This window comes from Excalfactoria chinensis, chromosome 1 (genome assembly GCF_039878825.1).
Source record: "Excalfactoria chinensis isolate bCotChi1 chromosome 1, bCotChi1.hap2, whole genome shotgun sequence".
Classification (NCBI taxonomy): Eukaryota; Metazoa; Chordata; class Aves; order Galliformes; family Phasianidae; genus Excalfactoria; species Excalfactoria chinensis.
Genome location: NC_092825.1, coordinates 52,413,278 through 52,484,920, shown reverse-complemented (window position 1 = coordinate 52,484,920; position 71,643 = coordinate 52,413,278). Strand labels below are relative to the sequence as shown.

At 34.8% G+C, this 71,643-nt stretch overlaps 1 protein-coding gene across 1 annotated transcript; it reads right to left on the bottom strand.

The window, feature by feature from the left end:
- Nucleotides 1–11,858: 11,858 nt before the first annotated feature.
- On the bottom strand, nucleotides 11,859–63,704 carry IGF1 (insulin like growth factor 1). Its single transcript, XM_072326435.1, has 4 exons — nucleotides 63,412–63,704; nucleotides 58,892–59,048; nucleotides 25,126–25,307; nucleotides 11,859–16,381 (listed from the first exon to the last, which is right to left on the bottom strand). Exons 1-4 carry the CDS (start codon nucleotides 63,472–63,474, stop codon nucleotides 16,322–16,324), a joined length of 462 nt encoding a protein of 153 aa, XP_072182536.1. The 5' UTR covers nucleotides 63,475–63,704; the 3' UTR covers nucleotides 11,859–16,321.
- Between the last annotated feature and the right edge of the window lie 7,939 nt (nucleotides 63,705–71,643).

The window sequence follows — 71,643 nt, the reverse complement described above, 5'->3', positions numbered from 1 at the left end:
AGATATATGTATTCCATCTTTCCATTGTTACATTCCCCTGCATTCGGACAGTAATTGAAATGAGGCCAATTAACAATATCCCTGCCATATACTGTCAGGGGACATGGTAAGAATGGAATAATATTAAAACTTTATTTTCTAATTTTTGATTCAGGGGTAAAATATTTGCCCAGTATCTTAACTTTCATAATATCTCTCCACAGCAGAGATAGAATAGTTTGTCTTTACTATTTTCTTGATTTGTAGTTTTATAAGAATAATTATCAGTTTTGGTTTTGTTTTTTTTTTTTTTTGTTTGTTTGTTTTAATTTTAAGTAATCAAATTTACCTATGGAGGTAGAGGTGTTTTTCAATCTAAATTCTTGTTTTCTGCCATCTGATGTTCTTCTTCATATTAAGTTTGAAATACCAATTTAATTTAACAAATACATTTTTAGCTCTGTTAATGAAGGGAATGTGATAATTATATGAATCATTTTTGTGTGTCTGTGGTTTGTTTTTTTTTTCAGCAAGATAATACCTCAGATCTGTCTTTCTTAACCACACTGACCCAAAATCTGTGATTTCCAATTAGTAAATTTCATGATTATTGGAAATTTTTCTCAATTAAAGACTTGCGGCATTTGGCCCTCAGTTTTGCCCGTAACAAAGAACTTCATAATGTTTTCATAAAGTAAGCATAATATTCCTTTTTATTTTTTTTCTACTTATTCTCCTTTCCATCTTCCTATTTCCTCCAAGACACCTGGCACATAAAATTGGCTGACACGAGTGTTGCCTGGTGCATGAACTTTGGAATGGATCTCTAAAACTCAGTGCCATATCATGAGTGTGTTTTTCATGCCATGAAGGACGGGTTTCCATTTTTCATTTTTATGCACTGACTCAGGAGTACCTTGATCTGTTGTTGCATAAAGAGGATAAACCTCTATCTGAATAACTACACAGAGCAATAACTTGTTTTGAAACTCTTTAATAGAATGAGACACGGGAACTGAAATGTTTAGTTTACACTCAGAACTGAATGATGCGAAAAAAATCAGAATTATTAAAGAGGATTTTTCCCACATTTGTGGTGATACTTCTCTGTTAAGGGGATGATGAACTGCAAAAATACCTGCTTGGTGGAATAGTCGAACTTCCTGTCTTCATAAACTGAACTCCAGTCAACATAATAACATTCTTGACTTTCATTAATGTCAAAAGAGAAGCTGCCATTGATTGTAGTAGATTTTGCATAGCTCTTGTATAGATTTATAATTGTAATATTTTTAGTGTTCTAATAGAAATAAAGTAAGTTTGAAATATTCTGAACTCCTGCAGCTCCCCTCAAAACTCTCAAGATTCTGCATCTGTCATATTAAATAGTCAGGTGAGTGCCAAATTTACTGAAGCTCATAGAGAAGAATATATTGAGGCCCCAGCTGCTGCAACAAGTCAAGAGAGATAAAGCTACAGATTAAGTGGGGAAATGGAGCAAAATTACACTGTAGAGCAGGAAGTGAGCAAGCAAAGTGGGGTTTGTTCTTTTAGGAGAAGAAGCACTTAAGCTTCCTTAGGTGGTCAGCCATCTCCAAAATACACTTTCCCCATGCATTTAGGTGCTTTCTCCCTAGTATTGCCGTTCTTCTTTGTTGATCATAGCAGCTCTGGTTTTTTGTTTTTTTTGGTGGGGGGCACAGATACAACAAACTTTGGGAGATATGGGGTGGTTGCCTATTTCTTCTGATTCAGTATCATTTGGCTACTTATGTGATGTAGGTTCTTGATTTCATTTCACTTAGCTGTTGATTTCTCAAGAGATTATGAAACTGAATTACTGAAACCCTCTACCATCTCATGGTTGCTGAATATCCATTTTCCAGGAGACTAATGAGGCATGTTTTGGCAGAGGAGTAACAAAAGCGAACAGGTTCAGGAATATGTATATAGTTCTGATTGCAGTCAAAAAAGCTGAATGTAAATGTTTATCTGTTTATGAAAACCTGTCTGTTTTTGTTTATAGAATGTTTTGGAAATCTGACAGCTGAAGACTGTGCCATCTGGTGTTTTCAGTATGACTTCTAAGTTAATGTCAGAACAGCAGTTTATTGCAGTCTTGTAGATATTGATGTCTGAGACTTCATGCCTGTATTTTATGATGACGTTTTAAAAGTAACATATTTCCTATATAAATATATGTAGTTTATATATTTATATAAAAATATATTGTGTGTAAATAACATTTCTCAAATGAATGTTATGGCTTAATTTTTCTTTGAAGTTATTCTGAGAAGTCTGGGTTTACTATGTATTTTAGTATGCATGTTAAATTCTTTATTGCCAAAAAATTTTAAACAGTGGCTATGAACTATTAAAAGGCTCATATGCACTTGCAAGTTTAGGTTGGATATTAGGAAGAACTTCTTTACAGAAAGGGTAGTTAGATACTGGAATGGGCTCCCCAGGGAGGTGGTTGAATCGCCATTCCTGGATGTATTTAAGAGCCGTTTGGATGTTGCCCTCAGGGATATGATTTAGTGGAGGGTTTTTAGTGTTAGGGTACTGGTTAGGCTGCGGTTGGACTTGATGATCTTCAAGGTCTTTTCCAACCTGGGTAATTTTATGATTCTATACACACACACACACATACATTTATATATATATATATATATATATATATATATATAAGTTAAACAGGCAGTCAGTCTAAATGTATGAGCTTTCATTGTCTCATAATACAGAAAGATTACAAATCTATTTTTAACTGGAAAGGGATGACATAAACACTGCAAAGGCCTTGACATCAATTCCTATTTATTTCAGTAGTTTTTTCATCAGAGCTATCCTACGTTTGAGATTTCATTTTTAAAGTCTAGAGTAACAGAATGCATGTGGCAAGATACTGTTTTTTAACAGCTGAAATTCTTGAGTGCTACCCTTGTTTCTGTTATGGACTACCTACATATTTTTGAACATGTTAGTTAGTATTTTCTTTGACTTCCCTCTTATGCAAAATGAAGATAATTCTGATTCATTTTCTTTTGAAAAACACTGTGATGTTCTTAAGTAGCAAGAATTATTCATTCATGATCTCATAATGTAATTATTTGTACTAGTTGCTGTCATTTTTTCTATGTTACATTCAAATTCTATGGCATGTCATCTTGTTAATATGTTCAGGCTCCGGTAATTTGAGAAACCACATGACACATATTTAAACTGAGAGTTTTAGAGAGACTTTCATCATAGGGTACTTTGTAAATACTGTTATGTTTCAACTTTCACAGTCTTGAATTTGGTCCCTCAGTTTCCTGAAACTGCTGAAGTTAAAACTTTTCAGATTTATTCTTTTCCCAAGTATACGTAGTTGGATTTATGCTCAAATTGGACGAGTAATTTCCATTTGTGTTAGTGTGTGAGATGGGTAGTTAAGAATCCAATGTATTATTAGAAATTCTTGAATGCCACTTTTAACCAAATATTGAACAGAGTATTTCAGAGTTGGAGAAACATTCCAAGTGGAAGTTTCATTTGATTGTTCTGTTGTTGACTTGGTAGTTTTATGAACCTTTCAAATTTTATCTTGCATGTCACATTTTTACTAGCCTTTTGTGCCTCTGGATGATCCCTCATCTACGTAAAATTGTTCTGCATGCATCCATATCATTCTAATAATCTGATAACTTTTACGGTCTCTTGAATTACTCTCTGGAGTTCAGAATTTATTAATCCATCAGAAAACAGGAGCAAGTTAAAGGGGGTTGTCTTCACGTTATTCTCTTTTAAAATGGAATGAACACGGGGCTATAAATTTTATTCCCATTGCTTTTATTGCCAGGCCGTAGTTCTCTACAGTCATGATCCATGAGGGTTTAAAATGTTTCCTTAATACAGAAATATTAACACTTTCAGTTGTTAGCTAGATATGTTTGAATACAAGAACTTTAGAATCTTGTCTAAAGTAATAGGAAATTTGTGGTGGAAAAAGAGCAGAGCCTTTCATGTCTTCATTAAGTCACCTTATCTAAATCATCTGAAAATCACTAGAATTTTTAAGAAAACCATTCTATATCATAATACATTGTTTGAGGACATATATTCTTGTTTTTGTGACTCATTGTATAGATAACAGGAAAAAATCTTGTAATGAAGGATAGTAGGATGGAACCTGCTAGCTACTTGCACTAAACAGGAAGGGGAGGAGGCTTTAGTATGCATCTGAAAACTCTCTCATTGTCTTTTGCTGTGGAGAAAATATTTTTGAACAAGGCAGGAGTATAACAGGCTACCCTCTTGCTTTGCTAGTATTCTTTTGGCAGTAGTGAAGGTAGAGTTATCCTAAAGTACTGCTAAGCAACACTGATGCTAGGTGTATCCAAATCAAAATTAATTCTCAAGAAACAGAAAGTCAGAGTCAGAAAAAATTCATAAGATGCTGGAGAAAACAGTGGTGGCATGAATTGCCCTTATTTTCTAATAAGGTTACAAGGGACGATCTGACACCAGTAGGCTGTATGATATTGGGGAATTAATTTTGTTCATCAAAAAATACAATGAAAATACTGTCATTCATTTTTCTTGAGGGTGTGAGAGTTATAATGAGCAGGTTTTGGTCATACTATTTGGAAATTTTGAACTTTAAGCAAATTAATTGCTATTTTTGTGATGCTGGGAAGGAGTGGTGGACACTGCAGAGGAGGACAAACATTCTTCCTCATGGCCTGGACTTACTGTCTCACACAGAAACCAGATAGCATGGAAAGTGCTCTCTTGTGGGGTTCCCTGAATGTACAATTGCTAGAGCATGAGGGATAGGGAAAGAATGTTTGGCACTAATATTTTTGTACAAATAAACATGCACGATCATGAATTCTGTTTCAAAAAATTAGCAAATATGTGGGAGTGATGTTTTTTGTACTGGACAAGGGAATAGAAAGGAAAAAGTAGTAAAGTAACAGGGAAAAGTGGGACAACATAAAAATGGTAACTAGTGAAAAAAAAAAAAAAGAATCAAGGAGTTTGAATCCTTGCAAGGCAAATAATTAGAAAATACATGAAATATAGGAATCATTAAGTTCAGTATTTCTTTGAAAGGCATGCAGTAATTTAAAATCATTAGTTACAGTGAAGGTTGAATGTATTATTAAACATTGTTGATAAATTTTATTGAAGGAAGTAAAAAGAATAACTACAGAGAGAAACGAGAATAAAAAACATTGCATAGCTTTCTGTTGAAGTAGCAAAGGGCATATCATAGAATCACAGAATCATAGAATGATTTGGGTTGGAAGGGACCACAGGAATCATGGAATCATACAATTATAGAATGGCCTGGGTTGAAAAGAACCACAATGGTCATTCAGTTTTAATCCCCCTACTATGTGCAGGGCCACCAACCACAAGACTAGGCTGCCCAGAGTCACATCCAGCCTGGCCTTGAATGCCTTCAGGGATGGGGCATCCACAACCTCCTTGGGCAACCTGTTCCAATGTGTCACCACCCTGTGTGGAAAAACTTCCTCCTAATATCTAAACTAAACCTCTCCTGCCTCAGTTTAAAGCCATTCCCCCTTCCTCTATCACTATTCATCCTCATAAACAGCTGTTCCCCCTCCTGTTTACATGCTCTCTTCAAATACTTGAAGGCCTCAATGAGGTCTCTCCAGAGCCTTCTCTTCTCCATGCTAAAAAATCCCAGTTCCCTCAACCTTTCCTCACAGGAGAGGTGCTCCAGCCCTCTGATCATCTTAGTGGCCATCCTCTGGACTCCCTCTAAGGGCTCCATGTAAAGTGGATCATCAAGTTCCAACTCCGCTGCCATAGGCATGGCCACCACCCTGTCAATCTGATACTAGACCAGGTTGCCCAGGGCCCCATCCAACCTCTTCTTGAACACCTCCAGGAACAGAGCATCCACAGCCTCTCTGGGCAGCCTGTGCCACACCTCACCACTCTCTCTCTGAAGAACTTCTCACCCTGACATTCAATCTAAATCTTTCCTCCATGAGCTTAAAACCATTCCCTCTAGTCCTATCACTATCTACCATTTTGTGAAGTTAATTTCCCTCCTTATATTCCCCTTTTAAATACTGGAAGGCTGTAACAAAGTCTCCTTGCAGCCTCTTCTCCAGGCAGAAGAAGCTCAGCTCCTCTTCATAAGAGAGTTGCTCCAGCTTTCTGATCATGATGAGTTGATGAATGAATATATATATTTGTATTACATATATATACATGTAATATATATTAATTGACGTGCAATTCATTACACAGTCAAGTACTAATGGGGGTATACTTATAATAATATAAGTTTTATTTTTAAAATGATTTGAAGGGGACTAGTTTAAACAATGTCTTGACTTACTGGAGTCCTTGGGAATGGCAGTTTTAGTACATCACAATAAATCGTACAGAAGGAAAAAAAAAAAAAGAAAAAAAGGAAGATTGAAAATATTACCTAGTGGATAGTGCAGATGCTGAGAATTGAAGTCCTGCGGGGGTTAGTGTCTGTCCGAACACAGTATGTTTTAATTCAAATGGTTCTTGTATTAAGGGTTTAGAACAAACACTCCCCAAACAAAAAACCACCACCAATAAAAAGAAGCGAAAATGACAACAACAAAAAACCCCACAACCTGGTGGTAAACTGGAAATCCTGCTTTCATCTTAGTTTAATCTCAGTTTGACTAACATATCTCTTCCATTTCTATTGAATTTCTTCTGTACGTTTTGGTTGTCAAAATACAGAAATGAGAAATTACTTCAGAAAGCCAGAAAAAGTCTGTATATTGCTCATATTTAGTGCAGCATGTGTAAGCTGTTATAAACATTAATATCTCTGTCACCTTCTCAGTTGGTAAAACATACTTCTCTGAGCTAACTTGCTTTCACTGAGACAGAGGATTGGCTTAGAATCATTGCTAATCAACTTGATCTAAAAATAATGTAACAGAGATGGAGTAAGTAAAAATATAAATTCTTAAGTCACAGTGAAGGAAATGTGCTAATAAAGATATTTTCAACCAAACAACACTAGTAGGAAAACACTGTAAGAAAATAAAAGAAAAAGCTACATTTCACAGAATAAAGCTTTCTGGGAGGTGGGGACAGGGGGAATTCAGTTTAAATTCACACAAAATATCAGCTTTGCATTTACTCTATAAGAATTGCTTCCATGACATTCTTTAATGGTGCTGTTGATAGTGCTAATTCTTTCCAATTGCAAGAGTCCTTTGGCCACCAAACAGCAATTGATTCATAGACTGATTTTCTCTTTAGCCATGACCCAAAACCAAAATAGGGCAATAAATAAGACAATTTCCCTATAAGCCAAAGGCTTGGTTAATTTGCAATAACTCTTTGATCAGAAGTTCTATGAATTGAACTACCTTTGGAAAAGCACACTTGAAGAGAAGATCTGGCCACTGAGGTTTTAGTATTTGTGAACTATTATTCATCTTTAGACTTTATCCCTGGCAAGGGTTTTTTTTATTTTGATTGTTTTGCTGCATGATTGGAAACTTGCGGTAATGTGTGTGATACATATGATTAATTTTTTATAAAATTGTTGTTAAGTCTACAGGCAAATATATTTTAAAAATGTTTTACAACCATGCTGCCAAACCCACCCACTGTTATTGTCTCTTTTATCTGCATCTTGTCATCAGAAGGTAAAGAATATTTTTCAAACTGTAATCTCTATAAATTTCTTAAGTACTATGATAAGACAACATGAGTTTAAAAATGATTGTCTGTGAATATTTAAATATAAAACAAAGAATTTTGAGTGAATGATAATATTGTAGGGGTTATATACTTAGAGATTGTGCACTTAAATTCAAGAGTGGCTATTATGTCAGCAGAGTTAATATATAAGAGTACGAGAAGTTTGAGTGAAGTTGAGATGGGGAAATGAGTCCAGGAAACTGTTTCTCACTGCAGCCAAAATGAATGTCCAGGGAAAAACACTAGAAGAAGGCAATATGAAGAGAAACTTTCCTACTCTCAATTGATTTATAATTCAGGAACTTTCTGAGTCCAACTCTTTTGTTGTTTCTATTTATGTTCATAGTGGTTAGGCTGTCCGCAAGCATCCCAGAACCATCAGTCTACTGGCAGAATCCATGTATGTAAAGCACTGACCACAATAGAGAAAGACAGAATTACAGAGTATTTATGTCAAGTAGATATATCCAAGTTCTTGTGACCGAATGGGATACGTACAAAGATGCTGCATTTAATTCTCATATAGCAAGAAGCTTTGGGGTGAGAGGTTATACACTGAAATTCAGATACCTGTTTGTTCCTGTTGTTCACTGATTGTTAATTTTATCTATAGATTAAATAATTTTGTCTACTGACCCTTCATTTTTTCAAGACTCTCGAGCAAGTAGTTACCTTTCTATGTCAGTTTTCTCTTTGTAATGAGCCTTACACACGTTGTGTTCTGGTTTCGTTATATTCTGAGAACTGAAATTTGTGTGGTAGGGAAGAGAAAAAGAAGAATGCCAACTACTGCAAAATCATTGTGGATGAGGAATTTTCAACACATTTTTTTATTAACCATAATCCTTTATTAGACCTCACAGAGGTGTAAGCTATACATACAAATACATTAGAAAGATACCCTCTTAACAGTAATGCTTCACATTTTGGACCTGATACCAAGAGGGCTGCGAACATTTCAGTACATTCTACAAACCAAAGGGTGCATTAGCCTTTATGTATACAGAGTGACAAAGCCCTTTACTGAAATCAAAGTAGATAAAAGTGAAAAATCAGTCAACTACCTCTTCCAACCTTTACCTACCATAAAAGCATATAAAAGCCTTTAAAAGCATGAATACACTATTATTTATGGAAGAAAGTTTTGAGTTCTAGACAGCCTGTAGAGACAGGGAAAGAGAATGGTCAAGATGACATTACATGAACTGCAAACTAGCAAAAATTCTTTTTTTTTTTTTTTTTTTTTTTTTTTTTTTTTAAGTTTATGCATATTAGGAGCTCTGTTTTTTGATTTATTGGTCATTACTAGAAAAGCTTTTAAGTGCTAAATGGGGAGAGTAGCGCAACAAAGACATTGTTGAGGTATTTGGGGGATTCTGCAACACAATGATGTTACATACACAGTATGAAATATTATTTGTCATCAAGTAGTGACATTGTATTATGAGTAAGCACAAGAAAATTAAAAAAGGAAGAATAAATCCAGTTAGAACTTTAATAAAGAGTTTAAATTGCTTTTAGTTAATGAACACTTAACAATTGTCACTGTTTCATTTTAATGACTTGAAATGTTAATAGTAGCGTTATTCAGTAGTGAAATCAGAAATTCATGTATCCACATTCATGCCTGCATCATTGAAACCGCAGTATTAGACAGGATACCAATGCAAGTTCAACAGCAAAGGAAGGGAGGATAGTTAATGCTTCTATTTGAAAGGGTGATCTCTGAAAAATAAGTGCCATTGATCTCTTCAGTTAGCACTTTTGGGTGTCTTGTGCAGATAATTTGGTGGGAGAGAAAGCCCATGTGTTGTTTGATGATCAGCACCAGATGGTGCTGCTTCTTCTAGTTTGTTTCCAAAAATTTGGAGGATTGATAAACGTTTATTATTCAACCCATGAACTCCAAGAATTAAGAAACTGCAAAACAGGACTATAGCATTTTTACAGAAGCAACATGAAGTATTTTACTAGAAGTAAAGCTGTTTAGAGCATTATCAGAATCAATATGCTTTCAGTGGAGCACCTTATGACACTAATTTGATGAGACAGTTTAATCAGGCAACTATTATGATTGTACACTTTTAACAACGCTTTATTTTTTCATCTTGTAATGGATTTCTATAGAATTCCCTTGAGCTAGTTCCTTAGAAATGGTTATAAATCAAAAGGTAAGATTTATCTACTGTGTCATGCAGTGTAGCTTGCATGTGCTTTATTATATTCAAACTTGTTTCTAAGTGGAAATAGCGAAGAATATCATATGTAGAATTTATATCAAGTCAATTTTAAATTCTAATCTAAAATTTTATAAAAGAATTATATTTAGGATAGAATATGTGTCTGTGGATGAAAGAAGGCCGTCTTGTCTCTTTCATTGGCAGCACTTTATTATTCTTTTTTGCCTTTAATCACTGCAGAAGTGAATTTTTCATACTGCTGACCAGGTTAATGCCAGTAAACCAGAAATAATGGAATACACATTTGATTTTAAAATTTACAAAGTTAGATATTTCACTATAAAATATAAATTTCACATAATCAGTTGTATTTATAGTTATCAGGTTGAACTTTTTCTTTAACACGAGAGTACATGAAGTGTGATCTTATTCACCGAGATAGAGGACAGTCCTGTTTGTTCTGCATTTATTTTGTTGTTGCTTACCAAGCAATGTGATGGTATTAACACATGTAAAATACAGTAAGGTGGAATGTCTTTGATTTCATTTAAAAATGGTTCATATCTTTACAGTATGAAAAAAAAAATCAACCTTGTTTATGCTGTTTTAAAAACTTCTATCAAGTGTGAATGTAGGTATTGTAAATGGATAATTATAACATTAGTTGGAAAGAGTGTTTAGCAGCAGAAGTATAACATTGATGATTTTATGAGTTTTGTGAGCCAGGGTGGCAAAATACAGACTCATTGAAGAATACAGAGATATCAAAAAAGTTATAAAAACATTTGTATATATGAATTTATAGTAGTAAGTCTTTTCCGTTTCTGAAATCACTAAGGGTAATATAGAGAAACATATATTCTACTTGTAAAGAGCATCTAATTGATGAATAATAAAGGAGATATTAAATGACAGAAATCTTAATTCCTCTCTGTATCACAGGTTATTCTTAATTTGAAGGGATGAACACAGTTTAAAAAGAAATTCTCACCTAACAGAAGTCATCCATTCTTAAGTTCATATTTGAAAATAAGGTACTCAGATTTTGTATTTTACACCCATACTTAAACAGTTAAATAGTTTTGCTTGATGACCGCAGAGAAGTGTCTCATGACATAAAAATCAAGTGATTTCTTGAGGTGTGAAAAACAAATGTTGGATCTAGCTCATGACACCCATATTATACACTGTTATTCTAAAATTAGACTCCAGTTGGGTTACTGAATATAATCCATGCAAAATAGTATGTTAAAAGCAAGAAATTCAAATTGTACTCGAAAGAAATTGAATAAAAACATAATAGACGTGCCCACACACGTACACATACCCACACTCTAACAACTTATATATATACACACATATATAATATATATATGTGTGTACATAAATGCACACACAAGTACACACACCCTTTATGTAACTTAGATAAAATTTCCTAATGTAAGATAAGCATCAGGGAGGTCCTTCTTGTTTTGGTCTCTGATAGACTGGTATCTCTTTACTGTACTATATGTAATCAAGTTTCAGATATTCTTATAACACCCTTCATGTAAAAAATAAAAGAAGATTTATATAGATACAGTGCGTTTGGACAGTTTGAGTCCAGTAGAATATTACGATGCTGTGACAAGCAAAATGTATAGTGTAGGATTAGAATGAATAAAAACTTTGTGTTAATGACTGCTTTACTTAATGTTATTTCCATGCATGAACTGGATAATTAGTAATCTCACCAAGGCAAATTCTTTTTTTTTGTGGATTGTTCTCAAGTGGAAAAATTTCAGTCACTCAAAGGCCTCATCTCCTCCTCCTTTCTCCCGCTCCCCACATAAAATCAAGGTAAAGCAAAGCAAAACAATCCCCCAAAGTAACAGACAAATAATACAAATTCTTTTCCAGTGGTGTTTTAACTAGATTTACTGGGGAAGGAGGAGGGAGGAATGAATGTTTTTTTTGTTTTTTTGTTTTTTTTTTAATGTAAGAACGGCATTTGGAAGACTTGTTTTTACTGAATGGTATCCTTAAACGAGGGACCAGTGTAGATTGAGTCCCCAAATAAATTATTACTATTCCTTTTCAAACTAAAAATAAAACATTTTAAATATATTGATTTTTACCTTCATCAAAAGATCAGTATTCTATCTAGCCTACAGGTTCTAAGAATCTCTACTTGGGCTTAATCTACCATCATTTAAAAAACAAAACAAAACAATGAAATGTGTAATTTTGCACATTAGGATGCTCATAGTGACCACATAAACTTTTTCTTTTTCTTAAAAATCACAGACTGTTAGCCACGTATTTCAACTTTTTTTCACAATTTGAAACTGGTGAGAATTAATAATAGCAACAGTTTCATTTAGAAATATATTGTTTCTTCATTCCTTGATGAAGTTCACTTTTTTTCAAACTGGTTTTAAAAAATAGCTACACCTGTGAGGCATGCCATGAAAAGTAATCAGCTACAAGAGAAAGTAATCAGATAGAAACTTGCGTTTAATAAGAATCTCAAACATGTAATGCCACTGACATTAAGTCAAACTCGGCACTGATTTCAGTCTAGAGTGTGTCTTAAAAATCGTCATCGTAGTACAGAATTTTCAGTAATCTGAACATATTTTCAGTCCTATTCATTGTTCATTGACTTTAAATGCTTTTCTTCATATGTGTTTCAGATTTGAGAAAAGATTCAGAACTGCAAGCCAAGTCTATGAATTCTGACATCATTTTTACTCTACTTTCCTGCTCTATCCCCATTGATTTAGGATTTCTTTGCCCTTTTGGAGTGAAAAAAAGTTGAAGACTTATGGCTAGTTGTATTTCTATTTTAATAACCATACCTATATAAGTGTCATTTTCATACATTAAAAAAATATTTATGCTTTCTTTTATATTTTAGTCAAGTACTTTCTTAAACAAAACAATAGCACCACTTTGGCATTGTTGGCCAAATCAGTAAAAGGTAAAGCAAATATACATGCATTTTCCTGATCTTGTCTTCCCATATACTTGATTATTAAAATGGAGAGCCAGGAGGACACAGAGATTGACTTAAAGTCTTCATCAATCACTGTTTAGCACTGATGCTAACTCAACACCTACTTTCTGGAGGAGGTGGAATTGGCTGCTAGTTATGAATGGAATTGAATTCTTTAAAGAAACCTTTGATTTTCTTGTCTCTCTATGTTAAACAGTTCCAATCAGCCTCATATCAGTATTTCATACAGATGTGTGTATATGTAAGTATATTTAGAGCAGAATATTTATTCATTTTCCATTCAAAATCTTAATGATTATTGTTTTCATGGCTCAAATTTTTCTACCTTGAAAGAGATATATTAACTTCAGAGGGTTTAGAAGTCAAGTCCTTTTAATGAGGCTTAATTCACTTCTAGATCTGCACTTTAGTGACATTCTGTGTAGTAATTGGAGTTTTATGTCAGTTCAAGAATGTAAAAATGTGTGACTTCTGTCATGTGTATTACGTGACACTGAAGGATGGGGAGTGGGATTTTTTTTTATTACTTAAGTGATTTATGAGAATAAACCATATCTAGTAGAAGCACTGTTCCTAAATATCTGGAGTGCTTTTGAAAATCTCTAATTAAGAAATATTTCAAGTCAGAGTACTTAGTACATTTGGGAGGGATATGTTTTGGCTTATACTTCATCTTCTTTAAGCAGCGGATTTATTGAGATTATTAAGATAATGCAGTCCTTTTTCTTTCTCACTGACTGGCATATCATGTGCTGACTGCCTTATGACTGGAGAATTCTTATGCAATTATGCATACCCCATCTATGCATTTCTCACCCCGACAGAGGTAGATCTAGACTCTGTTTTGTGATTCCAATTTTTCTCTAGTAATGCCAAGTGTTACCTTTGAAGTTAGAAACTATTCATTATTAAAGCTATTCTTTCAGGAATTGTGATTTGTTTAGACAGTTGTCAAATTCCAATGTTAGATATCACTGTCTATGAGAAATATTTTAGTTTATAATTTCTCAGCAGGAGAAATATGGTGACATGAATGTGACTGCATGAATCACAAGACGAACACAAAATTTGGAGTAACTTACAGGAATTAAATGACAAAATGCCCTATGTTTTTTTGGTTTTTGTTTTGAGAAACTCAGATCATTAACTCTGAATCAAAACGATATTATTTATAAACAAACTTGCCAACCACAAATTGTTTTTGTGCTCATATCTTTTCACCCTCTTCTCTGAGAACTTCAAAGCAGTGGAGATGGAAGGAATCAAGATATGCCAAATGGATACATGACATATTTATGATTTCAAAATAATGTCTCATTCTTAGAATGCATTTAAGAATTCTTAGCAACCATTTAAATTAAAAACACTTCCCTCCCACCAAAAAAATAAAAACAAACAAACAAAAAATCCTATTAAAACCATGGCTGATAAAAGATTCGCTGCAATTTTGTATGAAGTTGGTGGTAAGTAATGTAGGTTAGCTTCCCCATCTACTTCTACCTGCAATTTTCTACATACCTATCACAGTCAATGACAGCTGTGGCTGCTTATTTTTATTCATGCACTATTCCATTTTTACAGTGTGATGGTAACCTATTGTGCACATAAACATGCTTTTCAGAGAAGGATTTATAGAATTACACAGGAAAATATTGCACTTTTCTTGAAAGAAATATGAAACCCAAATTTCCTAAGGAGAAATAAAGTGGGAACAAGCAAGTAATTTGTCACACTTTTAAGACCTACCTTTCCTGTCTGGTTCACAAGGAACTTTTGATGAACTGTACAATATATAATCTACTGAGATTCTTCTGTGTTTTAATCAGTTCAGTCCACTCCCATGAATGTAGGTGAGACAGGTTTGAGCCTTTAAAGAGAAATATTGCCTTTACACATCTGATCTAACATCTTCCTAATTGCTCCTTTCACAAAGTACTCTTGATGCCCACTTTGGGTCTGACCAAGGGATACCTCTTTCTTGTCTGAGCTTGCTGCATGCAGGTGGAAGAAGTAACATAGAACCACGCTGCAGTTCTGCATTTTCCCCAGCATTCTCTATCCTTCTCTCATGTTGTCTTATTCAGTTGGACTTAATGATCTTCGAGGTCTTTTCCAACCTGTGTAATTCTATGACTTTATGATTCATGTTATCTTATTGTTCACTCTAGGACACTGTTGGCTATCTATCCACCTTCACTACATGGTTAATCTAGCACTGAACTGATTTACAGTTAATTTGGTCACATTATCTTTTGGGAAGAGTTAAAATGTCAGAGGACCTGATTAACCCTCAGTTATATTTGAATATAAATCTGGTATTTCAGAAAGATTTAGGACTCAATGTGCTACCCTTTAAAATTATTTGAGAACTCTTTTATGAATTGTCTTTCCTGAACCTAGTCATCTGTAAATCTGGTGTCAAGTAACTAGGGGAAAACACCATCATTCAAACCATAACCATTTTAGTCATTTAAACCAAATATTCTCAGAATGATTTTATTATTTAAACTTCATATATCCATATTTGCTTTTACCTATTACTGTTTTGGCCAGACCCTTTCATATAACAAACTACAAAATAGCACCGTTGTACTATAAAACAGAGATTTTTACATACTGTTTGATATATGTGTATTATTGATATGCTAAATTTTACATACTGCATTATATGGAGGAAGAAAAGTTACCTATACTGTTGCAAACAATTACCTGGAAGAATCATTAATGGTTTGAGAGCCTATGTATGCTGTAACTGCTTTTAAAAATCTTTTGTCTCGCAAGTTGCAGTAAACTGCATCTTTGCAAGAGAAGGAAAAATGAAGCTGTCTTGAAACAAAAGTATCTGTAACCCATATTCTGTCAAAATGTCACAGATGGAATTAATGGATGTTCAAAACTGAATATGTTACCTTACTGCTGCTGTTACTGGGAATGTCAGACTGTGCAAATACAAAGGGGTAGACAAACAATGTTATCAGACACTGTAGAACAAACAGCCTGTTGCTTGTATAGAAGTGCAAATAAAAAAACACCACTTAGACAAGGCTGATGAATGACTCCAGCAGCCAGTGTTCATAGGTTAATTTAGTGCAATTGGATCCATCAAAGGCCCATAAATTTGTAGGCTTTTGAGGGGCACAGGACTTTAAGAGATTTTGTGCAGGACATCTAAAAGAGGTTAACACACAGTAATATATCAACCACAGAAATTTTTAGCTCTTAGCTGGTTAAAATGTTCTGTTTTCTAAAAGACTTAATATTGGAATGTTTAGTTGCATTGTTCACTGGGAGAATGCCCATTGGTTGAGACTGCATCAAGCTTATTAAACCATAGGTTTTTTTTTTTTTTTAGTCTTCCAATGTTTAACAAATAATTTATTTACAGCAAAGTATCCTGCAGATGGCACATTCATTCTTCATTCTTGTGGATGGCATGATCTTACATTCTGTAGTTTCTGTTTCCTGTGTTCCCTCTACTTGTATTCTTCAAATGCACTTCCTGAAGATATTAAAAAAAAAAAAAAAAAAAAAAAAAAAAAAGTAAAAACGTTATTCCGGATAGATTTTAATGCTCTATATGACCAAACATATTAGTAAGAAAAAAGTTATCCTAAATTCTAGTATTGTTAGAGCACTTCTACCAGATCACTCAGAACTTGACTACCTAAAATTTGTACTGTAGGTTTCCTGTTCTTCTGGGTGTAAACATCTTGATTGCTGTCATTGTTGATCTGAGTAGTTGCAACATAACTACATTTTACATTTTAATGATATTTGGAGAAAGTCAGACAAATGGAAGCTGTTACTTTGGAGCATTTTGGCAGAAGAAACCTGTATATACAGGAACCTGGATGGGCTTAGACCAACAGTTAGGTACCATAAATTTTCTTTCTTTCAGAACAAGGACCCCTGAAAAGCAGGATGCAAAGGGGCCAATGGAACATTAAAGTTGTGTTTGTAGGCTTCATGGAGCCATCTGGGCTTTGGTACCTAGTGAGCAGAGGTTTTCAAAATTACCAGGTGGAATTCTGTTACCTACATGTTGCATGAGCTGCATATTGGATGTGTAGGTAAGGTCTTTTTTGGATAAGACCCTTAGCAGAATTTTAAAATATGTGGGTTCACTACAGGAGCAGCAGCCAAATAATTTGTATTCTCATAATCAGAGCAATGTGACAAGCAAATCAAGTAGCCTTTAAAATGAATAATGCCCTCAGTTCACTGTCTTTCCGTACACAAGCTAATTTCTGGAAGTACTAGAAGTTGCTCTATCCAGTTTTTGGTATGATTTCTTCCCTTACCATGCTGGAAAATATCAGCTGGACTCCAAACTTCTCATTTTCTACTGGACTAGAGGCATAATTGATAAGTGACTACTTTTTGTTTTTATAGTCCACATCAGAAGTGAAATTCTTTGTGAACAGAAATTGTGGCTGCTGTCACAAGAGTACCACAAAATGCAAAATCTCAATGAGTACGTTAAGGCATATGCATGGAGATGTGCCTCTATGCTGTCTTCTATTTTACCCCTAGAAAAGGAAATGTAACCTTCTCTGAAACTTAATAAGTAGTGAAAACGTCTGCTTTCCTGATGGACAAAAGTAGAATACAAGCTAATTTGGTGTATTACAATATATATATTTTTTAACGATTTCCTATATAAAGTACTATTTTATATACAACTTTTTACTTGTGTGCCCCCGGTGGCGCAGTGGTATAAAGTGCTGCTTGCGGCACCGAAGGGCCCGGGTTCGAATCCCCCCTGTGGAGCAGGGCGTAGAAGTGCCGCTTCGCTACACAGGAGGCTCGAAACCTGGGAGTTAGACTCGATGATCTCTAAGGTCCCTTCCAACTCGCACGATACTATGATACTATGATACTATGATGATACTTTGCTAATAGAGTTACAAGATAATTTTCCTAGAATGGATTGAATACAGAAACAAAAATTTCAACTATATTCAGCTTTTCCAAAAATTATTACCATTATACTCTCGCTGATTGGTTGTTTGTTTCTCTCCAGCTTTTCTAAAGCTACCTTTTCTTTCTCTAGTGTTCTCTCATTTGCACTTTAATTTTCACCCTAAAGTACTAATTCTGGATTTTTCACAATTTTCAGTTATACTATCATTGTAGTGCTTCACATGAGTTAAGGATCCTACTTCACGCTACAAGTGTTTTGTGTAATGCTATTATCAGTGATCTGGATCAAGAGATCAGGTGCATCCTCAGTAAGTTTTCAGATGTGACCAAATTGATTGGGAGTGTTGGTCTGCAGAAAGGCAGGAGGCTCTGCAGGGGTACCTGGATGGGCTGCTTGATAGGCTGTGTCCAGATGTGCGACATTCAATGAGCCTGAATGCTGACTGCTGCACTTGGATTGTAATGACCCCATGCAGCAGTGTGGAGCTGGCGTATCTTGAAAATGTGTCCAACAGAAAAGAACCTGGACTGCCAGATAGCAGCCAGACCAGGGGCCAGCTGTAAGTTCAAGTGTCCAAGAAAGCCAGTGGTATCCTGTCATGCACCAGAAATAGTGTGGCAAGTAGAACTAGTGAAGTGATTACCTCTTATTACATGACCACATCTCAAATATTGTGTTCACTTCTGGGCTCCTCACTACAAGAAGGATTTTGAGTTGTTTGAGTGAGCACAAAGAAAAGCAATTAAGCTGGCTAAGGGACTAGAAAACAAGTGTTATGAAGAGTGGCTGAGGGACCTGGAGCTGTTTAGTCTGGAGAAAAGGTGGCTGAAGGGCATTCATAGCTCTCTACAACTACAGTGAGGAGAGTGATGGTCTCTTATTTCAAGTGATAGTGGAAATGGACAGAAGTAGAGACAGGGGAGGTTTAAGTTAGACATCAAGATGAACTACTTCATGGAAAGGTTGATTAGACATTGGAACAGCCTGTCTAGAGAAGTGTTGGAGTCTTTTTCTTAGAGGTATTTGGGGGGTGTGTGGGCATGGCACTGAAAGACATGTTTTGAAGATGGATCCCAGTATTTCAGGTTGATGGCTGTGCCTGATGAACTTTAAGGTCTTTTCCAACCTAGGTTCTGTGATTCTATGAAGTGCTTATATTGTAACGATGCAATAAGAAAATGGGAATTCCTTGACTCATCTGTCTTGTTTTTTCCTCATGGCAACAAAACAAAATAGCCTTGTTACTGTTTGAGGAAAGTTTACCAGTATATAAGAAAAGAATTATACACTGCATTCTGTTTGCCACAAAAGTCATATATTCTTAAAGGCTGCACACTCATCATCTATAAGGAAAGAGCCTTATTATGAAAAACAGCCATTTTCACTTCAGTAATAAATTCTTTCAACTAATGTTGTTGTCTGACTTCAAAACTGCTTAATCACTGAAATAAAGCAAGTACCATGATATAGCAAGCTTTCAGTTACAGCTGTTAATACTTGCATGTATATGGAGAAAGCGATGTCAAAATACACAGTCTAGCTTTGAAACTGAGGAAAGATGGCAGGTAACTTTTAGAACAGTTTCTCTTCTGGAATCAGGATTTTGATCCATAAATAGATTAACGTGCATGCCAGAAAGTACTTTGACACATATAACACATTTTTTTCCAAGTATGCAATGTTGAGACGAATGAAAACAAAATATGAATGTCTGAATCAGGATCTCAGACCTGCCTTTACTCTAGTATACAAAATCTTGCCTTATTTCCTTAGACTTTGAAATTAAGTAACTTAAAATTATTTTTTGTGTGTATGTGATGTTTGTCTGAACTTTTAAGCTGATATTTATATATAGACAAATATAATAAGCATTTTAAGATGTCAGTTGCAAAATGTTAACTTTGCATAAGTCACTTTGTGAACAGAGAAGTTCAGACTTTAAGCCTACCACCTTAAGCATGGATATTTGGAGACTTACGGATAACAACAACCTCAGTGACAGTAAAGGTCATTTAGCTAAGATGAAATGTACTGGGAAGCATGCAACAGCATTCTTATGCTATTAGGATGGACTTCCAAAACTCATATTGGCATTAAAAGATCTCTTGCTTTATTGGTAATAAATGGAAACTCTAATGTTTGTAGTAACACACATGATATCTTAGCTACCGACTCTCTAAGGTCTATTTGAAAGTTTTCTGGTTCTGTGGGCAGTGTAGTTGGTAACAAAATAACAAGACTGGGAAGTAAGCAATGGGAGAAAATTTGCTGAAGTGAAGAGGCCAAGTCCTATCTCGTACACATAAAAGTTCCTGCGCTGGCTCCGATAATGTAATATGGATGTAATACGAATTAGGATTAATGCCATTAAGCATATTTTGGTCTGTACATGTATCTGTGAGTTGATAAAGAGCCAATTACAAAAGATAAAGCCAATCTTAGAAAGATTAATGAGAAATCATGCAATATGCTTTCTGTTTTCTTAGTGAGATTTTCTTAAAGTAAAACCATCATATTTTCACTGTTTCTCAGTCCCATTTAGTATTTGTTTAAGTTCTGAAGATTAGATAAAATCTGAAAGGTTGTTGGCTAGTACTTGATCTTTTGAGAGAACCCACTTCCTTCTACTACTTTGCTGTTAATACATTTGTGTACTTTTCACATATAAATCCTAAAGAATAAGAATAAAAATCTGAGGAAGAGTAAAATCATACCAAGTTGTACATCTCCTTGGTCTTCTTGCTTAGGATGCAAGGGAATGGCACTTAATTACATTTATTTTTTTCCTGTTCTTTGTCTAGTGAATTTTATAATCAGCATTATCAGTGCCAAATTCATGTTAAAATAAATAGAAGACAGGGAAGCCGTCTGTGTAGTATTGGCCTCAGTGTTGCAGAAGGATGTAAAATAATTATGTTTCTCTTACCTAACTGTCCAGAACAGTTGCCCCAAACATCTTTATTATTATTATTATTATTATTATTATTCAGTCTCAACTTTAATATGAAAAGCAAGTTCATTCACCTAGTTTTCCTTAAATAACCTATTGAAGAAAATCAATTGAGTTACTTGCAGTTCTTGCTTATTTCATGATATTTCTGTGTTTCTGGTGAACATCTGCTGTACTGAGGAATCTGAATGGTCATGGAAGTATACTTTAGAGGACATCAATTGAGTAAAGATTATATGGATAGATCCTATTCTATTTCAATTTGTCTTTGAAGGTAAAGTACCTTTGTAGATTGTACTTAGGGGAAGAGAATCAACACATAAAAAGTACACAGCTTACTGAATTTTAGACAGATATTTTGGTCTTGTATAAATTTGTCTGATTGTTACATCTACATATGATGGCTACTGAAAAAACTGTTTTTACATTTTCTCAGTGACCAACCGTTGTCCTGTTATCAAAAATAATAGAAAGTTACTTTCTTTTCTGTCAGCTATTAAGCATTTAAAAACAAAGCTGATGCTTCTCTATGGACTTTCATGTACTCTAGCCTGGATCAATTGTTCAGCACTGGAGAAAATATATTTAATGTCTCAAAATGCCTCTCAAATTACAAACATTTTTTCATTACAGACAGTTGCTGACCCAGATAGGTTTGGTGACCTCTGTAGGCTGCTGCTCAAAGGATATCAAATATTGCAGGGAGTTGGGGTGATACTTCTTTTGAAGTAGGACATATATGCTCTAATGAGAGTTTGGTATCCTTCAGATAGACGTCTGAGAAGGATATTTGATTGCTGGGCACTACAGAAAGGACATGCTTCTATAGTTCACAACTTCATTAAGGTCAATAGTATTGAAATCCATACTCTGAGTTATGCCATCTGGTTCATGAGAGACTTTGGAGTGGTTAGCCTGCAGCTATAGCATTGTGCTTTTTCTTTTCTCTATGCAAGCAAATATGCATGTCTGTTACTTTCACTGGCTGCCACAGTTTAATGTAATTTTTTGGCAGGCTGACTGAAAGATCAATTACAGAGATATTGAAAGCTTGGTATCTAACTTATATGGAGTTAAGGCTGAATATGTGCTCCATTGTATACAGCAGCTATGGCAATAATGAGGCACTTCTAACTGCATTCTTCGTCTTTTTTTTTTTTTTTTTTTTTTTTAAATCCGTAAAGTATTCTGTATGTAAAATATATGTTATAAATTGTTTACTACTTAACTTTCAGAAAACTTTTATATCTGACTATGAATAAATGTCTTAGAATGGAACAAATAACAATCCCAAAGAAAAAAAATCCAGTGGTTTTTTTTTTTGTTTGTTTTTTGTGTGTTTTTTTTGCTACACAAAAACCCCCAGAATACTCTACACATACAGTCTCTGTAATTGGATTAAGACTCGTTCTTGATGCTAGCCTTCTACCAACACAGACATTTTGGGTTTCCCAGGCCACAGAAATCATTCAGTTCCTGCTCCTGTTTATGAGAGAGATTACACAACATGTGCAGGGCAGTCTGGGAATCAGGCCCAGCCAGCATGGGTTCATGAAAGACAAGTTCTGCTTGACCAACCTGATCTCTTTCACCTGGTAGATGAGGGAAAGGCTGTTGACATAGTCTACCTAGACTTCAGCAAAGCCTTTGGTGCTATCTCCCACAGTACTTTCATGGGGAAACTGATAGCCTGTGGCTTGCACAGATACACGCTTTGCTGGGTAAAGAGCTGGCTGAAAGACTGGGCCCTACGGGTGGTGGTGAATGGAAATAAATCCAGCTGTTATCAGTCATGATTGGTGTTCCCTAGGCATTCATATTGGCTCCTGACCTGTTTAATATCTTTATTGGTCTGGAAGAGGGGATTGAGTGCACCCTCAGTAAGTTTGCAGATGACACCAAGTTGGGAGGAAGTGTTGATCTACCTGGGGATTGCTGGGCTGAGGCCAATAGGATGAAGTTCAGCCAGACTAACTGCTGGGTCCTGCACTTTGGCCACAACAACTTCTGGCAACCCTACAGTCTCAGGGAGGAGTGGCTGGAAGAGTCACCATCCCTGGAGGTGATGACTAACGATCTGCATCAGTTTAGCCTATAATCAGAACAACCACCTCCAATGTAGTAAGTTTATTGAGATTCTGTTATTCCTGGAAATAAAAACTACACTGGAAGAATGAATAACACAAGAAACTGATTGTGTACAAAATCCAAGAATGAGAACATCTAATATTATAATTAATCGCTCCTTAGATCCTGCATCTAAATAAGCATTTATAGGGATCCCATACATTATCTTATATATTCTTTCTGTATGTTTATGATCTATATCATATACATGGAAAAATAATCAGAGAGAAAAATACTGTAAAGCAGAAAACAATATACTCAACTTGAAGAGAAATATTTTTGTTAAAATCAGTAACATCAACACAGAATTAACTAAATATATTCATCTTGGAAGAACCTATGCAAAGAAAAGATATGAACATTGCATTGTCTCTCTTCAGTGGAGGTATGTACTGTTGCAAAAAGAAAGAGTAAATAACAACATGGAAATATGTACTTGAGTTTTTCAATGTATAAGTTTTTTCTTCTTGCATTCTATTTCTTTTAACTATATGTTCCTCTTATCTAGCATAAATTAGAATTACAGTTTCTCCTACTCCTTCTGTGTATTTGTTTCTTCAAACTAATTTTATCCATTAACAGAGATGAAGAAGAAATTCAGTTTGTTTTTTCCCATAAGATTTCTAATATTTTATTGACAGTTTCCCATCAGGAAACATTTATGGTTTCTTTGCTTCAGATCATCTCTTTCCTCCTTCTCCTGTACATTTTCTTTATTGGTATTCTTTTCTTTAATAGGAATCTTTTCTCTAATTTTATTTTCTTTCCCATTTTCTCAAAACTGTACTTAATCGCTTGTTCATTTCTTCAGTATTTTTCATCTTGTGAAACTATTTTCCCTCTTAAAATAGAATATCCCAGATTGGAAGGGACCAATAAGGATCATTGAGTCCAAACCCTAACTCCACATTGGTCAGCCTAGAAGCAATATCTAAAAGCACTGTCCTAAAAGCTTCTTGAAACCTTAAAGTCTGATATCTCATCTCTTCTCTGAGGAAGGGGATCTGGGCCCTGGCACACAGTATTCATTCTCAAACACCTCCTTCTCATCTAATGTGCAGAGGCGCAAGGCCTTCATTCTGTCTCTTCCAGTTTGTGAGAGTGTCTTCCTGTACATATTCTTAAAGGGAGGACTAAATCTGTTTAAAGAATGACATAATTCCTTGGCCCTCTAAGGAAAGTGGCATGGAGATCTATCAAAGAACTAGCAGGTACCTTGTCTCTTTTTACATGGTTTTACAGAAAATTTTGCCCATTACCCAAGTAATAATTATGGGAAGAAGTGCAGAGACTACAGACCAAGCTTGTTTTCTTCTTTCTCCATAAGCCTTAATTAGTACATAAGACTGGTTTCCTAGTTTCTATGAAATCTTAGGATTTCATACAGTTTAATTCCGTATAGGAAAAAGTTTTCAGAAAACTGTAGGAAAGGGACCAACATATATATGGGAGAGACAAGGTCAACGGCAATAAGATATATCATTGTAGGTTTACAGAAGATGACAGATAACACATGAAACAGATACTCAGAATTCAAACAAGAGAGATAGTTGGAAGGAGCTTAGTGGCAGCCTAGTCAAAGATGTGTTGGCTGAACTATAGGCTCTGTTGAGGACAAAAGAGTCTGAATGCTCTGAATTCCATAATTATAAAAATTATAACAATGAATATTTACAATTATTGAAGAACAAACATGTTAAACATTAAATAGTTAAAATGAACTATGTAATGACTGGAGTTAAATTATCAATTTAATTTACTTCTCGTAAATAAAAAGAAAAAAAAAGAAACCAAAGCAATGATGAAAGAAAAAAATGATTTGTTCATTTACACAGTAAAAAGAATACTAGAAGAGCTCTCAGTCACTCTGCCTCTTCCTTACAAAGAAGGATGAGTGAGTATTTTCTGGATAAATGAGTATTTAAACACTCAGTGTTTGATTTCTCTTTTGAAAGAGGTTTTAGGTGCTATTTATGATCAGATGACGTAAGTACTTCTCAGTTAATACCCAGAAGCAGGATAAAGCCTGCTACAACTACTAGCTTAGCAATTGCAGGTTTTTATTCAGCATTCTAAGAGATGAATCTGCTCCTTATTTTCTACCATGGACACTATTTCCCCCAAACCCGCTAAATCTCAGCGTATCTAGTGGGCAGAACACATCAGTTGTTTGCTAAGTTACGAGCCTTGTCATAAATTTCTTTTCCTAAAATAGAGATTTTTGTCTTTTGGCCTGGCCTACCTTTTGTGCTTTTGGCATATCAGTGTGGCGCTGAGCACGTACAGAGCGTGCAGATTTAGGTGGCTTTATTGGAGCACAGTACATCTCCAACCTCCTCAGGTCACAACTCTGGAAGCAGCATTCATCCACTATCCCCTTGTGGTGTAAGCGTCTACTGCTGGATCCATACCCTGTAGGCTTACCTATACAAAACAAATGGAAAGTTTTCACGTTAGAAAGAAAGTGCAAAGATCTCAGCAGCAATCACATTAAGTTGCATTATTTTTACCTGAATTACCTATGGTAGTGGTATCTATGACTATGTCCTTAGATAACCACTTTCAAAGATACTCCTGGAAATGGCCAGCTTTGACCTCTGTCTATGAGTGGTTGCTGTTTAAGCATTTAAGCAAACATGTATCATCTTATAAAATTATTATAAAAATATTTTCTTGAATTATCTTGGCATTGAAAATGGAGAGGAAGGAAGCCACACCCAGGCATTTGGAGGACTTGCAAAAGAGATGTATCCTTTAGCTTTTATACAGAAGTTGGTCACTGTATTGATAGAGGTAGCTGATGTTTAAAGACAATGCCTGTGCAGTACTTTCAAATATTTTCAAATGAGAAAGACCACATTAAGCCACAGTGTGAAGTTAGAGTATGCTCAAAAGGGAAATGAAAACTGTACACAAGTACATAGGTTATAAGATCTGCAAGTCCAAAAACTTGCAGGAGGCAATAAGCTAACACGGTAACTAATGAAATGCAGCAAGAATAGAATTGTGGCTGATGGAGCAGGTAAAGACAGATAGTTCATACTGTAAAGCACAGAATGGAAAACTGGACTAACATGGTCTTTCCCATGTTTTATGTTTATAATGGGCATATCTAGAAAATATGTTTTACTACATTTTTCACTCATCTCCAGTAAGGAGTTACACTTTGATTCACAGAACTCTCACACTGTCAAGGAATTATGCTTTCTTTACTAACTGGAGTTTTCACTGACATATTATGCAAAGATTACAGACCCGTTATTTCCAGGGCTTCTTTGGATAAAGCCCAGTTGGATGCATAGTTGCCCTTCTATGACTCTAGAAATGAATGAACAGTAAATTCAGTGAAGAAACAGAATGATTGTTGTCTTACTACATCTATTTTTAAATTCCAGTAGATTTTGGTTTCAGACAGTAAAATTCTGAAGAGATTAAATGTTTTGTTTTGACATTTTCAGCATTAAATGTTTCCATGTAGAGACGATCCACATTGGATAAAAACCCAAAATATGGGGGAAAAAAAAAAAAAAAATAGAAAATGAAAAAAAAGGAAAGAAAATCACACAAAGAGCCAAAAAAATGAAGTAACTCAATTCAGTCAGCTCAACATTTTACTTTTTTTAATATATTTTTCCTCTTCAGTTGTATCGCTGAGACCAAAACTCTGTTATTCACTGTCTGGCAGGGAATTCAGCTTTTAGAAATTACTGAAGTTAAGTAAAGGGGAAGGATATATCAACAAAGATGAAAAATCCATTTCTCTCTGAGAAATTCTTATCTCCTATATAGAAATTCCAGGTTAGTATCCATATATCTGGTCTGCAGTTGTCAATTTAAAGACAACACTGCATTTTGCAGTTCCCTGTGATTAAAACACGTGTCTACTGATGAAGAACCCATGAGGCCTCAGTACATCCGTAAATGAAAAGACCTCTAGTGGTAAAGTATGTCTAATATTTTAGCCAGCAGTACAATCAGCTAAGAACTAACTATCCTCATGAGCTTTTTAAACCCAGACAATAGGTTTTTAAATGTCTTTTTTTCCAGGGACTATAAATTAAACAAAAAGAAAAACATGCTTACTTGGTAGATTGCAATTCACTGAGGGCCTCTATACTGTACATTGTCTGCTAAAAATTATTTGTTTCATAAGACTAAACAGAATAGCATGCCAGGAGTATGTTACGGTAATGTTTTGATTTGTGAGTGTGCATTGTTTTCTGTGTATCACTGAAAAGTATTATGAATAGGAAGATAAAGATTTGTTGTTGGATTTTTTTTTTTTTTCCAGACTATTTTCACTCACTGAGTTATGTTACAATTTTTCACTGGATTTTTTTTTTTTTTTTTCCTGGAGCCTATTAATCAGATTCTCTAAGCCTAATACTTTTAAAATTTAGCTGTCATGATAGCATCTGGAGTGTCATTACTGTGTTGGATATCCAGAGCTCTCCCATATTTTGTCTTGCTCCAATTTAGAACATAGAAGGGCAAATTCTGTGATTCTATGAAGTTCTGTTCCTTTTCTTAATAGATCCAATTGAGCTGCAGGTACAAACTGTTGATTAGTTAAACATTCTTTTCTAAGTATATCAGTCTTGTATGCAAGCACACTCAAAAACTTCCTTCAGGATTTTTCCTTTGAGTAGTATTTAATAGGAGCTGACAGGCATGTAGATTGGCTTCTGTACCCTGTAATGCTACTGGTAATAGTAGAAATAAGGAGGAACCATTTATTTGTTGGTTTCAGCTGGCTTATCATGAGCTTTCTATCTACAAAGTAAGTTACATGTTAAAAAAATCTGTCAAGCCAATAGGAGATATTTAGCTATTCTAAGAAGTGTACAGATGTGAGATCCTCTTGACATTCATACTAGTTAGATATCATTATATCTAGGTGACATAATCTAAGGTCAGTAAGATGAAATATTTCTGCCAGGAACTTCCAAAAGTTATGTACAGAAGCTGATACCTGAAATCTTCCTCCTATGAGAAACAAGACCTCCAGTACCTTGAACTTGTAAAGTTGTTTAGCAAAGCAAATGTCTTTTTTCTTTGTTGAAGCCAGTTATTTATTTGGTAGAGCATTTAATAGGGTAGTTTTCCTTAGTGGAAAATTTTGATCAGAATGTTCTTCCAATAATGACTAATGGCTAATAGTGGCATTTTTATGGGTTCCATTTCTACACGAAAATGTTATAAAGGAAATAATCAAGTAAATGTTCTCAGAAATTTGCAAAAACATATTGTTGTTTAACAATGTTAACTTTTAACTTTGTTGTGATAAAACAAGCCAAAGAACTGGTTGATAGAGGTGAATTGCTTTTTAAAGTCCTTTATCCATTTTATCAATCCATAATTCTTTCCAGTTTGTCCAAATTGAGCATAAAACATAGCTTTTGTTTTGAAATTTTAAATTTAGCTCAATTATATAATTCAATAATTATATAATTCAATACATTCTTTCCTCAATTATCTTTTAGCGCAATGGGATATCTAGCAATCTGACAATTTATCAGTATTATTTTGATTGTGAAATGTGTAACTTTGTATGAAATTGAAACTGGTATCACCTTCACTGCTGTTCAGAAGATTAGGCAGCATAATAGATAAGAATAGGAAAAATTGATTATTTTCAACATTATAGTTCTGGGCTCTACTTTTGAGCAATACCTAATGCTTACATTAATTAAAAATTAAGAAATTTGAAATCATTATTGTCCTTTAAGTGCTGCAATACATAATGTTATTATGGATAAGGATGAGATGAAGAATTGCAAGGAGTTGTGATCACTTCTGCAGGTCTTATTAGTATTTGGCCCACATTATATTCAGCAGGACAAGGGAGGTGATTGTCCCCCTGCACTTGGCACTGGTGAAGCTGAATCTCAGGTACTGTGTACAGTTTGGGGGCCTTCACAGCAAGAAAGACACTGAAGTCCTGGAGCATGTTGAGAGAAGGACAATGGAGCTGCTAAGTATCTGGTGCACAAGTCTTAGAGTGTCTGAGGGAACTGGAGTAGGTCAGTGTGGAGAAGAGGCTCAGGGGAGACCTTATAGCTCTGTATAACAACCTGAAATGAGGTTATGGTGAGGTGGGGATTGACATGTTCTCCCAAGTAATAGTGATAGAACAGCAGACAATGGCCTTCTATTGCACGAGGAAAGTTTGGATATCAAGAAAAGTTTCTTCTCCGAAAGTGTGTTGATGCTGTTGTGGATTTACCGTCCCCGGAGGTGCTCAAGAGCCATGTGGATGTTGAACTGTGGGACGTGGTTAGTGGGCATGGTGGGAATGAGTGACTGGATGAACTTAGAGGTCTTTTCCAACCTTTATGATTCTATAACTCTGTGATTCTTCTGAAAGGACAGCAGAATTAGATAATCATTATCAAAAGATGTACTTAGATCTAAGCCAATGTTCAAGCTCCTGCACAGTAAATTGTAGTAAAGCACTTACTCAACACTGAGCACATGCCCAAATGCCCTTCTGCATTATGACTGATTTAATGGAAAACTTAAGCTGTAAACTAAAATCCATATGAATAAATAAATAGTTCGGAGTTCTGTACACTTTATATCAGTATTCTGTTCCTTAATTTTTGATGATATTGTCTTAAAATACTGACTGATCCTGCTGTGTGAGTATACTGGGCACCCATCTCATTTTTTTCTCATATTTCTGACATAATTTCAGTGCTGCCCTCCAGCAAGAAGTTTCTTATATTTAGTCAACCTTCAAAGTAAAGTGCTGCCTGTGGACTTGTAACAATGCTGGGCATTCCTTTTTGCTGATGTACACTGATTTCCTTGGAGGTTTCTTTCCTTTTCTCTCTCTCTCTCTCTTTTTTTTTTTTTTTTTTTTTTTTTTTTTTTTTTTGTCAGTTTTAGGCTCAAAAGAGATTTCATATTGTGTAGGTCAAAGTTTACTTAATAGAATTTTTGGCTTTCATTTAATCTACTGTACCAAATATGTGAATGTTTCTTTCCATGTGCTACAAGCAGAGACAAAGTTTAGTCACACTATTCTGAAGTTCACTGAAAGCAGGCCAAGTTGCAGAATTCCAATAGTTCAACAGCTGGCTTCTGTACTAACAGCACTTCCCTTGAAACAATGCAAAGCCACTGTAGTAATTCAGTAGGTCTTGTTTATGTTTGATTTGTTTGTTTGTTTCCCAAACCCTAAATATTTCATTGATGCTTCTGCTCTACTGACAGTTTCAACATTAGAATCACTGGTGTAGGTGGATTGCAAAAGTTTCAATTGTCAAACTAACTAGACATTCCTTAGAGAATCAAAATCCACTGTTGTAACATTAAGAGGAGGAAATTACATGAGAAACAGCCTATAATAAAAAGAAAAAACAAAACAAAATAGTTTTTAAGGACTTCAGAAAGAACTGGGGTAATGTGTCTTTTAGGTTTTCTATGACTTTTCATTTGAAGTACCTTTCAGTGTCTTTTCAGGCCCAACAGTAGAACTCAGGAGTGGTTTTTAGACTGTCATTCAGAAAAAAACGTAACTCTGAAAAGCACTGAACTATGTTTCTCACTTACTAACAGTCAACTTTCAGCTATAACTGCAGCATTTAAAGTAATGTAAAAAGCTACTGACATATTAGTGGACTGTGATATTGTGTTGTATTTTTGACCTGACAAACTTGAAATGTTTCTGATAAAATACCAGGATAACATGTTTTGTACAATTTTGAAACATCAACAACAGCTTTGGTTTTTGTTGTTGTTGTTTTTAGTTTTTTGCTTTTTTTGAGTGTTTCTTTAAAGTGGTAGGATACAAAATTTTTTTTTCTCATTTATTAGTGTTTATCTGGATGTATGTAAGCATACCATGGAGCAGTAGTTCAGCCACAGAGATCTTTCTGAGCCTGAAAAATAAGGATGAGAGTCTATACTGCTGTACTGTGATGTAGTAACAGAACAAGAATGTCCTTTGCACTAGATCAAGGCTGGGAGCTCATGGTTGAAGCATTCTTGACTTCTGTTTCCTCTCTGCCTCTTTGTGGCACAGCAGATAAATCTCAGATTCATTTTAATTAACTTCTTTATCTGAAAATTAGAGGTCAAGTTTAAGGCAGTCAATATCACTCTTCAGACACACCTTGTCTGAAGAGTGACAGTCTGTTTGGGGCACGTTATTCAAAATGAACTGTTCTCTGAAAGGTGTTCTTTCTTTGACTACAGAAAAAGCTACCTGATCTACTCTTAGGGTATTCATGCAACATCTAGATAACTGAAGTAAAGTAAGATGATTTGCATTGCAAGTGATTTGTCCTAAATCACAAAATATGCATTGCAGGTGGACTACAAAGCCATTCTCATTTATTTCCATTTTAATGATCAAATATGATGACCCATATTTGTTCTAAAAAGCATACCACCCAGTCTACTATTTAATTATGCATCTCCATACCTCTTGGTCAATGTTCTTTTATGTATTAAAAATAAATGCATATGCAAAATGAGAGATTGTTGATATTGCTTTTCATCTGAGAATCTTAGACAAATGGTTCAGTATTATATCAATAATACTTCCTGGGAGCACTGAGGAATTCCTAATCAGAATCTGGAAAATTATAAGTTAGTGTTCAATCAGCAGGAAATGTCTGTATTTTGATACTTCTATGAACTAGTGAAACATATACACAAACTAATACACAAGCAAAAAACAAATGCTGTGACCTTTCCTGAAGTCCCTTAGCAGAAGTACCTTATGATTTAAATTTTGCAAAGTAGGCATTCTGATTTTCATGTAAATATTTTGCATGCATTTTGAAGCTACAGTATTTAATATTTAGCTTCCACTTTCCTTCAATGTTTTGTTAGTGCCAAAAAATAATTATGCTTAGGCTGATTTTTGTTTGTGTTCATCAAAATGAGCATATATTAGCATTTATAAATTTTCAATGAATGGATGATCTAGCTCTGAAGTCTAATTTAATATGCATGAGAATAGAGGATAAGCTTTATCAGTATGCACAAGTGAAACTTTATGAAAGCATGTGCATTTGTTAATATTGAGATACTGCATGAGAGTTACTGCTTTGTAGAATACTGGATTGTATTAATTACTCAGTCTAAGGCAAGATGGTCTTTGCTTTTCAGCAACACTGCCATTTAAAATACTAGTTGGTTAGGACAGCGAAAGCATAGGTGCTAAATTAACACTCTCCTATAAGAGAAATCTACTAGACTTTGACTTCTTGGAGAATTTTCTCTGAGTAATCAACATTTAGAAATTCATGTTAGGGGAAAAAAAAAAACCAAAACAACAACAAAAAGAGAGAACCATTTAACATTTCAAGTGGATAATAAAAGAATTCTTTCACTTCAGTGAAGTTGGTTAGCCAACAAATGTAGATTTATCCAAAAAGTGATCTTAATTTATCTCTCTATGATTATCAGCTAGTCTGCCACACTGTTGAAGAATGTTTTTTTTCCCCTCCTCTGGAAAGATGCTTTCAGGAGCAATTTTGTTCTTCAATATTTTTAAAATTATGTGTATATATATCCATCCCTAAGCTTATTTCCCAAGTACAGCAGTTGTAGCAATCTTCACTCACACATATTAAGCAATTATACTCTGTTCTCTTCATAGAACTGCTGCTTCAGAGACCGTTAAGGGTACAAAGCATGTGATAGAGCCATAGAGTCATTATACTTCACACGGTAGCTGCTAAGCCAGATGCAGTGTGTAAAGAGAAAGACCTACAGTGTTGTGAAAATTGCACTGGAATACAAAGCAGAAATTTTAGAATTTAGAATTCTTTTGAGGGAAAAGAAAAAAAAAAAAAAAGAAAAAAAAAAAAAAAAGGACAGAAAGAGTGGGAAACAGTATAATGTATTATTTTACACCAGTTCAGTGCTCTGGAGGGCGAAATTGTTGCCAACCAAGCACAATTTACAAGCTTACATCAGATTCCAGGGCTGGAAAGTGCAAGATGCTGCCAAATATCTATATACTCTGGCAAGGGAAATGCTTTGCCGGACAGAAATTCACTCTTGCAAGCAGGGGCAGGTTTATCAAGGTTTAGGACAATTAGAAATCAGGAGGTCATTGTTACATTTGGATATTTCCCACTATAATGCAGCCTGGAGAACAATGGTAATACTGTCGTCCATCTGTAATGAGCACACATTCTTTTCTTTTCTTGTATATGCTCTCACAGTAATTAACAACTGCTTACCCTTGAGCCTAGTAGGGGAATGATAAATCATGTTATGAACTCCCTACCCTTGTTACCCCATAGCCAATGTAAAACTCTAATTTATTTTGAATTTCTAAATGAATAAAAATGCAAAAAACAAAACTGGGTGAAATCCTAGCACCACTGATGTCATTAGGAAATCTTTTACCTTCTCCAGGATAATGAATCACGTGCTTGAAGCTACTTATGTAGAACCTAATCCAAAATCCATTAAAATCAATTTTAAAACTTCCATTGCTCTCAGTGGGCTCAGCATCAGGCTGATAATGAATGATCATTTGATTTGCCTTCCAACCTTGCAGTTTAGTGAGTAAATACTATCTTTGTGGCATCTGGAAAGAATTGCAGGTAGTGGATGTAATGTGATTCATTGAAGGAGGTAAGAACAAAAGGATATTGATGTACAATATGGAACAGATTGACTGCTTCTCAGAATTAGTGCCTCTGATTGCACAACAAGAAATGCAATGTCTTGCAGTGTGTAATCAGGATTTTATCAAGGTACTCTTTCTCAGATGTATTCTGCGAATTGAAAGCAAATAACAAATGACAATCAAAGTACTCTTATTTCTGTGTTATCTAGTTAGAGGCACAAGGTTTGAGTGGCTGTTGCATAACAATGAGACTAAACATCTATCTCACGTCTTTCACACTATCCATGTGTGCAACTATTATCATATGCTACCAACTGGCAGCAGTTCTTAAAGAGTGTAAGCAATTAGAAGCAGACCACTGTCATCCAACCTATTATAGAGAAAGATGTCAGCAAGTTTCCTTCCCTTATTAGAAACAAATGTGACAATAGAAAGGAGGAAGAAAGAAGATATCAGAAAGGTCATGACTCACTTCTCAAACTAGGTTTGTATTTGTCTAACACAGTTCACAGTGTGTTACAGAGCTATAGGCTCTGATTAATAAGATGATGCCAAGGGCTTTGTCAGCAAGCATCCAACCTTGTATACTGTTCTATGCAGTAATTGGGAATAAGAAATGAACAAGATTCAGCCTTGCACCTGTGCAATAGTTTTTGTTCATAGTCTCTACTATTTAACATTTCTTTAGAAGTCAGAAACACATTATGTTTAAAAATTAAGCAACAGTAAAATACATTAATGCTTTCAATTGAAGTCCAGTATATATCTTTCTTACAAACAATATTTTAAATGTTAAATATTTTCCAGGAATTTTATTTTTTATTGTCTGTTGCTTCTGAGCTACTGATGTAGTTTTATTTGTTGATATTGATTTGGAAAATTTCTGATGACCTGGACAAATTAACCTCTGCATTCTGAAGGGGAATTTCGACAGAAAAATTTAAAGTCAGATTCTTTCATCTTCGCTGCTGTTAAACAGTACTTAATCCTAAATTAAGCGAGCTCTTTGCAGAGGAAGATGCTGCTTAGTTTCAATAATATTTGTGTGGTCCATCTATCAGTTATTTGCAGAACAGAAGGCTGTGACAATGATAGAAACCGAACTTACATCAGCATAAGCACATTTGGTCAATATCTTAACCATGTACCTGTCTTCCATTAACTTTAAGTCAGTAGGGCATACGAAAATCTAATCTTGAAAGCAAACATTCCTTTGAGGTCATGATGCTCCTGCTAAGTTTGTCTAACAAGATAAAAGAAAAAGTGAAACTTTCCAGCTAATTACATAGCAATTAGGGAGTGAGGATGAAGTCACTGGAGTGAGAAAGGGACAGTAAATTGCATCTGGAAATAAAATCTGGTTAAATCTAGCTAAAATATTATTCTATGCTTGATTCACCTTTAACATGCACTAGTTCTCTCCATTCCTTAGTGATTTAATACTGCAAGAGGAGTGGGAAGATAAGTTCCAGTGACAGGGACAAGAAGCTTGTAGTGAACAATAAGTCACCTTGACCACCCAGCCCACCTTCTTACCACAGACTTACAGACTGTAGGTAATCAAAGTAACACGTACACAATGCAGGAAGAAATACACTAAGACTGTGTTTTCTGCGGGACCATTGAAGATGGCGGTGTTTATAGGCAATAAAGATACATATGAAGCAAATATGTAGTAAACCTACTTATACAAGGTTGACAATGACCTCTCCAGTCACAATTTCTAAAAGAGATTGCAGTTTTCCAAGAAAATGTTTTAAAGTTCTCATTTGCTAAGTTTCTATGGCCATTTCAGGGAAGTTCAAAGTTTTTAAAAGTTCATTTCCATTTAAAGAGGTTTTTTTGTTTGTTTGTTTTGTTTTGTTTTTTTCTTCTTTTTTTCTAAGTACTAAGAATTCTTTTACCATTTCCTTTCCAACTAGTTTAAACTTGATTAATGATTGAAACCTCAGCATCAGGTAAAGATGTTTCTTTGGTGCTTCTCTTATTTGGCTGTCATGTTGTCCTTTTTTTTCCCGCTCCTTGTTCTCAGGGTTAAATTGGAATATTATCAGTATAAAAAGGCTGTGGTAACACTGATGTTTTATTCTGTAAAGACTCAAATTTTGACCCTAATTCCTTCTTGAACTGATCTAGCTTATAAATTCCACACTCTGCTTTTAAAATCTCACTGATTTCTTTTGAGCCACAACTTTGTGCATCCACAAGCATTTAAACAGAGGAATCAATTTCGTAAGAAAACAAGACAGATGAGTACATATGCTTATGATGATGTAGACTTCTTAATTTATCTTTTTGGTAGACTAATGTGTAAACTTAGCAAGCTGTGTCTACAAGATCATTCTTCTCAACATGGCCAGTGGCTTTGTACACCATGAGATCCTCTTCATTAGGCTGAACATATTTCTGCTCAGGAGCTGTACTGTTTATGGAAAAAAAGAAACAAGAAACAAAAAACAAAAACGACATTCTGGAAAAATGAAAAACACCCCACCTACTTGTCTTGAACATACTTGGCCATTGGAAGGCTCATTTGGTAGTCTCGCAGAACAGAACAAAAAACCAAGTAATTCTTTTGAAGTCTATTTCTAAAGAATTCCTCAGTCTCTGTATTGGTCATTATAAATCACAATCATTTCTAAATCTCATGCCTTCAACACCAGCATGTCCTTGAAACAATAATAAATCTCAAAACTGGAAAGATTTTTAAAAAAGTTTTTGATTCTCTGAGGGTGTAGATTCTGAGTTGTGTCTGAAGATATTTCTTGGACATAGACAGAAGTATTCATGTCTTTTCAAATATTATTGTTGTGACCCTTTACCTGTTCTACAGTTGCAAGCTATTAGTTGTATTTGAAATTAATAATCTAGTATTCAAAGTTGACATTAAGAGTCAAGCTGTAGACAGGAAAGTGGTCTTTGGGCATACCCTGTAGGTATCCAGAATTTGTCTTAATAAGATCACTAAATTTTTCATATAACTGCTCTTATGTAGTGCATTGCAGATAATCCTAAAATTAGATCTGTTATTGATATACTTAATCAAATTAAATAGCTAAAAACCAACAGTTTCACACCAAAAAGCTGTACTCCTCGTAATGCATTTTTTTGCTTTTCTTTATAATTTCATACAACTAAAGGAATGGGCTAATGTCCAGGAGATATTAAGTCATTTTCAACTATCACAGTTGAAGAGTTTGAAAGTATTTTTTACAACATATTCAAAGTAACTTAATCCTTGTGCACCCAAATTTCATAATAAAGTGGAATAATCAAATTCAATTTTGTGATTATATATGCAATCTTCTGCACTTTTAGCATTTATATACTCAAGAGTGAGGATGCAGATTCTGACAGCATAGTGTTTCTCTTTCAGTTGTTGTGTATCAAAACTGCTCAGAGTTCCTTCCATTCAGAGTAATTTTTGGATGAAATGTGATCATTGCTCTCACTGAAACTTTGGTCAAAATGTATACCAAATGAAAGTTTTCTGTGGTTTGGGAAAGTTGGATTAATTTTTTCCCCTTGTTTTTCATTTTTCATTCCTCTGAACTCCTTTTTGCTAGCCAAAAAAGGAGGTGCCGAAATAAACCAAGGAGGCTGTGCAGCCTGGTTGGAGAAGTTCAGCAAGTTCAGTGAGAGTGGCTGATTCTGTGAGGTTTCCAGCTGAAGGGCCTTAGCCAGGATGACACTAATTCTGCAGAACTCAATCTCCTCCTTTGTGAAATTCAGAAAAGTTTCAGGTTAGCATCCAGAATAAAGTCATAATAGGAAGTGAAATAAAGTCGGTTTGCCTAAAATGAGTCTGTTTTCTCTTCTAAGTTTCTACATGATTATCTAAATTACATCTCTTGTGATTTTGCTTAATTATTTGCAATCTATCCTCATCTGTCATTTGCATATGCTTCTCCTACAATACTTCTTGTCTTCTTTTTATGTCACTTAATAACTTTTCTAATGAATTTCCTAAATTCATTCCAGCATTCTAGGTATCATTTGTTTATGCCTCTAGCACTTAGACAGCATGTCATTAAGTAAGCTGTTATCAATTTAAACTTTATAATTGTTTTTACTTTCCATCTAGTCAACTGTGATCACTCTAAAGATTAAAAGCAAAGAAATAAACTGTTGTATACAGTTTTCTCTATAGAACTTAAGTGCAATTTATTTATGTATTTATTTATTTATTTATTTGTGGACCAGATACATTTAACATATATCTTGTTTAGAATTAGTGATGATAAAAAACAATCAACATAAACAACATCTTTGCTGTTTTTTCTTAATCTTAGTGATGCAAAGCATAAACCAAAGTTTGATGAGGGAAATAGTTGCATAGTATTGACCTGTATGAGATTATTTGTTTGTCTTTCTTTGTGTATGCGACTAGCAGCTATGCTGGTCCAGTGGCTGGTGACCCTGCACATAGCAGGGGGTTTAAACTAGATGATCATTGTGGTCCTTTTCAATCCAGAACATTCTGTGATTCTATTATTATTTGAAATGCCCTCTTTGGTGACATCTATTGAAATTATTTCTATTAAATAAAGGATAGAGAGCAGGAACTGTTGTAATGAGGAGGTATCATAGAATCACAGAATGCCTTGAGTTGGAAGGGACCTCAAAGCCCACCCATTTCAAGTCTCCTGATGTGGGCAGAGCTGCCACACCCCAGCTCAGGCTGTCCAGGGCCATAACCAACCTGTCCCTGAGCACCTCCAGGAATGGGGCACCCACATCTTCTCTGGGAAGCCTGTGCCAATGCCAATGACACATTTTACCCTGACATCTCATCTAAATCACTCTTTTAGTTTAGAACTTTTCCCCCTGTCCCACCTCTATCTACTTCTGTAAAAAGTTTATATCCTCCCTGCTTATAAGCTCCCTTTAAGAGTCTCTAGCCAATAGTTCTGAGCACTGTAGTGTCCTGAATTTTACTTCTACTACAGAGCAAACTGATAAGACCTCCAGAAGATTTGTGTGACCAACATGTAAGAGCTAAAATTTATCCTAGTACAGAGGGTCTCCAAAAAGGCTTTCTGTCTTTTAAAAGCATTTTAGATATTCTTCTTGATGTGAAGATCTACTGAAAACCTGAAACAATCCCTTTGCTACTTCACTGTTAATAGCCAGGAGCTATCACACCCACTGTGCCTTCCAGCCAGGGCACCTTGTAGGAGTGCTGGTGGCTGGCAGCATCAGGTGCAGCCTTGTGAGTGGGCAGGGCCTGGTGGTGAGCATGGCATCCTTGTTACTCTGGCAAGCTTTGAGCCCTTTGGTGGCCACCAACCACACCTAATCATTGCTTCTGTGTGCCATGACACAGTAGTGGGACCCATATTTTACAGACTGAAGGAAATACTACTCTCCTTGCACACTGCAGTAGGTTTCCTGTCAGTATTTGGATCTTGGACTGCAGTGGCTCAATTAAAAATCAAGAAGTGAAAAGAAAGTTTAGTTGTTATAGGAAGGCACCCCCCTGTGATAATTCCATTTCAGGGTGGAATTTCAGGTCATGACCTGTAAATATAGATTCTACAATTTGAAAATTACTTTCACGGAGAATATGTGCAAATCAGGAAGTAACACTTCTCTAATATCTTTCCTATACTCTGTACTTTGGCCTCCATTCCACATTAGTGATATCTTCTTAATTGTCTGTGCAGAAATTTCTTAGTATTGATCAGGCTAGGTTTTCTTAATTTCTAATTTAAATTAAACATACTAGTAGAGAGTCATGAAATGTCTGTGTACTATGGTTCAGTAACCTTTTTTTGGTTTCTAAAGTAACCAAAACATATTCTGTGCAACTGCTTGTGTGGTAAATAAACACTGTTGTCTATTCAAGTAATGATATAGAAATTGCTCTTGATACACAGAGTTCTGTTGATATTTTAAAATACTGCTACTGATCTGTACAGCTTAAGCAGTTAAGCTCTACCCTGCTCTTTGTTAGCTTCATGCTTTGGAAATGTCACTGGAGTGACAGCTGGTGGAGTGAAGGCAAAGAGCAGAGAGGAAGCACTGAAAAATGCTTGGAACATGTTGTTGTACTGCAGAGAGAAAAGATATCAGAAATACTGAAAACAATACATGGCTCTTAAAAATCTACAGTTTGTTCTGTACGGTGTAAAAGTGAGGACTGGCTGTAAGGAAATATGCAGACAGTGAGCGGGATATTTATCTGAACTCCTTGCCATTCTTCAGTAACGCAGCAACAAGGAAGATTATCCTACTCCCTACTCCAGGATGACGTCATTGTACTGATAAGTAGGACTTAGGAAAGGTTTATGTTCTCAGCACCAGAATTAAAAAATATAATGCTCTCTTTAATATAATTATTTCTAGATCTAATAACTTTCAGTGTTTATCTTGCAAGATCATTAGGAAATTCAGAAATCATTTCACCTTGGTTTGAGAGAACAGGAGAGGGGTGATCTAAGGATAAACACGCTCCCTGTTAATAGTATTAACTCTTCCACTGTACCACATCTGGCAAGTACCTACAGTGTTTCAGACCAGTACTCTGTAAAGAAAGTGAAGTCTTTAAAAAATCATATGTACTGTTAACATTTCAGTGTTGAAACTGGTAGTAATTATTGAGTAATACATTTGTTTCCTAGTAGAACAGATGTTCTTAATTTATTATTTCACATTCTAAATTCTCACATTAGACACCATACTGGCTGAATGAATGAAAAAATGAATGATAAAATATCTCTGATAGAATACTTGCTCTTTCCTTATGTTCCAAAGAATCTAAGCATTGTTGCACCATGTCCCATATCTCACTCAGACACATTTTGATTCACTGCCTCAAAAACATTGCTGAAATATTTCCAGAGTTCTACATGGGCCATTCGTTCATTATTGTCTCAGTACTCTGGTACAATTATGTAAAAATCATACTTAGCTAATGTCGTAGAAGAAAAAATGAGGATTAGCTCTTCTGGATATGGCATCTGGTAAAGCTCAAGCTTGAATCAGTGAGGGGCAGCCCAATCCCTAAAGAACAATTCATACTGCCTTATTGCACAGTGTATGTAAGTGTCTGAAAATTAAATACTTTTACAAAAGCAAACTCAATATCCCACAACACTATAAACAACTGAGCAGCAAAACCAAAAGTCTGTTAATCACACGCATAAATTATGACTGTTTGGCACCATAACATTGACAGTGGCACTAATTGCTGGAGCAGGCAGCAACACCTAAATTTTGGATCACCTGACACTTTCTAATATTAATCTTTGCCTTAAATTTGTTAAAATTTAACCAAACCCAAATGTCTGAGTTCCAGGTGTTTTGCATTGTAGATCTTTGATAGGTTTTTGTTTTTCTTCTTTTAAAGCATGGGAGAAAGAAAACAATTGGATAATTTCTGACAATAACAGTAGAAGAAAGCGCCTGTGAAAAATTAATCCCTTCTTCTCTTAACTGTATGGCTGTCTTATTATTTAGCCCTTTTGTTTCCATGTAGTGAAAAGTTCAGGCTTCCAAGGTTCCGAGCCTTATCAGTAGAGATAGATATAAATAGTTATCAGTCTGGTGTAAGTATCTAACAGTTCAATTTTCCAAAGAGTTAATTTGCCACAATTATTGCTTTTATACCTGCCACGTGACAGAAGTTGTCATCTGGCAACTCTTCTGTTTCTTAGAATGGCTGCTGTCATTTCTTTTTTACTTCGGCTGTAACTGAAGCAGCCTTCCAATACTGGCTTTTCCCCATCTGGTTGTTGAGGGGAAGTTTCTCTTAAACATTCTTTCTTGGTCTTTGCTGAGATGGAAGTTAAGCAAGATGTGGCTACTTCGTGGTTAGGTGGACTGGTGTGAGTACTTCTAAAGAGATCCTTCACAGCCTGCTTCACAGTCTGCACCAACCAGGGCTGCAGTGCTGATTCTTATATAGCTATCCACCCACATGCAATTGCTAACACACGGTGCAATCACTGCCCAACCCTGATCTTGTAAGAAAAACTGGATGCAATTGCAAGTGCTGTGCGTTTGTGAGAGGAGAACTGTCCTTGAAACCTGGTTCAAACATGATTCACCGTCAAAAGAATCAAAGTCCTAGTTCAGGTAAGGTAGCTGCCAAATACAGAGTTTTAATAGCGACTTTTAAAGTCCCCTCTATCTTAATTCGTTTTTTCTTCTGATCCATCATTTTTACCTCTTTTGATATTAAACTTTTTCTGCCTTGCTTTTAATGCTTTTCTGTAGATACTTTTCCTCACCTCCGTTTCTCGTGCATGCAATTCTGATGCATAATGATTTTTTAAAACAAATATACCACAGTAGTGACTCATATATGAAAAATGGAGATTTCAAAACTCAGACTAAAGTATTTTTTTATCCCATCAATCTTGTTTTCACAAATGTTGGAAACTTTTGAACAGTTTCTATTAAATCAAAAAGATTAAAAGATATCTGAAATGATTTTCCCAAATCAAAATTACTTTGCAATTAAAAAACCAACCAACAAACAAAAAACAACAAACCTCCAAAGATAATTAACACAGCGTTGACCTCAAACTAACAGATAGCCTACCTACAGGGAAGTCACTGACTTCAGGGATATTAACCTGTTGGGAATATTGATAAAAACTGGCTAGAAAAAGAACATGCAAGGCAAGTAGGCTCTTCTCTGAGGCAACTTTTGATTTATTGCTTCATCTCTGTGTTAGTGTTGGCAGAATGTTGTGGAGAATGAAAAGAAATTGCTTACTAGGCTCTAGCACTTTACTGAAAGGATGCGAGAAAAGTTGTGTGAAGAGTGGAATGTGTGGGGAATTAGAGTGAGAGCACAGTATTTTGTCACTGGCAGATGTCTGCTGGGCTTTACCATTTTACTGGGGTGGTACAATTCAGTTGTTATGACACATCCAGGAAGAAAAACAGAAAACACAAGCTGAAGGCTTGGAGAAAAATAAACGATGCTGACTCAGAACTTACACCCCAAAGTAAAATGAAGATTTGCACACATGAAGAAATGAGCTCCCAATTATTTGAAGATCTGCACTGATCTTCAGATGAAGAGGGTAATCCTGGAAAGCCAGTGTTCAGGCAAAAGGATGATTATGGACAAATTGCAAACTGATCTTATGTTTTTTACTGCCATTTTCTTCTATATCTGCTTTTGTTCAGAGTGTAGTCAGCCCCACATCTGCTTCTGCTGAAGTCCAAGGAAAAATGTTTCAGTGCCTGGAAGTGTTATGGTTTTACTTGTTTGGCTAGGAAAGTTGGTCTCATGTAACCTCTGAACCCTGTGCCATATACTTGCAGTAGGCTGTGGGGCCTGCTTGGGTGATCTACTTGCTGTTAAGTTTTATATAACTGCTTAAAAAAGGTTTCAGGGATTCTCTGCAGTAATATGACATGTATTAACTTCCAGAAGCAGCCAATTTTTATCCCTATGAAAACAAATGTATTTTTACTGTATTTACTGAACTGTTCTTCTAAGTCTGAGAAACTGTTACTTGCAATTTATTACCTTTATTGCAATTTGTAATTTTGCTTAAAATTTTAACTTCTCCAGAGATTGAGTTTACCTATGGGTGAGCTTCTAAAAAGTAGTGTTTGGGTATATCTGAATGGTGACCTTAATCTGTGGATTTTAAAAACGTTTAAAAGGTGAATAAACATCATTGCCTCATTTTCACACGTGGTGAAAGTAAGACAAATACAGATAAAATGGTTTGGTCAAGGTTATTTAAGTTAGCTAGTGTTAGAGCTAGAAATAGCCTTAGCCCTCCCAGCTGCTTCATTCAGTCTGTCTAAAGGGTGTTTCATTTGTGCTTTGAAATATAAAAGGTGAGAGTTTACACTTACTTCCAGTGTTCAGAATTCCATTCATGGATTACTCGGAAAGAGACTGTGATAACTGCAATTGTATACTACTGGACTCATACATTTCAACATCTTTCTACTTCTTTTTGTGGTTGCAAAACTGATAAATAAATTCATTGTACAAACAAGAAACTGGATAGCAACAAGATCATCTTAGGTAGCTTAGAAAGAAATCAAGTGAATATGGGTTTGATATTGAAAGTAATCTGTGTCCAGTAAGCCCTTTAAATAGTGGTTATTTCTACATGTTGAAAGACCAGAAGTTTTTGTTTGTTTGTTTGTTTTGTTTTTGTTACCACAGATATCCAGTTGCTTTTGTTCATACCAAAGAATCTATAATTCAGTCTGTCCCAGATGATGGCTTTGCAAGGGGCACATTGTTCCTTACCTTGTGAAAGGAGAACCTCACATCACACTGAATAATATACAGCATAAGGGGTGTAGTTAGCCTTTATTTTATATTATATTGTATTCTTATGTATAACAGAGGAATACATTGTTAGTAGTCTCCTCAGTGTATCATCAGAAGCTACATAATAACTTCATAGACGACTGTGATCTCACAGATTCTGTCAGGCCAACACAGTGCCTCTGAAGTGCTATACTGATACTCTAGAAGGTTGGGTAATGGGTAACACCAGATGGTCCCTGCTGTATGTCATTTGAAGCAAACAACGCACTTCACTTCCTTTACAAATACCTGGCAGCACTGAATTCTGTTTATCACCAGCCACTTGGCAATGAAAGCACTGTTCAGTGAGTTGCTGATGCACAGCAGCAGCTCTGGAATTTGTGCAGCTCTCAGGAATGAGGTGATTTTTGCAATGGCAGCAGATGATGCTTTGGAAAGATACTTAGTTTTGAAGAAAAGGAGATGAAGATTGTATTTTGAGCATCTGTTCTCCATTGCTTGTTGTTGTTGGGCCTAACCTTTATGATATTAATTTAGCTGTTTACGCATACCATTTACTCAGCTCTGTAAGATCTTGATGGCATTTGTTACTTTGTGCATTTAGGTGTACTTTGTCCCAGTTGTATTGTAAAAGTTTAAGTTTACTCTTGTCCATCAAAATGATTGGGATTAACTTTCCTTCCAGTTGGTGATTCCTGATTATTGTTTGACTAGGCTTCTAGTGTTAACATTGGCTAAACAACCTTTACTTTTTTTCTCCCTCCTGAAAAATATAAAGTATTCATATTTCAAAATAAACCTCCTGATCTGCCCATTATTTAATATCTGACAGTTGAGATTTTAAGCTGCTGAATGCACACATGAAGCATTTTAAAAAGTGACACTGAGTTATAAGGTTATGAATTACACAAGAACATGATGTCAGCCTTCTGATTGGAGTCACGGTATTTAGCAATGTTGCTTGGGCAGGAAAGTTCACACACAGAAGCCTGTCCAACAGTTCTAAGAATTTTATATCTTTTGAAGTATTTAATGTATTTCTTTATGTGTTAAAGCACTGGACTTCCAAACCCTTGTTTTGGTTTTCCAGTAATCTCAGTGAACTCAGGGTCGTTGAATCACATGCTTTCTCACTGGCTGCACTGAAATCAAGTGGCCAGCAGCTAAATTGCAGTAGTTTAAATGTGTCTAAAATGAAATCAAAGCAGTAGTTTAAAAGAGAATTATGACTGTTTGCAACACAGCATATGTATGTGATGGAAACTGAAGAAGTAGAAGTGGTTCATAGAAAAGGTAGATTTTCTGTACTGACTCAAAATAAGAATAACGGGACTTTCAGATTTTAACTGCCTATTTCATCCAGAATTTTTCTGTGATTATAGTTGTTTCAGTAAGAAAACAATCTGTTGTTGGTACAGAATTACACCAAAGTTTTCCTAGCCATGTATCTGTATTTTGAGACTATGAGAAACCAGCAAAACTGACAATATAGAAATAACACACTCTCGTTTCCTTTGAAAATGCCCAGCCAAAGGCAGTTATGGACTTAAGCAACAAAATCATATGTACCTGTTTAGACTGTTCAGAATGAACAGTTTTCCTAGTGCTGTTTGCAGTACTGGTGATAAAGCATGGGGGAAGCAGGAAGAAAAAACAAATCGTCACATAACATGGATTTTTTAAAATGAGATTACTGTCCCTTGGCAGCACAAGGTGATATGTGAAAAACAGTTTATTCATATATGAGAAATGCAGTGGTGGTCTCTCCTGACATTCACACTGTAAAATTATTTGAATGAATTCCCATCCTGTTGGTAGGATCAGAATACTAGCCATGAATGGATAAGCCTAATTTATGTTGCCGTTACTGGAGACAGGAAGTTACTTATTCCAGCTAAAGGCTTAGCTTGTAACTCTGAGAGGTGTTTCCATAACCACAGCACACTATGAATTTTTGCAAACAACCATAGGGCTTTTCTGTACCAACTTTCTTCAGCTTCTACATGAGCTGCAAATGTTTTATATTCTGTCTTGTTTTAAATGTATTTATATAAAATGACATCTCTGGACCAAGAGATTTCAATCAATTACAATTTTAGATGATTCTGCACAGAATTCTATTTATCACCAGCCACTTGGCAATGAAAACTATTCCTGGTCAGTGCTTTGCTGATGCACAGCAGCTGCTCTGGAATTTGTGCAGCTCTCAGGAATGAGGTAATTTCTGTTGCCGCAGTGGCAACAGAAGAGGGTAATGATGCTTTGGAAAGATGCTTAGTTTTGAAGAAAGGGAGAGGAAGCTTAGGTTGCTTTTGATTCTAAGTTGCTTGTTAAAAGTGTTTTGTTAGTTCAAGTAGAATAGGGCACATTTCCTCTATACAGAGGATCAATGCTGCTTGACTCTATCTCTGGGTTAATATCAATGGTATTTGTATCTTGTTTTGAATATACATAGCATGAACAAAAAATTTAAAATGTCTTTACTGAATCAATCTTTGCCATCTCCCTTTGGAAATACAATTAATAAGTCAAAAAGCCTTATAAATGCTCATAGAAACAAGTAATCTTCTGAGAAGTTGTATGGTGCAATGCATTTGTCTGAGCATAACAAATACTTCTGTGATGAGCACTCTAGAAGAGTTTATGAGAAAAATATTATTTTTGTCTGTAGCATTTGGAACTTGGAAATCAATAGGGCACTAGACCACCCATTAGATAATGAAGGAAAAAGTAAATATTTGACTGGTTTATTCTTTCTCCAAAGAAGCATGCATCCCTGTGTAACTACAAACATAATTTTTATTTAAAAAAGCTGTGACATAATGTAACACTAGTTGACCTGTGACCACTTAAAGTGACAAAATTATGGTTAACATTTCCTGATTTTAAGGAATTTAAAGAACCACAGTTTCAGTCACTGTTTTTTTCATTAAGCTCTTCTGTTTTAGTGACCGTACCTATTTAAAAATGCATTCAATTCATACACTCCTACATGATTTGTGGTTGCACAAACTAATACTTAAAAGAAATCCTGTGAATTACCTTACTCCCTATAATACTGTGCATTTAACATTATGGTGACAAATTTAGTTGCTGTCAGATGCTCTCATTTCATTGGAAAATGACAAGTGCTTGGAATTTCAAAACAAGATCTCATGTGAACATAACTTCTAAAGAATTCTGAGAGATTTTTAATTACAGTTTCCAGTATATAGGATAAGCCAAACAATAAAATATGAATTGTCAAACTTCCTGCAATGATTATTACTTTTCTGATGTTCAGTCTTCATCCTATAATAATGTTTGTGATCCATATTCACACCTCGGCATCTTGCAAATAAGGTTAGTAGAAGGGTAGAATTCATAGTTCTTATTAACCACTGTCTGTTTCAGAACGCCTCTTTTGAATACTTATTCAAATTCAGCCTTCATTATTTTTAGCTCACTTGGGAAATTATTAGCTTTCATCCGATGCCTCACATACTTATGCTAGAAATAAGAAGATTTCATCCTAAGCGTATTAGTATGTTTCACGTCAGAGAGGAAGCTAAGTCATTATGCCAACTCTTATTTTAAAGGGCTTTTGATAGTGGTAGCTTTTTCACCAGCATTTGATAAGTTCCATAGCTGAAGTAAGACAAGTAGTTAAGGAACCTGACTCCTGTTTCCAAAATCATTACAGTGACTAAAACCACAGATATTTGCCTAGAAGGGGACTAAAGAATTGTCTAGGACCATCTATCATTTATTTCAGTGGAAATTTAGATTCATTCTTGCTTCTGAAAATCTCTTGAGTATCTGTCTGCCTCTTCATTGACTACTAAACTTTGTATGTCTGCTGCATATCCCTTTTGGAGTCTTCCAAAGTCTTGCTGAGTGTTCAAGAGACTTATACCCTATTTTGAAAATAGGGTATAAACTATTTATTTTGAAAATAGATCAACAGTTCTAAAAAGTTATGTCTCAAGCTTTTAGATGTGGGCATTTAGATAACACAAAACCTAGAACAGTTAAGGCATTTCAAGAAACACCTGAAACAAATTGGTAATCTTAATAGTTTACGTTCTCTATGAGTGGTAGATGAGTTTTAAATGTACGTTACAAATCTCTCAGGTAGGTTTGTAGTGCAACTGCTTGATGTTATAATGAGTTTCCTGATGTGTAATTTCCTTTTTCTAATCAGGCACAAGAAGTACCTATGGATTGCATAAGATAAATAATATTTACTATATTTATGACAAAGGGGGAAAAACTATCAAAATTTTAGCTGGTAGATCTTCGGAAAAACAGATGATTGGTTACAAACCTATGGGAATCCAGTCAAGGGAAAATATCTGTGGTCCAATGATGCTTATGGCCAAATTCCCAGGAAAATCAACAATCAGTGTTTTCTCAGGTGAATATGATTAACTCCTCAAATTAACTTACACTATCCTCACTGCACTGAGTCAAAGTCAATTGAAGTTAGCAGATAATCTTGACTCCATTGATTCCTAATAGTGGATTGTAAAGTGAAGGAACTCTTGAATAAGGCTTGCCGGGATTATTTAAAGACACATACTAAAACAAAACAAAACAAAATGATAGAAAAAAGTTGTTTGTTTGTCTGTGAAGCTTTTTTTGTTGTTGCTTTTGTTTTGGTTTTTTTGTTGTTGTTGTTTTTTGTTTTTGTTTTTTTTTTTCTATTTTGAGGGTCGACTTCCTCAAACCAACATCCAGATTTGAACAACAGAATTTTAGAAAAAATACATGAATGTTGTTTCACTATTTTTCCCCTCTAGTAACATATTTCTCCCTTCCTTATTATACTATATAACAGCTTTTCTTTCACAACCTTTTTTTTTGTTTGTTTTTTCTGCAATGTGAAACTGCAGATACGTGCTTTTTTGATATTATAACCCTACAAAAATTAAAACCAAGGCCCTCCCACCTGTTTCATAAAGATAAGTTAAGTGGTTATTTGATTCTTGACAGGAGCTTAGTATCTGATTTATTCAATAAATTTCGGTCATTTCACAGATCTGAGATTTACCTGTTTCATAATAGAATATAAATTTATTTTTGAAAAAAGCAGCAGACAATAAGAATATCACCACTTATCATTTCTGCTTATTTTGTAAGTCTTCTTAGTGATAACAGGAAATAGCTTTCAGAAACTAAAATATGATTATGTAGTAAAAAATATACTTGTTCACTTAAAGCCATTAGAGGTGCTGTTATAGAATTTTGTTTCATTGTTTGCAAAACAAAAATATCCTTGTTGTCTTTTGAATGAACACATCAGTTAGACTACTCCAGTTTTTGAAATAGTTCTATCTTTGGATAGCTATATTATCTACTGTATCTAATTCCTTAATAATAGACAGAATTTTATGAGTGCTTGAGTATATTATACAAGATCATGTGAGTATCTTATACAAGATCACCTTGCATGACTTTTAAATGTGGAAGTCAATATATAATTGTGAAGTCAGAGAACACTATAGAAACAAGCATGGCTCCCATTCCTAACCATTTTCCCCAAAGTCTGGGAATGGTATATTGCATAAACTCTGGTTTTTGATTGTTTGTTTTGTTTTTATGTGGTTCTGTGATTGCTTTAAAATATTTCATCTTAACAGTCTGTCAAAATCCAAATGACCTACTAATTCTTACTCTCCTAGCTGTTTTGGAAATTTTATCAGTTTCCAGTGAAGTCATCACTTTAAATGTTATGGAATGCAACTATCTCTGGAGTGGTCCTATAGAGTTTCTGTATCATCTTGAGTGAAGGGAGAAACTCCAGTGAGGATGGTAGAGGGGCATTGCGCTGTTGATTCAACTCAGTGAATGGCTAACTACTTCAGGAAGGGTTCTTACTTATTTCAGTTGTGTATTTGCTTTTAAAGTTGATCTTAAAACATCACGAGTAGTTATAAATTAAACCTTCAGAATGTCTGATTTATCACTGAGTATCTCAAACCTGTACTTGAGCATCATTCTGGAATCATTCTCCATCTTGATACTTCATACATTTCAGTGGAGAAATTGCTTCTTTAATGAGGTATGATTTTTGTGTTTAGATATCACTCTAGGTTGCAAGTATTGTTATTGTCAGGAAACTGCTGGGCCACACACATTCATAGCACTAGGAATGAATCACTGTGAATAGCAATATAAAGAATTGGTTTTTTTTGTTTTTTTTTTTTTTTTTTTGTTACAAGGATAAATGCATTTTGCCTTATTATGCAGGGAATAAAATATGAAGAAGTATTACTTATTTTTCATAGAATAAAATCATAGAATCATTAAGGTTGGAAAGACCTTTAAGATCACCTAGTCTCAAAACACATGCAAAGTGCTTGTCTTTTAGCTAGAGATTTCAAGTTTTACTCAAATCTTACTAGGTTAGCTAAAGTTGTACTTGTTTTCCAGGACATTGCTCACAGTAAGAAAAATCCAATTCCTGCATGAATGATCATTAGCAGTTAAGTTAGCAACAATATTTGATATGGATAAATAACAGAGACATAAGAAGCTATTCTTTTTGAGTTTCAGAGTAAATAATGGATTGAACTAAATACAAATTCATACTTCATTGTTTCTCAGCAGACTATTACACACACAGCTAAGATAAAGGCTACTGAATAAAAGTTAATAGCCAGAGCATAATGGATAAAAGTTTTGGCACTTAACCAATAAAGATGGGAAAATGATTTTTTATTAGACCTTGATAACTGCAGCAATAAAACTATTGCTAATAGATTGCAGATAAAATGCTACTTATAGGGTTTTATTTTTTAATAGGAAATGTATTAATACCATATTTTCATTATCAACACTACTCTTATCTGCCTCTTGTAAGGTACTCAGAGTTCTTCCTAAGGAGAAGCCTAACACCTGTCTGGTGAGGATGTATTAAACATATCTATCATGGGAAACCTTGAGGCAGAAAAAGAACAAGGGGCAGTCCAAGCCTGACACAACATTCCTGTATGATACTTACGAGTACACCTTATAGGATTTAATGGAGAGTCCTTATTCCGCTAACTTAAATAACTTAATGGTGCAGTTGCCATCACTTCCTTACTTAATTTAGAGAAAAAGGAAAGGCCTGTGCTATGGCATATCCATAACTTACAGAGAGCTCTGAAAGCTTCTAACTCCTTTCACCAATTGTAAAATGAGCTTGGTAAGCTCCTCAGAACAATATCTCATTTAAGAGACTGGAAGTAGATGGAGTAAATGTGAAGAAGAATCTCCTTCTGTACTGGATCAAGGTTTTTTAAATCTTGATCCTTCAGAAAGGTTCAGTCTGTATTTGGATAAATGAAAACTATACATTTGTCACAAATTGTCTAGGAAGAACTTAATTTAAAAGAGACTTTAGTCTGAAAAGAGGCATAAACAACAATAGAATCATAAATAAATATATATGAGAACCTTTCTAATACATCTATTCTCCATATGAATCACAGAGGAATAACATCACCAATTCCTCCTATATGTTTATTCTCCCTCAAAAAGAAGAGGAAAAAAATCAGCAAGAAAAAGCTTGTATTTCTGAATTTGAAAATGTAAATAGGGGCATAATGCAAATGATTTTAGTAATATATCTGTTTTCATTCAGTGCCTATTGATTTAGAGTATAATGCCAGAAACAATTAGGAAAAAACATAAGTGTTCTAAAAGCAAAGATGAGTGGTGTTTTTGGGTTTAATATTAGCTATATATTTCAGAAATAAACATGGCTTTTATTCAGGACATTTATTTGCCAATAATACATCTGATTAAACTAGGAAAATTAGACATACTATCAGTAGCTTGCTCCCAAATTACACAAGAAGAAATTAGATACATTTTCAGTAGCTTGCTCTCAAATCTCTTCAGTCTATGAGTCACCACATTCTTCCTGCCAAACTAAATATGTCTGTGAAAGGCTGGAAACTTTAATGGAAAGAAACATAAAACTTGAAATACGTAGGAAAGTTTTTTCATGGAAGACCTGTTGACTAGTAATTCAGGAATCCAGGGGTTGTAGAAACAAATTATTACACCTTACTTGACTACAGCAATTTCAAGGTATGAGTTATATTAATTTTAAATTTGCTGTCTTAACCTAAAATAACTGTCCTTATTAGCTTTCATGTAACCCGAAGTAATCAATAAAGAGTTACCAAAAAAAAAAAAAGCTATTAAAAATTCATTGCAATAGTAGAAGCTTTTATCCAGTCATTTTGATGGGGCTGAGTTAAAAGGAAACTTCAGTATATTTTATGTATGTCTGAAAAGAAATCTCTCTACTGTAATACAGGAGCCTTTTATACAGTACCATAAAGCCATCAGAGCTAATTAGGAATGTTTTCATCTTTTCAGATTACAACTTCTTCTCTGTACCATTTTACTCACAACACTTTCACTTAACCATTTAAGCTTTACCATTTAAAAATATTCTTGAAAATAGCAAGATGTGAAGCAAAGAGTTTGTGTGCGGAATATTTTGTCCATTACCTTAGTAATAAATGGCTGATAATGAACATTCTGTTGAAGTCAAAACAGTTTTCAGTATTACCTACTTTCCTTAGAAGCTGCTGTTTATAGTGGTTGGAGGTATTAGTTTGGAGATGATAGAAAAAGTTATGAAGTATTGTTAGAATATTCATTTTCTGAAAGAAAACCATTTTGTTCACAGAGCTGGACTGAGTCAGAATGGTGTCATGGTCTGAGCCAGACCATTCTTTTTCTGCTTACTCACAGTGTTGTGTAAATTTCTGCTCATCAAGAAACTACGCCAACACTACAAACTAATAATTCTATGTATATATAAAAAAATAAAATTATACACTTGCAGGTTTGGAAGTAGGCCGTAGTTTTCTACAGAAAGTGCTTTAGCAGGATGCTTTCTCTACACCTACACTTACATGGGCATGTAAGAAAGTGAAAGGGTCTTCTTTGGCAGTTGTTCTTATTCTGTAGCACCTACATTTCATAGATGAGAAAATGAGATCACAGCTGAATTTCAAAAAGAGGATGAGAAATAAATTCCCTGTAGAGTCAGAAAAGGGAAAGATGAGCCATTTCAGGTATAACTTGATATTATTTCTTTGACATAGGGTTGTTCTGGTTTTTACTAACAAAGGATTTGATATGAGATAAATAAACATGTTACACTCATTTCTCTTAAGATCACTAAAAGCACATTAGATTTGACTATATTGGATACAGTTAGAAAACACAAGTGTCTAAAACTTATGTCTGCTTCAGATTCAAGCTTACCTAAGGAATTAAAAACAATTTTCTAAAGAATTCCACAATAATTTCCCAGGAATTGGAGGCAATCGGCAAGTTAAACTACAAATTGTTGAGATAATATGGCAAGAAAAGCTCACCTATGTAATGCTTAAAGATTCCGAAAAGAAGACAGTATTTCACATTTCTCATTTTAGTAGAGTAAGAAAATTGATATATCCTATTATTCTAAAAGTTATGGGTCAAACAGTGTCTAATGTACAGTATTTTAGTTGAAATAGGCAACTTTCACTTACAGTGACAGTGTAGGTGTGCTCCTTTTTTTTTTGGTATTTTTTAGAATGAGAAACGAATGAACTGTTGGTACCCTTTTCATTTGTTGTCATCTTTTTGATCAGTTCAACTTGTACTGTAGGCAAATATTGGCATTTGAGGACAATTTTATAAATAATTTCAGAGGCATTCTTTTTCAGAAAAGCTCTGAAATGAAAATAGATTTAGGTCTACTTGATTTTCAGTGAGAGAGTTATGAACAGATGTGGAAGAGCTAAAATGTCAAATAAGCTTTAGAGAAATGGCTGTATGAATTTCTTTCATTGAATGAGTACTTGCTATAGATTACCCTAGATGCTCAAGTAAAGAGGTTTTAATTTAGAGGCTGTAGTTCCAGTAAAGTGAACAATTTGCTTTGTGACAGTTCCTGCTGTTGATCAAATATTGAGAACTCATTATTAATACCAGGACAAATGAAGACATCCACATGAAAAGTTTTGGCATAAAATATATGAACTGAAGTCAGTGAAGGGATTTTTCTTGGTATTTAAGATTCAGTGGAAAAGTAAGAGGGGCAACTATGCCAAGAATAAATGCTGGTCTTGCCAAGTGCTTCTTTGAGTGATTTTATCCAACATGAGACTAAACATTGTATTAAATATACATATAGCTAACTGCAGTTGAAGAATAAAATTTCAAATAACAGCTTTATGTGATTTGAGACCCAATTTGAAACTTTGTCTAGTGCATAGATAAAGGCAAACTTAAAATGCACTAGTATGTCCCATGTCTAACACCTAATAAGAACATATGTAAATTGCACTTCTGGAGAAACTACACTTACTTGGCTTTAGTAACCAGGACTTATTTCAGAGATGTTTCAGCATGAACTTTTGATCAATGGCTTGCTTCCGCTCTACTCAAAATTATAAGTATTGCTGCAGTCCCTCATGGTGAAAAGACTGAAAGGTAATGAAATCCCTGGGGACAGAAGAAGTAGTTGTAAAGGAGACTTGTACATAGAGTCTAAATTTAGTCTGTGTTAAAAACTAAATCCTACTGGACTCGGTCTCTCATCTATGGATAGAGAAAGCTGAATTTCTATTTCTGTTATTAAAGAGGTAGCTTAAGAATATTAACCTCACTAAACTAAGCCTAGCCTTTTTGAGCCCCTTCAAGTCATTCTTAACATGGTAAATAAGAACAAAATTATCTTAAAAACAGGCTTATTTTCAGAGAATTTACTCAATGATTACTACAGTGGGCAACATAGCATACTCAAAACATCAATCAGTTATTTGTCTGTACAGTGTTACCACTTTGGAAGCCCCAGCTGTCTTTTGCTTTACAAATGTGTCAGTAATTGTATCTATAGCTCTAGTTCCCTGAGCACTGATACTCTGGGCTTGGCAGAATTGCACCTTAGCTCCTTTCCAGTCTACAATTTCCATGTAAGATGTAAGGAACCTGAGGATAAAGAGTGAGGAATAGATTAAAATATTCCATGGATGCAGGATGTGGACATGGATGGGGCATGTAGCCAAACCAATTAACTTAAAAACACTCTCAGATCTTGCTGTGTGGACATAGCCAAGATAACTAATTTTCTTTGCACTAGTCTAGGATTGTCACTGACACTGTGAATTCTATGTGTCCACCACAGCTTTTCAGCACTCCATTCCTGTTCTGGTAACATTGCAGTTCCTTTCAATTAGGAGCACACAGAGGAGCTAGTGATTCATTGCTCCTACAGATATGGAGTAGTTAAAGATTCACACTTGTAATATAGAAGCCTGTGCTAGGTTGTTATCCATTCTCTGAAGAAAATGAGACAAACTATGTGCTGTCAGGTTTCTAAATTCAGTTCCTCCTTTTCTGTGCAAATGATGCTTTTGAAGATTCAGGAGACTCATTTTAATTCCTGAAGTTGATTTTCTGCTATAGCTCAAAGTTATTACTGTCATTTAACCTGGGCTTTAGAGGTTGGAATGATCAAAAGTATCCAAAGAAATAAGTGAGCTATTTCTTTATTGGCATTTGCATATACTGTTAGCCAAACTGCTATCCATGTAATGGGAAAGAAAAATGCATATTTTTAAAAGGGAAGAAACTAAATGAAAATATAATATGGTATTTTCTTCTTAGAGCAAAGTGCACTTGCTGTTTTTTGTTTTTTTTTTTTGTTTGTTTGTTTGTTTGCTTTACCTTAGGAAACAACGTGAGCTAGAATGAATGTTTGTCCATCAAATTAAATCAAATTTAACTTACATGGAAAAAAAAAAAAAGTTTTATTTTTTTGACTAGAGTAAGAAGTAAATGCTTGTGATAAGACTAGCCTATTTCAAACAGAATTTTCCCCCCTCCTAGGTTATCTTTTCTGTACATTTCCCCTATTCCACACTTTCAGTTTTTCCAACATATTTAACTTCAGAATTGTTTTGTAATTGCACAGTAGACCTTTCTAGGCGCTAAGGTTCAAATAAAAACAACAGGCATCCCATTTGCTTCATGACTGTTAAACACAAAGTTTTTGAGAACTGAGAAACTGTAACGGAAAGAGTTTTGTCTAAGTTGTATCTAGCCACTTGTTTTCTTTGGGAGGTTCACCTCCAAGGAGAAGCAAGTTGTGGCCAGGCTCCCTATTTGTTGGCTTCTCCTAATATTAACGGGTGCATGGGAAATTCAGTAGCAGAAGTTCAACTAGAGAGAGACATTGCTAGACACAAGATGGCAAGAAGCTTCATTAATGAATCATAGTTGGGAAGAATCTACTCAAGAAACAGTTCTGGTTGGGGTTAAATATGACTGAGGGAAAAAACGGATTGTCCACTTCAGGATTTGTGCAGTGTTCTCCCCAAAATAACTTTAAAAAAAATACTTCTTGCTAATCCACCTCTTGAAGAAAACAAGTGTTAGAAACACCTTTTGATTTCCTCTTGAAGTCAGTACTAGTCTTTGTGTGTGGTAAGCAGCTCGGGCATCTCTTCAGAAGCTGTAATGAATTGCTTTTTATAGGTAGGAAGTTAGTTTTCATGAGCAGAGTATATAAAGAAAAAAAAAAATTATTCCATTCCTAGCAGTAGATGTAGTTATATGGTTGTGGAGTAGTCTTTCAATGTAAGGTATCACAATTAATTCTATCTTCATTTCCACCCACAACTTCCAAGGAATAGTCAGAAACTTTGACCTTGAATCTGAACCAGGAGTTACACCTTGGCTAATAGGTATATTTCAAGGCTCCAGTGAAGAAAACCTTCCCTCAGAGGTATTTTGTGAGCAATTTAAAGACACACATAATCACTGATTATTTGTTGTGTAAAGGAACAAAATGATGAGAATAGAGGGCTTAAAATACAATTTAAATTGATATCCTCTTCACTGTAAAAGAGAAAAGTTCACTGTATTTTTACTGCTGAAAACAATGTAGTCTTCTTAAAAGTACTGTTAGGTTGAGCAACATTTAAACTTTCAGTAATATGTTGCATTCTGTAGTACAGTTGATAAGAGGTTCTGAAGCTGTTTTACCAAAGAACTCTCTATATTTTTTATTATACACTAAGAGGAAGAACACTAAAACAGATTAAATAGATACCTCATGAATCAATAGTAGAGCCAGGCATGGGGCGCACATTACTTGGCACTCAAGGGCCAGATTTTACCTTTATAAATTTCTTGTTGCAGTCTGTGTAAGATTTTATTAAAACACGTTGGTCATTCATTTGTAAAATCTTTCATAGTCTTTCACACAAGAAAAAGTAGAACTTCATGGTGTCAACAGTTATATTAATTTCAAGTAAAAACTTAGAATGTAAGCACACAAGAAAGAAATCTAGAGAGAAAGCCTCTACTGATGCCAGCAAAACTCAAGGCTGCATGGGTTATGAACTCCTTTAAAACTTCAGAAACCCAGCCTGTTCCACACGCAGTTAAGAAAATAAATAAATAAAAACTATGCTGTTCTAACAATAAATTAAATTGTCTCATTGATTTTTGATGTAGAAAAAGATGGGAATAAGAACATCTTCCTTTGAATTCCTTCAAATCATTAAAAGAAAGCATATGTATGCTACTCAAATAGTCCATTAAGGGTAACTTGTCTGCTGGTGATTGCAATAGATTGTGGCGTTTAAGTGAACAAATAAAGAACTGGTAGATAAATGAAAATTTCTTTCTGAGTGCTTTAATGAATTACAGCACGTACATAAAACTAAGGTGTCTGGATTCAAAGGGTAAACTTTAATGAATGTATGAAGAAGAAAATGAAAATATCAGCATTTGTATGTAGAGGTAATCCAGATTTTCTGTAAATTCAAGGTCCAACAGTCTGGATTTCCCCAGCTCTGTTTTTATTCCAAGCAAGGAGATAAATTTTGAAATCAATAAATCCAGGAGTAGAAATGAACAGGAATGATGTAGGGGAAACCTGATTAGAAAGATGAAAGTGAAATCTTGGAAGGCAAGAATTGTTGGGATAAAACAAGGATTGAAAAAGTTTCTAAACAAACCATAGACTTTGCAAGGAATATAAAAATACATAGGAAAATAAAAACAGTGCTCAGTTTGATTCTTGTCTTTAAAGCCTAACCACTGCACATTTCCTTCTCTTAGTAATATTCTTTTTTGGAAAGTGAACTGAGGACCTGAAAGACAGGTAACTTCAGACAAGAATAGACTGGGAAACGATATTTTTAGGAGCAAGCACTAATTTCAGAGGCTCTATGAACACAATTATTTCATGTCTGTTTTGAATATATATATATATATATGTATATATATGTATATATTCATGAATGAGTTCAGAATGAACATACCCCTAGCTAAAAGTTTCCTTAACCATATAGCATTTGAATAGCAAAAGTTGAAAATTGGAAGTAGATTTCTTTTATTTACATCTTGTTTATTCTTGATCTTGATGGTACTTGTGAGGAGGTACTAAGAGCTTTGCACAAACTAAAACACAGCAAAGGAAGGCACTGTGATGTTTATTTTCCAAGCATAGATCTTGCTCCAAAAAGTTATTTGAGTACTAATATATCCACTCTGTTATGCACTTAATTTTATCTATTATCTGTACTGGAATTATTATTTATTATCTCACCATGAAAGCATTTTCCTTCACCTGTACTTAACTGATATAGCATGTGGATACTTGGATACAGTGCCTTTCTGCTTGCTGCTTGCTGCCTTCCAGCTTTTCCATTTTTTTCAAACCAGATGTTGAAGATCTGTGTGTTTTTAATATGATACAACGTGTACTTAAACTGTTTACGAATTGTCTGACATAATAGGTACGTGCAGTTCTTCCCTGTGAATATCTTGGGTCTAGTTTGTCCTTTCTTTCACTTATTTTCAGTGGCAGGTCAGGAGAAGCAATAACATAGCAGGTATGATAGCAGCAGCTGGTAAGTAGTTAAAAACAGTAATATGTGAGAAAAGTAAAATTCATCAAAATTTCAGAGCTGAATATAGGAACATATCAATTCTTAACTGAGATTTAATGGTTGTTGAAGGCATGGGTGCCTCTGAGATGGAGCATACTATTGGTACCTGGCAGCATGATTGAATAATTCATGTGCTTGCTTAAAGCAGTTACAAACTCTAATGGATGACATGGGAAAATTTAGCAGTTGAATGAAAGGGTTGACTTACTGAAGTAGAAGCCTCTGTCTCCACATACGAACTGAAGAGCATCAACCAGCTCAGCACCGCATAGTGTTTCTGGGCCAGCAGCAGCAGAACTGGTTAAGGTAAGCAAACACAGGCCAAGGTAGAAGAAATGAATGTAGGACACAGTGTGCATCTTCACCTGCCAAGGAAGCACAAGTACTCTGTCACTTTCCCAAAGAGATCTTAAAAAAAAAAAAAGAATCCTTCACCTGTATAAACTGATAGCGCATATGTACTGTAATTTGTTCAACACTATGTACAGTATCAGGATAGGCTGCAATCTACATATTCTAGACTTAACATTTGGTAAACTGATGACTTAATCTAGCAAGTATTCTTGGTCCACATTCACATGCAGTTAGAAAACCTTGCAGGAATTATGATTAATAGTTGCTCTTGTTAGAGGAGGATATGGAATAGTACAATAGAATGATGAAGAAACCCAGGAAACCCAGAACAGTTAGTGTAAGAAAGACTTGATAGCCTTATGTTGTTTTGTTTGTGCCCAGATAGGCTAATAGGGAAAATGACAGCTGTCTGTCAATGCACTGGGTCAAGTGGAAAATGTATATAAGAGCTATTAACTAACTTTTAAAAACAACAACAGTGTTATCATAAGAATAAATGGCTGTTAACTAGATGAAAGGAAATTTTGCCCTGGAGGAAAAAAAAAAAATATTAGAACTCTGTGGCTGTCCAGACACTTTACAAATGAAAACACTAAGACAAAATGAAAAGCATTTAAAGATTGAACTTGCTGAAGTTACTGAAGAGTTTGTATGGGAACTTCTATAATACGGGACTACATTCAGTAGCTCTTCCAGTCTTCTATTACAGGCAGGTTAACATTTGGAAACATTCAAGAAACTAAGAGGAGAAATAGTAAAATAATTTTTTGTATCTGATACTAATACAGAAGCACGTATGCTTTCTCTGTCTACTTAGTTCAGGTTTGGCTATGAGGTATAAATACAAGTGGTGAATGTTTCCTCACATTTGGATGCAAAGCATTTTTCCAAGAATTAAGCTTGAAGTAAGGTTGATCCTCAGTGGGTGTAAATTTGCGCAATTGCATTTGTCTACGTCCTTTAGTATCAGTTAATATCAAAGGAAGGTCTTACTCAACATAGCATTTTTTTGAGTCCTGGGAAAATCTATTTCTGTTTAGTATCAGAAAAGTAGAGAATGTGCTTGATGCATTTTCTGACCTGATTTAGATCATTTGAGAAAAATGCTGTCTTCAAAGGATGTAAATCTGCATTTAATTTCATTCTATTGAAAGGTTTATTTTAGTATTGCAGTCAGGTAAGAAGTTATAAATCTTTCTGTTATATACAGTTAACAGTTGGCTTAAAACTTCCTTACATTAGTATCTGAAGTAAAAAAGATTAGTATTTCCTGAAGTTTCTTTTTGGGACTTGTTCCTCTTATTTTTTCATTGGACTTCTGAAAAACTGATGAAACTATCCATTGTCTGGTCATACGAGAGCTGATCCAGTGGGGTATTGAGCCTTCTGTCGTTTAAGTCAATAATTTGTAAGTATGCTTTTCTTCTTGGCAAGAGATCTTAGCATCTTGCTGGATGAGTCCCCTATTTCAGCTTAAGTCAAAGCTGAGTAAGAAAAAAGTCTATAAATAAGTCAGAATGTACCCCTCTGTTTTTCCTGATAATATTTCCACTGCGAAAATAACAAGCAAATCTAAATCCCAGGTTATATCATAAAAAGAAAGAATAATTATTTTCCCATTCACAACAGTCTTTAGCCAGCTTTGCCATGGAAAAACCAACAAGCTTTAATGCATGGACATGACTTCAGTGGCAGATGGAGGAAGGTCACATTATAAATGAATGGTAACATATGGCATTTTTTCCTGTAATTATTCCATATCTTAAAAACATGAACTTCTTTAACTTTTTTTTTTTTTTTTTTTTTTTTTTTTTTTTTTTTCCCTTGCCTTATTTTTAAATTTTAAAGATTAATGTTATGCACCTGTGGTTTAAGATGGTTCCTAGTTCTGAGGAGGTAAAGCAGAGAGCTGTTTAGCACACAGGCTGAAAAGGCTGAAAGATATTATAAATACAAGAACGTTATGTATTTAACAGTTTGTTCTTTTTTAATATTTGGGCCAGAAATAAACATAAATCTCAGACATTTAACAATTTTGTATTTTTCAAGACTTTTCAGCTGGGTTACATTTTAAGATAAATATCAGCACTGGACTACAACAAAACAGATTATCTACTGTTTTTCCTTTACTGGAGGCCAAAAAGGCTGCACAGTATAAACCACAGAGAATTTCTACACTCTATCTCCAAATTTAAAAGCAGTAAAGTACTTGCAAACAACTAAAAACTTTGGAAGAGAGAAAAGATCAACATGTTTCTGGGACTCAATTACTTTTTAAATTAAATGCTGTTGCATAAAAACTAATTCCAAAACATAGTTTAAGACTTTAACTTTGCTTCATCAATTTAATTAAATACATTAGTTGATTCAATATGTCCATAGTTAAATCAAAGTTCCCATTATGTCTGTGGAGAATAGTCTTAAGAAAAGACAAAGTTATAATCCAGTATTGCTTCAGGTCCTTTGCAAACAGACAGAGTCCTTACAATGTCCCCAGTTTCACTAGAAAGTTGAGACTTTAAAAGAAAATGCATTGGCATGTGGGTGGGGTTTATTGAAGCATCTAATTACATTTGGAAATTGAATACAGGTTCAGGATGAGTCTGGTTAAACACTTCTTTTGGTTGCATAGAATGACTGACCATATTTTCACAGCTGGAATTTCCTCTTTTTTTTTTTTTTTTTTTTTTTTTTTTTTTTTTTTTTTTTTTTTTTTTTCTTCAGTAAAATAACCAGCTTTTGCTGCATTCCTCTTTTAACAGTCCAGAAGAGTGACACCAGAGAAGAATGTCACATATGAACAGTCCACATCTCTTTTACATCTAAAATATTCTATATAAATCCACTTCTTCCAATAAGCTATCAATTGGCACAAATTGTGCACAGGAATTCTTCACATGCTTTGTCATTTTAATAACATAATGACATTCATAATAATTATAAATACCTTGATGTGACCAAAATTCTTATGGATAGTATATACTATAGGAAAAAAATAAAAGTTATATTCATTTTGCTACACTGTCTTTGGATCTAATTACCAAGTCATAGTAAAAGTTTAAAATTAGCATTTAATAACAGTATTCCCTAGCATTTGTTATGTATAAAGCATATGTACTTCAGGATGGATCAAGGTTTAAATACTGCTAACTTTGTTTTAAAGAAAATCAGGGCTACATCTTAACCTGAATCAATATGTTCCATTGATTCCAAGGAAGCTTGGCAGGATGCATCAGCTGAAGAACTAGCACATTACTTTTATGTCTCTTAATGCTTTGCTCATCATTAAAAAAAATACAGCTTCACCTTTCAAGTGGACTGGAAAGTATGCCCATTTATACATTAAGAGAATGGTTTCATCCATTGCATTTACAGTCTTGCTCTTTTGAATCACATTAAGGAAGGGAGTAAGTGTCCTTAAGTGTAAGACTCTCTAAAAAAATAATTAGGCCCTAAGCAATTAAAACAAGAGAATTCTGTCAACTGCATAAGTGTGCCTCAAGCCACTAAAGAGAAAAAGTTCTTGAAGGATATAAATTTCTTGATAATGGAAAGTTGAACAAGAGCCAATTGACAGAAACAGAGGTCAATGCATGTACTGAAGCCAAATTTACCTAATGACAGCTTATATTAATGACTAGAAATTCTAGGGTCATAACATGAAACTTCACATGCAAACTTTCATGAATCAGCCCTCCCTACAAGAAAAAACTTGGAGAACAAGTAGGAGAATTTTAATTTTCTTTATATACAGTTGCTTGAGCTATACAAATATGCAAGGTCAGCAAGAGTTGCAGCTGAGTTCTAACGTAGAAAACAAACAGAACTTCACATTTACTTTCAACATATGAAAGCAAAAAAACAAGCAAATGCAACAGTGCTGCCAGAAAATTGCTGCAGTGACAACATCCCTTAAAAGTTTCTGTGTGAAAGCATGAAGATTTTATCTCTAACTGTGTTTAACAAAACTACAGAAACTTAACATGTGTACAATGCCCATTTTCCTGTAAAAATCTGCACCTGCAGAAAACAGCTAAAAGTTCTTGTACAGAAGCATTAATTAGCAATATAGACAATGATGTAGTTGGACTCTTTAATAATGACATAACTGAAATATTGTGAAGTTCTCTGAACAGAAGTGACATTTAAGACATGTATCTGCAATAGTTTACCCTTACACTTATCTATGTAATTGCAACTATTACATACAGCCATTTTCCAGATCACATAAAATTGCATGTTCAGCAATTTAGAAATAATTCTTAATACTAAAATAATGCTATTGAAAAGTGCACAATACTCTTCAAAGCAGAAGCAGACAACACACAGTAAAATAAAACTAAAAAATTATTTGAAATAGTAGTAAAGATTTACCTTCAAGAAATCACAAAAGCAGCACTTAACTAATTGTGTTGAAAGACTGTTGATTTTTTCCATTGCTTCTTAAAAGTGCAAAGTCTGGAAATGAATTTGTTAGCAGTAATGATGAGAAAAAAGAAATCCAGAGAGATGTGAGATGTTGAGAGCAATGTCACATTTCAATATTGAGGACTTTATTCCATTGCGCAGGCTCTATCTGCTCTGATTTTAGCAGTGACAGTGAGATTTAGCAAACAGAAGAGGGATTTAGAGAAAATCCTCACATTTATCTACATTACACAGACACTGTAGACAGGAAACAGCTGGGGGAGCATTTGCCTTCTCTCTCTCTCCCTCTTCTGGCAAAGTTACCGAGTAAGGACTTTTTTGGGCATGGTGACAAATAACATCATACCTTTGCATTTTAAAACTAGAGCACAGAAGCATATTTTTTCCCCTTTAAAAGAATGTGAATTAGTGACTATGGGGTTAGCAGACAAAAAAAAGCTTACGCTGCCACAGAAAATAAGAGAATGTATTCTGGTTAACTTTCGTGTGGCTGTGTGTATTTTTGCATTTCTGTGTGTATGTGTCTGCTTTTCAAATAGACAAAAACTTCCATAGGTAAAGGCATCGTCTGTATACCTTTGTATTCCTGTGTACATCTGTGCACATTTCACACATGCAGAGACACAGGTATTTTATTTATTTCATTTATTTTAACCTAGAGAGAAGACAGGCAGGCAGTTTACTTTGTTTTAAATGCATCTTTATGTTATTAAACTTGGCACGCCTACATGCTGACTAACAATTAAAACCTCTGACTCTCTGTGCTATTAACCCTAAAATAGCAGTTTGTAATATGCTAAAAGTAAAAGAGTTGTTGAGCCCTGCTTGTAAATAGGATAAAACAGCTGTGCGATCCTTTAGCAACCACACAGAAGTCATACAATTTCCTAGAATTTACAGTACTATGAATGTAGTAACTCAAGTAGCCCAGTTTGAAGGGCTTCTCTGACTTTTATTTTAAATGCTCTCTTGTAATTGTTACATGATTTTCTTCTTTTTAGTAGCAATCTTCATAGTTACTTTTAATAATCTAAGTGACACTGGGAAAGAGAGAATTTAACTTTGTTAGTTCTGTAATACCTAACTTTTGCCTTTTTATTTTTCCTCAATTATGAGTATATTATAAATAACACCAGCTGGCCAGCAGCATGCTCTCACGGGTTATGATGTCATTCAAATCCCTCAACTGTGTTAGTGGCTTGCAATGTGCTCCAAGCCAGCTGTTTTTCTATTTATAATGTATGCTTGCATTTCAATACTTAGCTATTGAGAATAAAATTGAGATGCTGTTTTATGGATACAGTTTGTGCTTGTTAGCCTTTGATTTTGGAAGATGGCATTTAAAAGCAGAGGATTAATCAAGACTGCAAACAAATACATGTCACAAACCATTGCAGTTGAGGTACTGGCTGTACTCTATTACTGAAAATAATAATTGAGATCATATTGTTGCAGGTCCTCAGTTTTCAGATCTACTTTGAATCATACTAGTCAGGCAGAAGGGATGTAGTTGGTTATAGTATCCTCTGTAAATGGCTAATAGTCTGCTCCGTGTAATGTTAAGCTGGTTATGGTTACTTAAGCTAACTGCTTGGGAGAGACTTTACTGTTGCATAATGGCAGAATTGTAGGTAAACTTGTTTAGTTGAGGCAATACCATCTACAATTTCAAGTGTACCAATATACATTTATACAGAAAGCACAGTATTTTGTTATCCTGGTATATTTTATTATTTCTGTGATTCAGAGTTCACTGATCAGTGGCATGATTCAAAATATGCCTTGAGAATACCCCAAGGGATACCCCAACTTGCAGCACATATATCACTTATTTCACCATCCTAATAGAAGAATGTGGGAAGAGCAATACTACAGATGGGTGCATGTACTTCTTCCTTTAGCTTCCTAAGTATTAAAAGAAATCAGTATATTTATCACATCCCAACTGGCAAGGTTCAAACACTTATTTTACTCATCATGGTGGCTCTCTTGGCCTCTGTTGATTGTGACAGCAACACACAGGACTAGGTGGAACTTTTGTCTTTCATAGTAGCCAAAGAATTGCAGTGTCTCTTCATAGCACTGATTCTTCTTTCGACTGATCCATTCTGAACTCTGTACCTTCATTCCAGCCATACAATTTGACTTTCTGAATCATTTCAGTTATGTCTATTTGTCACTTTCAAGTGATTTTGTGAAAAGACAAGAAACCAAAGACTGATTTTTAGTAATATTTTTTTAGACTTACTGTTGAACAGAGTGGTACTTTTCTTTCAACGCATTCCATTTTTTTCCCCCTAGGAAATAAAACATTCCTTAGGACATATATGTCTGGGGATCACTACTCTCTTAAAATACAGCTTCTCTTATGATTATCTTATTCTACTCAATATATCAAACTGCTAATTACTAGAGATTTTTCCATTTCTTTCTGTTAAAAAGCTTTTAGTTTATAAACCATTTAGAACAAATTACTGTATTATTGACTTCTTAATGACTCTTTTCAGTAATATATACACCTTTGAATTAAATGCACCTGTAAACTCCATAATGTATGGTAGTCATAAAAATACAACAACAACAACAACAATAATAATAATAATATTTCAAAAAATCAATTGGACTATGCAGAATTACTCTAAAGCAAAAGACACTAGCCTGATTATCTTTGGCTTCTTAACAGTAACCTGGAGCAGTGTAAAATTCCATCCCGTCCCCTTCCCTCTCTTCTCCTTTCCTCCTCTCCTTCTTTTCATCTTTTGAGATGGCAAACATAAAGCTAAGCATTAAAGGCAGTATTTGTTTGCCTAAATCTGGGCATCCAGTGTCATTTTTAGGGCTGAATGATATCCTGCATGTCTTCCAGCTTCCACTTCTGAAGGATATGTAATTCCTCTAGGTCTCTGTGTCAAAGCTGCTGACCCTAGATAGATTTCTCAGATACCTTAGGGCATCTCAAATGGCCTTCAGCAACAGTGTTTAGGTAACTGAACCCCACTGTAAGGCCTTATTTTGGCATGCTGATCTGGGATTCTAGTAAATGCAGCCTTTGACCTGAGTATTACCTCTGGCTTCTTCATAAATATAGATACTATATCTTCTGTCACTTACTATTTCTGTGATCAGTTTCTGAAAAGGTTGTAAAGCAGAGAATCTGTATTTTCATTCTAGCAAGATATGAATGTATATTTTCCTCATTTTTTGATCAGCATCCAGCTCAAGGTCTTTTGGTTGGAGCATTCTCTTTTTATTGACTCCATTAATCATCTTGCTTGCTTTTGGATAAGATAAAATGTTATTTACAATGTAGCATTATTTCCTGAAAGATAGAAATGACTGCTTAGCTCTTACAGTCTCAAGTGAATTATTTACGTGTTTGCTATTGGAGTTAGCTTTCTTTTCTAAGAAACAACTTTGGAGAAATAGGTGAAGGTGAGCATTGTATGAATAAGGAATGTTACATTGAAGTTAGAAGTAAGTCAGGTAGAAAAATTCTTTAGTCAAGTTAAAAGAAATTAGGAAATAAATGATTTTAGTAATTCATTTGAGTTAGCCAACTTTTTTTTTTTTTTTTTTTTTAATGGACTAACTAAAAAATGAACTACCCCACTTTTTCCCATGGTGACCTAAGTAGTATCATCACTGCATGAAAAACAAGGTACAAATTTGATGGGGAGAATAAGGATGTTAAATTTGAGCTGTCATTACGATGGTAGTATTGAAGAAAGACAAAGGAGAAGAGCAGTGCCATGAAAAGCAGTTTCTCTTTAGGGCAAAACAGGGAAAGTGCAAGTTTCCCGATTAAATGAGAATCAAGGAAATTGAAACCTTTTATGTTCACAGATCGAGAAAAACATGTTTCGAGAGGATGAGTGTGCGAGGACCTCAGTTCAGAGTTTCTTTTATGGGTAGAAGTGATAGAAACAACTGGTACTAATAACAGTCAAAATTAACCCACGGGTTCATGAACTGAATGTACTGAGTAATTCTATAAATTTAATTTATCACAGAAATCACAGTGGCTACCATTTTGAATATCCTTATATTATTGTATTATTTTTTTCCCTGAGATTTAGAAAGTTTCCACTAAAAATAGTACAAAGTCAAATATTGATCTTACTTTCCTATCCATATGAAATATACATCATTTTAATACATACACTTTTCACAATTTAAATACAGAAATAGATTTAAAAAACAAAACAAAACAACAAAAACAATCAAACAAAAAAAAAAAACCACACAACAAAACACCACAATAATTTCTATCATGGAAATTATTTACTGATAATTATTGACAACAGATAATGTGTAGTTATTTCTGGCAAAAACAACAATAACAAAACGACAACTATAAAATATGAAAAGTAGTGTAAAATCAAACTAAAATGTCCAAACAAAAATGTGCTTCAACATTTTTTGAAAGCATAGTTTTTAGGGTATTTTTTCAATTTCTGTTTTGTGGGAAATTTTGAAATACTTTATTCTGATTCTGAATAATCAGAATACCAGAATTTTCCATTAAACTGGAAATTCCCGGTTTCAGCCGTCTGTAATCTTGTTCTCCCTTTCCCAATGTTAAGATCATCTGAATAGATCATCTTTGCTCCAAAAAGTTGCTTTTTTTTTTTTTCCCTTTTTTCTAAAAGAAACAAAAAGTCAGAATCAACAGAGAAAGATAATTGAAAAATATGACTACGTCAGCGCAATGCCTGCATACAGAGAAAGAAGGCAAAACAAATGGGAATTGTAATAGCCTGGGGAATATGTATGTTTGACTTTCACTGCCACTTAAATGTCTGTGTCTCCCAGAGGTACATGCATGGTGTTAGATATTTCTCTCATTTCCTAAACTTTTACTTCCACAAGTAGATGAATTGTAAAGGTATTTGTTTTTTCCTGAATAATCTCAAGGATGCATTTGTTGATCGTATGTTTTTGTACAAACTAATCTACCAGCTATATGAAGGCTGTTCCGAAAGTAATGCCTCCTCTTTTGTTGGCTGGATGTTGGCGGTATGGCAATGGAGGATGAACCTTCCTGCCAAAATTACATTTTGTTGCCCTGCGAAAGATGGCTGCAGAGGGGCACCAAACAGTGAATGTGAGCACAGTGAGGCAGAGGGTTGTGAATTTAAACAGTGGTGACAGTAGGACATTTCCGCTGGCGCAAATGTTTATGAGCATGATATGCAAGTTCTTTACCATCTCTGGCAAAAGCGCACAGACAATGGTGGTGTCTAAGTTCAAAAATAGTGTTTTGTAGCTGAGAATTTTCTCTATCAAATTATTGTTCTCTTTGTTGTAGTTTATACAAAAATAAATAGGAGGCATTACTTTCAGAATGATGTACGTAGTCGACAGTGTTTTTCCTTTTTACAAGTTATGCATGGGAATTCTAATGCCCATATATGTGATTTCTGTTTCTTTTTTCTTTTTGTTGTTTTGCTGCCATAAGGACTATAAAATAGAACAAATTGAATGTTGTACATTCTGTCATACACTGGTTGCATATTGCCGTGCAACTCAGACAGCATGAAGACATGGCAAAAATATTTATTTCAGACTGACCTGAAGAACTCTTGCAAGAGTAACAAAAAGGAATGCTCATCCCTACACTATACCTTTCTTGTAAATAAACATCACTTAGAGATGAAATAAGATGGCTTTAAGGAAAAAGAGACAGCCACTTACCCTATTTTTATTTAATTTAATTTACCACTTAGTCTGTTTTCTACGACACTGCTTAGGACTCTTTCTTCTGGGTTCAGTTCTCTTCACTCCCATGATTTACTACACCTAAGTGGCTTATCACATAAAATTTATACATTGTTTCCTGGACTGAAGCCCGTATGTTCTGCATCTTCAAAGACTGAGCCCCCCTTATTGACATTATTCATTAGATTTCTTTCTTCAAAATGAAGATGCTGGTACATCAGTTGCCTCTAATTTGACTTATTAGCTATGATGAGCCTCAGGTGTATTTTTATCAAAACATTAAGAGCTAATGAAAAATTAACAGAAATCTATAAATAACCCCAGCTAACTATGAGATTTTGATCAACTGTGCTTTCTTTAAGAAACTACCAAATCATTTATTTAACTACTGAGCTAGTAAAATTGCCAGAATTCTAATGACTATACAGAAATAATCCACATAATAACAAAATTTACACAAATAAAAGTTATATTGATTCTTATAGATGTGTGCTTCACTGTAATAAAAAGATAACCAATGTCATTTAAGATCCAGCCTCCATCTGGAGCAGGTCCAGAGAAGGGCAACGAGGCTCGTGAAGGGCTTGGAGAATCAGCCCTATGAGGAGAGACTAAGGAAGCTGGGGCTGTTTAGTCTGAGGAAGAGGAGGCTGAGGGGAGACCTTATTGCCGTCTTCCAGTACCTGAAAGGTTCTTACAGTGAGAGTGGGGCAGGTCTCTTCTCACTACTGACTTGTGACAGGACGAGGGGAAATGGCCTCAAGTTGCGCCAGGGCAAGTTTAGGTTGGATATTAGAAAGAACTTCTTTACAGAAAGGGTGGTTAGGTACTGGAATGGGCTCCCCAAGGAGGTGGTTGAATCGCCATCCCTGGATGTGTTTAAGAGCCGTTTGGATGTGGTACTCAGGGAAATGATTTAGCAGAGGTTTGTTGTTGTTTTTTAGAGATAGGCTACTGGTTAGGCTGCGGTTGTACTTGATGATCTTTAAGGTCTTTTCCAACCTGAGTAACTCTATGATTCTCTATGATTCTATGATCTAAATATCCATAGGATATAGCAACTATTTCTGCAACTGTTGTCCTAAGAAGTATTGTCTTGTCAGATGATCAAATTGTCTTTTCTTTTCCTCTTTTCAAATAACTTCTAAAATACGTAGTGCATTGGACTGTTGCAGGATTAGGCTCTGCATTTAGAAGAATAGTAGCTGCAAATCTACCTTAACTCGCCAATGGATTCTATGGTTCTGAACAATAACTGTTTAGTAAGTGTGATCCGTTTTTATACAACTTTGGTTTCAGATTTTGGTGCATCCTGCTTTTGAATGCGCTGAAACAAATGAAAATGTGTCTTTGATTTCTAATAGATCTTAAATATACCTGTGCTGCTCGTATTATCATTTTTTACCCCTGAATTACAGAACTACCTTGAGACACTTGAGCCATTACTGCAATCATTTCCATATTTTCCTATCTGTTAAATAGGAACAAGAGTTCTGAAATATTTTACAATGTACTTTAAGGATTATGGATGGAAAACAGAGCAAGCCACACTATGTGTTTTTTGGAAAACACTATGATGGCCAGAGCAACACCTCTCTATATTTATAGGAAATGACAAGTTACTGTGTAGCCTTGCACATATTATGTCTCTGTCATCTTCCAAAAGTGTTAAGCACAGCTGGAAGAAGCCCCAACAGATGCTTCCTTTTACTCATTTTCTTATTTTTCCCTTCACACTCTCCACAAGGTTTCTTGTCAAGGACCTTATTTGCTTTTTTTTTTTTTTTTTTTTTTAAATTATATTTATTTATTTATTTAATTTTATTTTTTATTTTCTCTCCTTTCCCCCCCTGGAATTTTTTATCTGATAACAATATGATAGAAGCATAAGGTTAGTATGATAAAAGTTGTATTACTTGTAATGTACATGGAGCAGTTAAATTAACAAACCATAGTCCATGTCTGATTTATAAAACAGTATCCTGATTCTAAGGACAGATCCATTGGCTCTAATATTTGTTTTTAGTCCCTAAACCTGCACATGAGTTAAGCCATGATCCTGCACAAGGGAGAAAAAAAAAAGTATGAAGAAGGAAAAGGAATAGCTGGCAGAGAGGCTATTGCTGGGATTGCTTTCTAGTGGGAAAGAGGAAAAGCAGTGTTGGTTGATTTCTTTAGATTCTAATTGGTGGCTACCATTTAAGATTGCTAGGATTTATTTGAACCTAACTTTCCATAACTGTTTACTTTCCTTCAGTGTAACGTAGAATATTTATTAGATCTTTTAAAAAAAATGATAATAAACCCCACAAATCTAAAATGTTTTGTCACATCCAAAACCACACCAAAAAGTAAGAAAGCAGGTTTTATTGTCATGAAAGAGGGGCAGACTCTGTAAGAAGTATCATGGGACAGAAATTTAGATGGTGGAGATAAACAAGACTCACAAGCCAACTGACT

What these genes read in the sequence shown, in the direction of transcription:
- IGF1 (XM_072326435.1), bottom strand. Translation starts at nt 63,474, where the DNA reads ATGGAAAAAATCAACAGTCTTTCAACACAATTAGTTAAGTGCTGCTTT. An exon ending in GCTTTTGTGATTTCTTGAAG is followed by an intron (nt 59,049 to 63,411) that starts GTAAATCTTTAC and finishes CTTCCTTGGCAG; the next exon opens with GTGAAGATGCACACTGTGTC. An exon ending in ATATGCCAAAAGCACAAAAG is followed by an intron (nt 16,382 to 25,125) that starts GTAGGCCAGGCC and finishes TAATATCTTCAG; the next exon opens with GAAGTGCATTTGAAGAATAC.